This window comes from Lycium ferocissimum, chromosome 10 (genome assembly GCF_029784015.1).
Source record: "Lycium ferocissimum isolate CSIRO_LF1 chromosome 10, AGI_CSIRO_Lferr_CH_V1, whole genome shotgun sequence".
Lineage (NCBI taxonomy): Eukaryota > Viridiplantae > Streptophyta > Magnoliopsida > Solanales > Solanaceae > Lycium > Lycium ferocissimum.
Window position 1 is genome coordinate 34,301,202 of NC_081351.1, and position 72,089 is coordinate 34,373,290.

General features: G+C 34.4%; 1 protein-coding gene and 1 long non-coding RNA gene across 4 annotated transcripts; both read right to left on the bottom strand.

The window, feature by feature from the left end:
* Positions 1 to 33,353: 33,353 nt before the first annotated feature.
* LOC132033556 (uncharacterized) lies at positions 33,354 to 40,012 on the bottom strand. 3 transcript variants are annotated; one of them, XR_009408812.1, is made up of 6 exons: positions 39,891 to 40,012; positions 38,717 to 38,869; positions 35,893 to 36,002; positions 34,521 to 34,597; positions 34,326 to 34,441; positions 33,354 to 33,594 (listed from the first exon to the last, which is right to left on the bottom strand). It is a non-coding gene; the product is annotated as an uncharacterized LOC132033556 (long non-coding RNA). The 3 variants fall into 3 exon arrangements; XR_009408811.1 differs by having other exon boundaries at positions 38,717 to 39,324; XR_009408813.1 differs by lacking the exon at positions 39,891 to 40,012 and adding an exon at positions 39,220 to 39,606.
* Positions 40,013 to 52,357: 12,345 nt separating this feature from the next.
* Positions 52,358 to 53,355, bottom strand: LOC132033557 (3'-5' exonuclease-like). The gene has a single exon (XM_059423563.1). The coding sequence runs from the start codon at positions 53,304 to 53,306 to the stop codon at positions 52,674 to 52,676; it is 633 nt and encodes a 210-aa protein (XP_059279546.1). The 5' UTR covers positions 53,307 to 53,355; the 3' UTR covers positions 52,358 to 52,673.
* Between the last annotated feature and the right edge of the window lie 18,734 nt (positions 53,356 to 72,089).

Consider the following 72,089-nt stretch of genomic DNA (forward strand, 5'->3'; position numbering starts at 1 on the left):
TTTAATTTACCTGATTCGTATAGATTTTATAAGAAATCTATTGATATATTTTGTGAACTGAAAAATATCGCCATGTTCTGTAAATATACCCTTTTACTATGTACATATACGTTTTTTGCCCTTTTAGTTTCAACCTAGAAAAGCCTCTCTAGTACTGTATGGTTTTAAGTTCGTACAGGTTTTTTTTACCATATGAATGAAATTTAATGTGTAACAGTAGGTTACTTACCAATAGGTTATTAAATACTCCCTCTATCCCAATTTTTGTGGCACAATTAGAATTTTGAAAGTGAAATTTCTTAATTTTTATCGTAGATTCTGACATAAAATTTTTAATTTTTAAAAAATAAAGTCTACATATTTGAAAACTATGTAAGAAATACAATAAGTCACAATAATAAATGATTCAAAATGTTCAAAAGGCATATGAAAGGACAATGATCAAAGAAAAACTTGCTTGACTCTCGAAATACGGAAGGTTCCACAAAATTTGAAATGGAGGGAGTAATATTTATGAGATGAGTTTAAGTAATATACACCATCCCTGTAAACAATTTTTAGATCACCGGGTTACCTTTACTTGTTGCAGCAGGTAACATATGTTACTTTCACGTTTTCAATCTCACATCTTAAGGATGGTTACCTATAGATATCCTTTGAATGACCGGTGTAAAAATTTATCTATGCTCGATATATAAAACTTAAATTCTTATAAAATTTATATATAATTACCTAATAAATATATAAATATTTTTTACACCAAAGATACATAAAACTCAAATTCTTACTATTATATTGGCATTGATATTAGGAGAGGGAGAGAGAGAGAAAGGGAAAAGGAAAAGGTGTTGTCGGTTGTTTGAAGGAGGGATATTATACAACTAATTAAAGAGCTTTCTAATTGTTCCATACCATATAAAGGTCACACATTGACTACCTAAAATGGAAAAGTTTAAGCATATTTCCATACTATATATATTAGTACCACATTACATTACTTAAACATCAAAAAACTTCAACTCGACGCTAACAAAATATTAATATTTCCACACTTTCTTTTCTGACAGGAGTTTGGCACTTCTTTTTCTTTATCTATCTAATATAATATTTGCCTTTTTGTTTAATTTTGCATTAATTGAGGATGGAGGGTTTCTTCATTTTCTTATAGGTTGCTTTACAACGCATCCTTACTTCATCGCCTTTCATCTATGTTCTTCTCGCCTCTCTTTTTTTTTTTTTTCTAGTTTAATTTCGAGAACGTTAAGTAGGGTAAAGTAGAACATCACAACCAAAAATACTTTCCAGAATTGGAAGGATTGATCTCAATCCTTTTGACTTTTTTTGCCTAGCTAGCATTTCGAAACCATCGAATCTTTTACAAGCTTTCATAATTATTCTAAGCTTTCTGAAAAAGTATACCCTTAGTAAATACTAGTAATATTTTGAGTACTACTCCTAGTAAACAAGTAATTAACCATCTAGCTAGTTATTAATTAGAATCACAATTAATTAACCATCTAGCTAGTTATTAATTAGAGTCATGAGCCCAAATATGTGACAAGAAGAATGTGTCTAAGAGATTATATTGTTGTTGCATGAGGCACAACGCTGCTTATACAAAAAAATGGGTAATTTGCGGAGGTTGAAAGTTGTAATTCGCGGCGGGTTTTATCTTCCGCTAGCAAATAATGAAGGCTAAAACATCCGGCAATTGCAACTTTCAACCTCCGCAAATTACCCATTTTTTTGTATTGACAAAAATGAGTAATATTAGGAGATAAAGAGAGAATGTAGTACTATAGATCCAAACAAGTTATAAGGGGAGTGATAATATTGTGGCAGTAGAGTGGAGAAGTATCAGACGGGGGCCCTGTTTGTAACTGAAGAAACAAAATCCAGCTATTATTGCCTCTGTCTACTTCTCAGATGACAAAACTTTGTGCAGTGCCTCTGCATAGCAGTTTCCAGCCTCTTCTCCCCCACCATCTCAGTGTCCATTTCTTTCTTATTATGCACCACCACTAGCCAACACAATTCACTAGTTCCACCAAGAAACCACAATCAACAAAGGATTTTTATAGTAGAAGCTAAGCAGGCTAAATTACTACAAGATCAATGTTGTTTTAAATGTACATTTCTTTTACACAATCATATCATGGTCATGCACATGGGTGGATTTAGGGTAGGTTTTGTGGGTTCAACCGTACTCTATTATTGATTTAAGTGTCCGTTATTGTATCATGGTCATGCACACAGTGGCAGAGCCATAATTTTCAATAAGAAAAGTCTAAATATAAAAAAGTAGGCATAAAAGAAGTCCAAAGTGATGAAGTCCATCCCATTTGGTGGTAATTGGCTACAAATTGAACTTGGAGAGCAAGGAAAAATTTGTGGAAGACAAATTTTTCATTCTTTTCCTTTTTTCTATTTTTGTGCTTAGAGGCCAAGTATTTTTCTCCTATAAAAGGAGGAGCTCTCTCACTTCTTTGGACACACCAAACAAAGAGAGAAAGAAGAGTGAGGCAAAGAAGAGTGAGGCAAAGAAGAGCGAGGCATTCACAGATAGAAAAATAGTCTAAAAGGAAAAATAGAGAGTGTGAACGATATTGTAGTGAGGTGGAAAATCTTAAAAGAGGGTAATTTCTTTTGAGTGTGTAGTAGTCTTTGGAGTATTTTACTCAGACCTACAAAGTGTAAAATCCTTGCTATAGTGATATCGATTCTTTCACTCGCTTTCGTGATTTTTTCCCTTTTGGGTTTCCACGTAAAATTTTGGTGTCATTATCGCTCTTTTTTATTCTTGTTGATTAACCATATCACGGTGCTACATTATTATTCCGCTGTAAATACCGTGAATTTTATTTCTGTAGCGGGTTTATTCCCAACAATGGTATCGAACGGAGTTACGTTTGTTTATTTCACGAAATACTTTTTGCGGCGGGCCGTACTATACTCGGTGAAAAAAAATGTCTGGAGTAAAGTACGAGGTAGCAATTCAACGGTGATAGTGATTTCTCAACATGGCAGAGAAGGATGAGGATACTTAGCTCATCCAACAAGGATTACACAAGGCACTAATGAAAAAATCCAAAAAACAAATCCATGAAAGTTGAGGATTGGGAAGAAATGGATGAAAAGGCGCCTAGTACAATCGGGGGTGCACTTAACGAGATGATGTGGTCAATAACATCATCGATGAAGAAAACGCATGTAGTATTTGGACAAGGTTGGAAAACCTATACATGTCCAAGACGGCCGACAAACAAATTGTACCTAAAGAAACGTTATACGCCACTGCGTACGGGTGAAGGTACAAATTTTTTGTCACATTTAAATGTGCTTAATGGATTAATCACGCAGCTGGCCAACCTCGGAGTACAGATTGAGGAGGAAGATAAAGCCATCGTGCTCCTGAACTCGTTGCCATCATCTTATGATAATTTGGCAACAACCATCTTGCATGGTAAGGACTCAATCGAGCTGAAAGATGTCACATCAGCTCTTCTACTCAATGAGAAGATGAGAAAGAAGCCTGAAAATCATGGTCGTGCTCTCATCACGACGAGCAGAGGAGTTACCAAAGGGGTTCGAGCAACTATGGTAGATGCGGAGCTCGTGGGAAATCTAAGATTCGATCCAAGTCAAAAGCCAGAAATTGCTACAATTGCGATCAACCAGGTCACTACAAAAGAGATTGTCCAAATCTAAAAAAGGGCAAAGGTGAAAGCAATGGCCATAAGAATGACGACAACACAACTGCCACGGTGCAAAACAACGATAATGTCATTCTCTTCATAAACGAGGAAGAGGAATGTATGCATTTGGCAGGTTCAGAGTCGGAATGGGTGGTTGACACAGCAGCATCTTACCATGCCACACCGGTAAGAGATCTTTTTTACAGATATGTAGAAGGTGATTTCGGCAGTGTGAAAATGGGTAACAAAAGTTACTCAAAGATTGCGGGGATCGGAGACATTTGTATCAAGATAAATGTCGGATGCACATTGGTTCTAAAGGACGTGCGCCATGTATCTGATTTGCGGTTGAACTTGATCTCAGGAATTGCCTTAGACCGAGATGGATACGAGAACTATTTTGCAAATCAAAAATGGAGACTCACCAAAGGATCATTGGTGATTGCAAAAGGAGTTACTCGTGGCACGTTGTACAGGACAAATGCAGAAATATGCCGAGGTGAATTGAACGCAACTCAAGATGAGATTTCTGCGGATTTGTGGCATAGAAGAATGGGTCATATGAGCGAGAAAGGATTGCAAATTCTTGCCAAGAAATCACTCATTTCTTTTGCCAAAGGTACAACGATAAAACCTTGTGACTACTATTTATTTGGTAAGCAGCATTGAGTCTCATTTCAGACATCATCTGAAAGAAAATTGAATATACTTGATTTGGTATATTCCTATGTTTGTGGTCCAATTGAGATAGAATCGATGGGCGGTAACAAATACTTTGTTATTTTTATTGATGATGCTTCATGAAAATTGTGGGTTTATATCTTGAAAACCAAATATCAGGTGTTTCAAGTTTTCCAGAAGTTTCATGCTCTGGTGGAGAGACAGACTGGTCGAAAGCTAAAGCGTCTCCGTAGTGACAATGGAGGTGAGTACACTTTAAGGGAATTTGAAGGGTATTGTTCAAGCCATGGGATCAGACATGAAAAGGGGTTCACGGAACCCCATAACACATAACAGAATGTAGGCCGAGAGGATGAATCGCACCGTTATTGAGAAGGTGAGAAGCATGCTTAGAATGAGCTAAGCGCCTAAGTCATTTGGGGTGAAGTAGTTCGACGACTGTACGATCAATAGGAGTCCATCGGGGCCTCCATTGGAGTTTGACATACCGAAAGAGTTTGGACCAATAAAGAGGTGTCCTACTTGCATCTGAAGGTGTTCGGTTGCAGGGCTTTTGCACATGTACCGAAGGAGCAGAGAACAAAGCTGGATAACAAATCTGTTCCCTGCATATTCATCGGATATAGAGATGAAAAGTTCGGGTGCAGACTGTGGTATCTTGTAAAGAAAAAGGTCATCAGAAGCAGAGACGTAGTCTTCCGAGAAGGTGAAGTTGGAACTGCTGATGATCTGTCAAAGAAGACTAAGAATGGTATAGTCCCTAACCTTATTACCATTCCTTCTAACCATCCCAGATGTACAGAAAGTACGACCGACGAGGTTGCCGGGCAAGGAGCAACGTCGAAGATTGGCCGGCGGGGAGCTGATTATGTCGAGCAAGTAGGGTACCCTACTGTCACGACCCAACCCCGTAAGCCGCGACTAGTGCCCGAGCTGGGCACCCATACACCCTGTTAACCATAATCAGCGTACAAACAATTTTATACATATACAAAGGTCGGACGTCGATCATACCGGCATAACCGTATCTTATACATACGAGAAAGAGTGAAACTTCGCCCAAATCGTCACAAATATATAAATACATATCGGGCTCGTCACAACTTTCCGCGATGATATCGCACATAAGCGCAAGGCTATCGAATAGCGTGGACGTCCAAAACACAAATCACACAGACACAACTGAACCGTGATTACCTACAACCCACACATATGTCTACAAACCTCTAAGAGTAACAACAGAATCATATGACGGGACAGGGCCCCGCCGTACCCCTAAATAGACATATACATACACATATATATAACAAAGGTGTCTGTACCCAAAACATGTGCCTCCTAATAAGGGAGTGTCTTTTAATAGCCGAATGGAAATCCTAAGTCGGCGGATCACCAAAATAGAGTATGTCGTACCGCGGCATTTAAAACGGCAACCCCGAAGAAAGCGGGGTCGATTTAAATATGTACCGAGTATACAAAGCATGAAGTACAAGATATGAGATCATAATCGGAACAAAAGTACAGAAAATAAGTGCAAAATCCAGAATACCAAAATGCTTACTTTTAAAAACACAAATCATGCAAAGGGCTCAGGGAATATGGTCGCCCTCCCGTCATTGGCGCCATAACACAGCATAACGCCAGAAGATTTCATATCTCCGTAACCCGACATATCTCCATAACACATCATAACGCCATAACACATCATAACACCAAATATAAACGGAACCGGCCCTCTAGCGCGAGAGCTTCTGCGAACCATAACACATCATACTCCGAAATATAACATAAATGCGCACGATAACATAATCGGCCCGGGACTCGGCGAAGGAATGTAACAACCACATGCACGAGCAAAGTCGTGAGTAACCATATGCATAAAATCATCATTATAGACTCAAAAGATAAGTAAGTAATCGACGCTCGAAGGTTAAGACGATAGTCACATTAAGTCCTTTCAGAAAATCGTTAGAACCAAACATAGAAAAGTCTCTGGGCCCACGGACAAATATCAAACCAATCCGAGCCCGCCTAGGAATGTTTGGGGATATTATTCGTTACAAAATCTTCTACGAACGTTTCGAAGCGATCCGAGCTCGTCTATGAAAGTTACGGTTGTTCGTAGATATAGAATCCTTTAGGAACAAACTTTTTATGCAACATTTGAAATTCAATCATACAAAAGACATAAGGACCATAGTTCGACCATATTAAGAATGCCAACATAAGAGGTGAATAAGAATCGTAGACATGCTCGGATTTTAAGAATAGAATTACCCGAGGCTCGTATCATAGCTTACTTACAACTAAGACATGGCAAAAAAAAGAGATGTTAGGCTTTACATACCTCGTCCGCTTCCTAAGCTAATCCAAACTTAAGTCTCGGCTTCTCAAGATCTACAATAACGTCATTAGACATCAAACATTAGTCGTAAGCACTTAGGAATCCAATTCCAAGCTAGCACTTTATCTACGTAAATTGAAGCATTTCATTTCCAAATTCAACAACCCCGAGAATTCAACTCGGCCAAATCTTCAACAACAATACCAACAATCATATTAACAACATCAACAATCAATTCAAAACGCATTCTAACGTTAGTAACTCTTTTCTACATAATTCGACAACATTCCATTTACATTCAAATTACCACATACAATTAAGCCAACACCAATGCTCACACATTCAAATACTAATCCGAAACCCTTCAACAAGATTCAAGGACATTTCAAACAATCCGCACAACCTTCCAAACGGCCCAACCACTTACAACATTACCCGAAACCTTCCAATTTCCATAGGAACAACAACAACACATTTCTTCTTCAAATTCATGAACTATACCAATAATCCACATGTTAACAACATCATTCCCATAAATTCAAGAAACTATATTAAAATCACATTAGCTTCTAAAAACAACCCACACGATTATAACTCCAACTTGGATCATTAAACCTTCATTTTCATCATACAATCCACAACAATCAACAACCAAAACACTAAGTACAATTTATTCATCATGCTCTACAAAACAACCCACTACACGGCTCAACTTCAACATGCAAAGTTTCATGAATTTCATCCATTTCTACACTCTACAATACACATAAACCATCCATAACATATGAAAGAAGATTAAACCTTACCTTTTCCACTTTGTTCTTCAACTTGGCTAGGGTTGTGCTTGCAAGAATGAATGGTTGGCTTACTCCAACAACCACTCCATGTTAATAAGGACCTTCCAATGAATTGAAAAGCTAGAAGAAATTATTTTTTTGTGATCAATTTCCATGAGCTCATTCGGCCAGCCCTTGGCCGAATACTCCTCTATTTTTTTCTCCATATTTTCTCCAAGCTTCTAGAGTTATAAAATGAAGAATATGACTTGCTAGTCATCCAATATGATCATATATAATTCATCCATGTGTACCATGGCCCACACATGGCTTGGATGAATTAAAATTTGTGCCAAGTGGGGGAACCACCCATAACCACACACGGCCGTATATGGTTTGGTTTATGAAATGTCAACTTTTCATAATTCACTTTTAACCCCAAATTTTTCTTAATATTCCATACCAATAAAATCATAAGCAACTCATACCTTAAAACAAATCGGAGGTCAAAAGTCTCAACCTCGTATCCCGGAATAGTCTTGTCCCTAACTTTTCATGGTTAGCTCGGAACACCCCAACGTACAAAATACGGGATATAACATCCTCCCCCCCTTTAGAACATTCGTCCTCGAATGTTAAACTAGTCTTATAGGGTCTTATAGGCACTTCGGGGGAGTCTCTTTTATAGCTACCACCTACAGTTCATTCACCAATCAACACAACCAATGTAGGAATTTGGATTACCTGTAGACATAGGAAATAAGTAGGGATACGTATTCTTCATCTCTTCCTTGTTATTGTTCCGCCACATTACCTTAACGGAAGCTATGTCTTTAGTACGCAATCTTCTCACCTCGACGATCCAAGATGTGGCATAGTCGCTCCTCGTAACTCCTCTGTCACCTGGATGTCATCTATGGGAAATACCCTGGAAGGATCACCTACATATTTTGTGAAGCATTGACACGTGGGAGACCAAATGCACTGTTTCCAAATTCGACGGTAGATCTAATTCATAGGCAATCTTGCCTATCTTACGGACAATCCGATAAGGTCCAATATACCTCGGACTAAGCTTCCCTTTCTTGCCGAATCTCATAACACTCTTCATGGGTGACACTTTCGGAAATACTCAATCGCCAATTGGAACTCTAAGTGTCGACGTCGATTATCGGCATATGACTTCCGTCGACTTTGGCTGCTAAGAACCTTTCCTGAATAAGCTTCACTTTATCAATAGCTTGCCGAATTCTGCCTGAGCCAATTAACTTAGTTTCGCCAACATCAACCATCCAATCGGTGACCTACACTTTCTGCTATACAAAGCCTCATACGGCTATCTGGATGCTAGAATGGTGGCTATTATTATAGGCAAACTCCATAAGCGGCGATGATCATCATCCCGCCTCAAATCAATAACGTTGCCCGCAACATATTCCTTACCGTCCGAATAAGGCGCCGTCCGTCCGTCGGGCCTCCGAGGGTGACATACTGTATCGAGATTCACTTGTGACTTCATCCCTGCCGGAGTGATCTCCAGAAATTAGCTGTAAACTGGGCTCCTCTGTCTGAGATCATAGATGTGAGGGCTTGTGAAGTCTCTCTGTATAATTTCGCATAACCTTTAACTGGATAAACGGTCTTGAATATGCTCTTGTACCGACTCCTGCGTTCGAATGGTCGGCGTCATTAGTCCTTACATCCTTGTCACCATTTACCTTTACATTCCGAGTGCTCACCTAATACGACTTTGTCGATAACGGTTATGTCCCTTAGATTATTCCTCCTAGTTCCTTCCTAGGGACTACTTCACGATCCAAAGTATGTATATACGAAATTTTGTTTCGCTATCCTTCACAAGATGCCTACACCTATGGCAACTCATAATTCGAGTTGCCACAACTATTCCTTTAGCTTTCTGCCACAATTATTTCTTTAACTTTCATCCCTCAAATCTTACAATACAACTCAAAAGTATAGGGCTACGGGAATTCTCACTCCCTTACGATTCTCTCATAACACAAGTATACGTGTCTTCGATTTCCTTGTATTGGCGATCGTTTCGAACTCTGGCTCCAAGCTAATAAATTTCCCTTTCTGGAGCATGAGAACGCCATAACCCCTTTCAAGTCCAATATGTTCTTCTCCCCTTTATTAAGGAGGTCCTAATGCATCAATAGTTTTTAGATACCCATCGTCTTTGGCACTTATCTTTCGAGGGTTAGAAATCTCTTAGCATCGTTGCGCGGCCTAATTATTCTTTCCTTTACTTCTCATTCCTCGCCGTGGTCACTATCCTTTCGTCCCACTTGTCGAAGTCTGTTCTTCCACCCCACACATTCCTCTTTTTGTTTCATACTACCACACTCTATCCTTCTCGCACGCCTACCCTCAAATTTTTATCCAAATAGTGTCGTGCTTTGCTCGTCGTCTCTCTTGGAGGCTTTACTCCCTCATGTTTCTTACTCTTTCGCTTTTTCCCGACATTTTGGTCACTTTACCTACCATTTACTCACTTTCTTTCTTTTCCAAATATCATTGTATTAGAACTTTCCGAGCTTAACCTGTAGTGAAAACAACATTAGCTTGCCTTATAACATTTGTGCCATTTTTTTCACTTGAGCTTCATCACCCTGTCCGATTAATGCCTCCCAATATGCCGCAACGTCGATTGCTGGGATTCAATATAGCCATGTATGGGATATCATATACATATGTATAAATAATTGCCACCATCTTGTTTACAAAATATTTCCAAACACTATTCAACTTACCCTGCTTCTAAAGTTGTAATGCACCTTCTTTCTTTTTCACCGGTTTAGTCTGCCTCGTTCTACGTGACCTCTTAAGGTTCCTGCCCACTCTGTATACTCTAATTTCTCTTAGGCTACCCTAGCTTCTCATTTGCTTCCTACGTCTGAATTTATAAGACTTTCAGAACACTTCCCAGGGGGTCACCCATCCTAAAATTTCTCTCACCCTAAAGATGCTTAACCTCGGAACTCTGATAAAATACGATACTTTAATGCTAGTCCGATAAGCGTTCACCTCACCGCATGATCTTCGCACATAACTGAGTAGGTTGAAGTCTTAATGCATTTCAAAACGTTCTCATAACGCATCTCCCGCCGAATTAGAAGGGGTCTCTTACTCCAATCAATAATCATTTAATACTTGTAGGCATTCCAAATTCTCAGTTAGGTGGCACTTATATTCCAACGATAGGTGTCCAAATTTCTCTTGAAGTAGTATCTTTATCCTAACCTATATCATCTGTTTCTTTCGATGACATTTTATTGCACCCTCTGTTCCTTAAGACTACCGTCTTTGTCGCTTAAAGATTCCATTATTTTCGAGGTGAAGTCGTGTGCACGCAGTACCCCTTTAAGCTTTATGCCTTTTTACCCTTACTGTGTACCCAACACAGGCTTCTAACTTACTCAAAAACATACCAAGTTCGTCTCGGTAACGGTCTTATCTTATCACCCTGTCGTCGTACTACACCTTTAAATTCATAACTATGTATTCCCTTTTCATCCCATATTCGCACTCATTTAATTACGTCTATCCTGGGTGCTTCCTTTAGTATCCCCTTACCATATTTCTCCAGTCTAAGTCCATCCTTCTTTTCTGCGCACGAGGAATCTTATAATACCTTTATATCCTTCGGAGAATACTACACCTACGTAATCCCTTTCTCATTTTCAAATCATATTCTGTTCATCCTTATTTGTTCTTATCATACCAGTCATTTCCTAGCACTCATTCTACCTCGTTGCTCATCTTTCTATAGTTTGGTCTTTCTGGCCCGTCACCGATATTACTCGTGTTCTCGCTACCCATGTCATCATCTATTACTTTACTCCAAAAGAACACCGTTATCTCACCCGCTTTTCTTTTCATCTCCTTCTTCCAATTAACCCCTTCTTCTTTTGTGCTCGCTATCATTTCTGTTATCTCATAATCTCTATTCTGAACTTCCCCTATAGAAGAACTTCATAAATCCCTCTTTTTTTCCCAGCTCACCTTTATACTTTAGTCACATTGATCACGTCATATCCTTTAATCACTTCCTCGCTAGGCTTGCTCATTTTCATAACAATCCTTATCATATTCACATAATATCCTGTTCGTAATCAATCTTATAGTGTAACACTTCTCAACCTTAATATCTCACAAGCTGTCTCATCAATACATTCATATCCGTCGCAATTCTTTTTCCTCTGTATTCTTGTCTCAATCATACTATTATTTCTTCCAGCTATAAACTCGTCATAATTTATCCCTGCTTGTCAATTCAGTTGGTACCTTAATATAACACTCTATCAAGATTTGCCAACCTCTTCTAAATCATCTCTTAATATCACAAACCCTTTCCAAATTCTTTTTACCATATCGATATAGACCTCCTAATTACTATTACCATCAATTCAGCTATTAACTTATTTCTCAGGGTCAGCCGTACTTGCAACTTAGTCAAATCTTATCCTTACTATTGACACGACCTTTCAAGGCATATCACAAACCCATATCTCACTCTCCTTTTATTTCTTGAAAATTTTTGACAGAGTTTCCTCTATATTTCTTACTATCTCAAAACCTGCACGCAGGAAATACCAACAACGCCTCACAGGGCCAACATATATATATATATATATCATATCATATCACAGCCACACAGGGCTCCCAATATCAATAACAGTATGAAAATGATAGACTTACCTCGTATGTTCAATTCGAACTGTACCTGTTACCCTTTCCTGTCCACTTTTCCTTTCCAATTTTTTTTTTAACTTTACATTTCAATCGTACCTCAATACCTTACCCGACATATATCTTTCGTACCTTTTCTTACCTGCATGCTCTGTAACTTCGAATATCGTCAATCACTTTCTTCTGTCGATGTCGACCTTCAGCTGAAATCAAAAGTTAGTACAAGGAATTTCATTTCCTATGACTTGGCTTTATCGCACGATCTAAGATAGAAGAAGGGTCACTGATTCCTAAATGCCCCGCACCTCCCGTTTATAAGTGTGGCCGGCTTCACACATAAACAAGACTCGCCGGACACGGTCCTAGACACTCCGAGGACGAACTTGCCCGATACCACTTTTGTCACGACCCAACCCCGTAGGCCGCGACTAGTGCCCGAGCCGGGCACCCATACACACACTCGTTAACCATAATCGCCGTACAAACAAATTTATATACATATACAAAGGTCGGACGTCGATCATAGCCGGCATAACCGTATCTTATACATACAAAAAATGAAACGTCGCCCAAATCTTCTCAAATATATATATACATATCGTCGTCACATCTTTCAACATGATATCGCACGCGCAAGCCGCAAGGCTATCGAATACGTGACGTCCAAAACACAAATCACACAACACAACCGAACAAAGGATTACCCACAACCCACACATATGTCTACGTACTTAAAGAGTATATATATATGACGGGACAGGGCCCCGCCGTACCCCTAAATAGACATATACATACACATATATATAACAAAGGTGTCTGTACCCAAAACATAGGCTCCGGAATAAGGAAGAGCTCCAGAATAGCTGAATGGAAATCCTAAGCTGGCGAATCACCAAAATGAGTATCTGTACCGCGGCATTTAAATGCAAACCAAAGAAAGGGGGTCGGTCACGAAATATGTATTCAGTATGCAAAGCATGAAGTACGAAATGATCATAATCGGAACAAAAGTACGTAAAATAAGTGCAAAATCCGTATACCAAAATGCTTACTTTTAAAAACACAAATCATGCGAGGGCTCGAGGAATATGGTCGCCCTCCGTCATTGGCGCCATAACACAAGATAACGCCAAGATTTCATATCTCCGTAACCCGACATATCTCCATAACACATCATAACGCCATAACACATCATAACACCAAATATAAACGGAACCCGGCCCTCTAGCGAGGAGCTCGGCGAACCATAACACATCATACTCCGAAATATAACATAGTGCGCACGATAACATAATCGGCCCGGGACTCGGCGAAGGAATGTAACAACCACATGCACGAGCAAAGTCGTGAGTAACCATATGCATAAAATCATCATTATAGACTCAAAAGATAAGTAAGTAATCGACGCTCGAAGGTTAAGACGATAGTCACATTAAGTCCTTTCAGAAAATCGTTAGAACCAAACATAGAAAAGTCTCGGGGGCCCACGGACAAATATCAAACCAATCCGAGCCCGCCTAGGAATGTTTGGGGATATTATTCGTTACAAAATCTTCTACGAACGTTTCGAAGCGATCCGATCTCCTATGAAAGTTACTACGTTCGTAGATATAGAATCCTTTAGGAACAAACTTTTTATGCAACATTTGAAATTCAATCATACAAAAGACATAAGGACCATAGTTCGACCATATTAAGAATGCCAACATAAGAGGTGAATAAGAATCGTAGACATGCTCGGATTTTAAGAATAGAATTACCCCGAGGCTCGTATCATAGCTTACTTACAACTAAGACATGGCAAAAAAAAGAGAGGTTAGGCTTTACATACCTCGTCCGCTTCCTAAGCTAATCCAAACTTAAGTCTCGGCTTCTCAAGATCTACAATAACGTCATTAGACATCAAACATTAGTCGTAAGCACTTAGGAATCCAATTCCAAGCTAGCACTTTATCTACAGAAATTTGGGATTTTCCCCGTAAATTCAACAACCCCGATAATTCAACTCGCCAAATCTTCAACAACAATACCAACAATCATATTAACAACATCAACAATCAATTCAAAACGCATTCTAACGTTAGTAACCTTTTCTACATAATTCGACAACATTCCATTTACATTCAAATTACCACATACAATTAAGCCAACACCAATGCTCACACATTCAAATACTAATCTAAAACCCTTCAACAAGATTCAAGGACATTTCAAACAATCCGCACAACCTTCCAAACGGCCCAACCACTTACAACATTACCCGAAACCTTCCAATTTCCATAAGAACAACAACAACACATTTCTTTCTTCCAAATTCATAACTATACCAATAATCCACATGTTAACAACATCATTCCCATAAATTCAAGAAACTATATTAAAATCACATTAGCTTCTAAAAACAACCCACGATTACAACTCCAACTTGATCATTAAACCTTCATTTTCATCATACAATCAACAACCAAAACACTAAGTAAAATTTGTTCATCATGTTCTACAAAACAAAACTACACTGCTCTAACTTCAACATGCAAAGTTTCATGAATTTCATCCATTTCTACACTCTACAATACACATAAACCATCCATAACATATGAAAAGAAGATTAAACGTTACCTTTTCCACTTTGTTCTTCAACTTGGCTAGGGTTGTGCTTGCAAGAATGAATAGTTGGCTTACTCCAACAACCACTCCATGTTAATAAGGACCTTCCAATGAGTTGAAAAGCTAGAAGAAATTATTTTTTTGTGATCAATTTCCATGAGCTCATTCGGCCAGCCGTTGGCCGAATACTCCTCTCTTTTTTTCTCCATATTTTCTCCAAGCTTCTAGAGTTATAAAATGAAGAATATGACTTGCTAGTCATCCAATATGATCATATATAATTCATCCATGTACCATGGCTCACACATGGCTTGGATGAATTAAAATTAAATACCATAGGTGGAACCACCCATAACCACACGTATATGGTTTGGTTTACGTAAATGTCAACTTTTCATAATTCACTTTTAACCCCAAATTTTTCTTAATATTCCATACCAATAAAATCATAAGCAACTCATACCTTAAAACAAATCGGAGGTCAAAAGTCTCAACCTCGTATCCCGGAATAGTCTTGTCCCTAACTTTTCATGGTTAGCTCGGAACACCCCAACGTACAAAATACGGGATATAACACCTACTCAGGAAGAAGAAGAACAATCTCAACCTCTGAGGAGATCAGAAAGGCAAAGGGTAGAGTCATCCAAGTACCCGTCCTCAGAGTATGTCCTCATTAGTGATAAGGGGGAACCAGAAAGTCTGAAGGAGGTGTTGTCCCATCCAGAAAAGAGCCAATGGATGAAAGCCATGTAAGAAGAGATGGACTCTCTACAGAAAAATGGCACGTACAAGCTGGTTGAACTTCCAAAGGATAAAAGATCACGCAAATGCAAGTGGATCTTTAAACTCAAGAAAGATGAAAATGGCAAGCTGGTTAGATACAAAGCTCGATTGGTGGTAAAAGGCTTCGAACAGAAGAAAGGTATTGATTTTGACAAAATTTTCTCACCTGTTATCAAAATGAATTCTATTCGAACCATTTTGAGCATAGCAGCTAGCCTAGATCTTGAAGTGGAGCAATTGGACGTGAAAACCGCATTTCTTCACGGAGATTTGGAAGCAGAGATTTATATGGAGCAAATGTATGATTTGAAGTAAAGCAAGAAAGAAACAAATAGTGTGCAAATTGAATAAAAGTCTTTATGGGTTGGAAAACGGCACCAAGCGTTTGGTACAAGAAGTTTGACTCATTCATGAAAAGTCAAACTTACACAAAGACCTATTCTGATCCATGTGTATACTTCAAAAGATTTTCTGACAACAACTTTATTATTTTGTTGTTGTATGTGGATGACATGTTAATTGTAGGACAAGACAAAGTGCTGATTGCTAAGTTGAAAGGAGATTTGTCCAACTCATTTGACATGAAAGACTTGGGCCCAACACAACAAATTCTGGGAATGAAGATTGTTCGAGAGCGAACAAGCAAAAAGTTATGGCTATCTCAGCAGAAGTACATTGAACGTGTACTAGAACGCTTCAACATGAAGAGTGCTAAACCCGTTAGCACGCCTCTTCCTGGTCATCTGAAGTTGAGCAAGCAGATGTGTCCTACAACAAAGGAGGAGAAAGAGGGCATGGCCAAAGTTCCTTATTCATCAGCAGTCGGAAGCTTGATGTATGCAATGGTATGCACTAGACCTGATATTGCTCATGCAATTGGTGTTGTTAGCAGATTTCTTGAAAATCCTGGAAAAGAACAATCTGGAAGCAAGTGGATACTTAGGTACTTGAGAGGTACTACGGAGATCACAGGTTTCGGAGGATCGATCCGCCTTGAAGGGTTACACAGATGCTGATATGGCAGGTGATCTTGATAATCGTAAATCTACTACTGGATACTTGTTCACATTTTCAGGAGGAGCTATATCATGGCGCCGAAGTTTCGAAGCGTGTGTCGCACTCTACAATCCGAAGCAGACACGGGCGCTACGTAAGTCGGCAAGGAGACGATATGGGCGAAACGGTTCCTTCAAGAGCTTGGATTGCATCTGGAGGAGTATGTCGTCTATTGTGACAGTCAAAGTGCAATAGACTTGAGCAAGAACTCCATGTACCATGCAAGGACGAAGCACATCAACGTGAGATATCACTGGATTCGAGAAAAGATAGAGGATGGATCTATGCAGGTCAAAAAGATCCCTACAAGTGAGAATCCTTCGGATATGCTGACCAAGGTGGTACCAAAAGAAAAGTTCGAGCTATGCAAGGAACTTGTCGGCATGCACTCAAACTAGAAGCCCGGCGTTGCCTCCTTCAGGTGAATGGGACTGGAGGGGGAGATTGATGAAGTCCATCCCATTTGGTGGTAATTGGCATGTGCCAATTTAATTGGCTACAAATTGAACTTGGAGAGCAAGGAAAAATTTGTGGAAGACAAATTTTTCATTCTTTTCCTTTTTCTATTTTTGTGCTTGGAGGCCAAGTATTTTTCTCCTATAAAAGGAGGAGCTCTCTCACTTCTTTAGACACACCAAACAAAGAGAGAAAGAAGAGTGAGGCAAAGAAGAGTTAGGCAAAGAAGAGTGAGGCATTCACAGATAGAAAAATAGTCTAAAAGGAAAAATAGAGAGTGTGAGCGATATTGTAGTGAGGTGGAAAATCTTAAAAGAGGGTAATTTCTTTTGAGTGTGTAGTAGTCTTTGGAGTATTTTACTCGTACTACAAAGTGTAAAATCCTTGCTATAGTGATATCGCCTGCTCCTCCCGGCCTGTGATTTTTCCCTTTTGGGTTTCCACGTAAAAATCTTGGTGTCATTATCGCTCTTTTTTATTCTTGTTGATTAACCATACCACGGTGCTACATTATTATTCCGCTGTAAATTCCGTGAATATTATTTCTGTAGCGGGTTTATTCCCAACAAAAAGAAGTCAACATATAGTATATATATATATATATATACAAAAACAAAAATACATATCTATGCAGTGTAGTATTTCGACGAATGTGTCAATCGACAAACTCAGGACAAAAGTGGCTCTGCCACTGCATGTACACAGTGGCGGAGATTTTACTAAGAGGGTTCACCATTTGTTATGTATATATTAAAGAAAATATTGACCTTGTGACTTTCTGGCGAAGAGAATTTGGATGAGCCCCTTGCGCCTCTCTAGTTCCTTCGAGCATGCACATTAAGACTAAGTTAAAGAAGGTTCTGTTGGTTCAACCGAACCCATATATAGTTTCGGCAAAAGTATGTTATATATACAAACAGAGTTTAAGTTTTATATACTAATAATGTATGTAAAAAAAACGTTTATGTTATCGTGTTAAGTTGACCATGGAGAACATTAACCTCAAAAAATTGAATATTGTGATGTTCTAACATGAAAACAGGATAATGACATATATTACTCCGACTTGTGAGTTTCACTGCAAAAGTTGAGAGTACAAGAGGTGGCTTTTTGGCTTTTTACGCCTCGATCAATGTATATAACTTAAATTTAATATATTACTCCATTACTTCACATTTTTTTCAACAAAAAAGAAAGAAAGATAAAGCTCATAATATGGATATATGGTGGTATTTTTGAGGCATATAGCTATCATACGCCTATTCCTTATCCCATTTTATGTGGAAAATAATTATGAAAATATCAGAGTATTAGTCCCACAAATTCAAGTAGGTAGTGCGAAGATTTGCTGGCATTTGTGGTACAGCAAGGACTTTGCATCATATATCAGAGAGTCACGCCTAAATTAGGTCAATTTTCGATCGCAGTACCATTCTTGTCCTCTTTGCATCATCGGTTATCTCTTGTATCTAAAAATGCGTCACATTTCTTCTCTTCCTCCTTCTTATTCAAATCATTTCTATTTAGGGTGTGTTTGGTACCAAGAAAAATATTTTTCGTGGACAATATTTTTCTGAAAAATGTATAAATGACTTTCTTACCTTTTTTTATGTTTGATAAGTAAGTAGGAAAAATCTCAAATGTATTTATATATAATCTAGAAAAACACTAGTGGGGTGGTGGAGGGTGGGTGGAGAGTGGGGGTTAGGGGGAAGGAAGCAAGGGGCGTTTGGTGTGGGGGGGTATAAAAATTAGGAAAAGGAGACAATTATAAAATAATCCCAGTGTGGATAAATTAGCCGATTATAATCCCGGACTATTTCACCAGAATTTAGTTTTCCTACTTCCACTAGGTAATCTTTTATTTTTATTTTTAAGGAACTTCTTTCTCTAGAGAAAATATTTTTCAAACAATTTGGCCAATCCATATAAGAAAATTTAATAAAAAATCAAAAAGTACTATCCTCCATACAAAACACACCTTTAAAGAAAAATCTTAGCTCTATTTTATTCAGCAGTAAATCTTCAATTTAGGAATTACTTCATCATCAAGCTTTATTTTTAGGTTAGTCATCTAGGGATAAGTCCTAGTTTAATAAGGGTAGTCTTGTGCCTACTGCTTTCAAATCTAGCTTTGGTAGCACCAGTGGCGGAGTCAGAATTTCCGCCGAGGGGGTTCAAAATATAAAAAAGTAAACATACGAAGAAGCCAAGGGGTTCAACATCTACTATATATACATAAAAAATAATTTTAACCTTATAAAGTGTTTTTTTCCAAATGAGGGGTTAAACCCCTCGGCATAGTGTGGCTCCGCCACTGGGTAGCACTATCTTTTTTATTTCAATGCTACCAAAGTTTCTTTGTTAACTTTCAACATATTTTAACACCAAAAATGTCAAGGGATGAAAGATTCATTCTATTTCCTTTTCCCCTCTTCTTGGACTCCTCACCACTTCATTCTTGATTAAAATAAGTTTTTACTCTTTCACTTTGAAAATTTAAACATGTGAAGATATGCTGCTTTTTTTTTCAATAAGATTTCAATATTAATTTATAATTAAACAGTCACATATTTAAATTGAAGTACTCATTAAACTAAAAGTAATAAACAACTTGGTGTGCTTGGTAAAGGAATGTGACGTGCACTTTTTCTATTAAGATGATGGAATTACTTTTAGAGTTATTTCCAAAAAGTATAAATATTAAGTACCATTTCATGGAAACGATGAATGGTGGAAATGGAATGAAGATGGAAGTTTTAAAAAAACGATCAAATAAGATATTAGGATTAATTATTAAAAACCACAAACTCGATACATTCTGATTTTACGGTGATAGCTTGGAGCTTGAGAAACTATTCCCTCCGTTTCAATTTATGTAATACGTTTTCCTATTTAGTTTGTCTCGAAAATGTTGTTAGCTTTACAACAACAACAATGTATTCAGTATAATCCCAAAAAGTAGGATCTTTGGGGTGTGAGGGGGGGGGGGGGGTGTTGGTGGTTAAGATTTTAACTTTAAAATTTTCTTTTATCTTTAATGAAATAGTTTATAGCCACACAAATGTTTACAGTTTATAGATCATAAATGTTAAAAATATGTATTTCTTTTTTAAATTTTGTGTCTATTCAAACGGTGTTACATAAATTAGAGCGGAACGAACATAAATTGAAGGGAAAAAACCTTATAGATTTTTAAGTGAAGGATATACTCCCTCTGTTTCAATTTATGTGAACTCATTTGACTGGGCACGACATCTAAGAAAGAGGGAAGACTTTTGAAATTTGTGGTTCAAAATAAGTCTTGAATATTTGTATGGCTGTAAATCATTCATAAAGTGAATTTGTTTTCAAATTAGGAAAGAGATTATTCATTTTAATACGGACTAAAAAGAAAATAGATTTACATAAATTGAAACAGAGAGAGTATATTGTAGACTAGAAACAGTGATGTCAGATTGTGGGTAATTGGGGGAAGACCGTGCATGACAACTATATTGGAGTAAGAGTTTGAAAATGGAAATAGTGTAGCAGCCGTCCTTATTCTGCCCTTTGGTACCTACTTATACTTACGAAAAATAGAGATGTCCCTTTTGGATAACGCACATAATTATGCCCCCCTATTCCGCCTATTCTATTCTCTATTGACTAAATGACAAATTCCTTCCTTTTCTCATTTACTATGCTCCTGTACCATTCTTGTACTCTCTATGATTTTGAAAGCTTCCCCTTTCATAATTACACCTATTCTTCTGTTCCAAAAGAATTTTTCAAATTCAAGAACAAACAACAATAATGGAGTAATAAGCATAAAGATGGAGTGTTTATTATCATTACATGATTCTTTTTTCTGTACGATTAATTAAATTTATGCAGTTGGTGCTTGATATAGTCTGGCATCGACAAAAGAAAAGATTTGGACTCATCAAGACTGGGACATTAAAATAAGCTTGATGTAGCAATGAATTCATGAAAGATAGACGAAACTCTAGAAAAACATAACGAAATACCGGATAGTGTGTAGAGTATATATCTTGGGTGGATTTTACATTTTTAATATCCATATTTGACTTTTATTTCCTATCTACACAATTTATTTAAAGATTTTGTATCACTCGAACTTTTTAAAGTCACCAATATCTCAAAAGTATAATTCATATTATTTTAAATAACCTTTTTTTTATGAAATAAAAACAATCACTTGCAGAACATTTAACATATACAAATGTCCTTTTTATCAAGGTAGAGGGTTCACATCAGTCGTCTGTTTTTCCTCACCCAAAATTTCAACATTTGTTCACTTAGAAAAATCTCGTAATAAGGTTAGTCAAAGTTCAACTGTTGCTTCAGTCAATTGCTAGCTATACAGGTTGAACTACGTAGATGTGTCGATATTTTATAACAGAAAGGGATGGCTTATAAATGGTAGGCCTACTACATATGCCAATATATACATCTTTGTCATTATAATCTTAACTCATCACTCTATAGTCTATCTATCCCATGTTGTATCTCATTATTATCATTTGAGGAATCAAACAATTTTCTATTAACTTTATCCAGGTATTTTTAATACTTTTATTATTTATAGTTTCAATTAAAATGTGGAAAGTTCAGAAGAGTGTAAACTGTTCTTCAAGTTGGTCACTTTTGGTGGACCAACATAATGAATTGTATATCGACAGTAACCTCTTTCCAGAAGCAATGGGTGTCTAAGCAGTGGTGAATTTATGTATTAATTTTGGGTCACGTGAATATATGATCACTCAACTAAATTCAATATATTATGTGTATAATTCTGAAAATATATCTAATAGTACCCGAAGAAACAAATAGTCAACTAGGCCAAGTGGAGCACTGGTTAGAAGTTGTGTTTATTTCTTCAAGGTCTTGGGATCGAACTCGAGCTACTACACATTCTATGCTTTTATTAAACAGCCTTTAAACTTTCCTTTTTATATTATTCTAAATCCTTTTTGTTCTATAATTCTAATTATCCAAAAGTAAAAATCGTGTTTCTATTTATTAAAGCAGCCTTTTAACTTTCTTTTCTATATTATTCTAAAAAAAAATTCTTCTATAATTCTAATTACCCAAAAGTAAAATCGTGTTTCTATTTTATATTACCTCTAATAAAAAAAAATTCTTTATTTCTAATTACCCAAGTCCCAAAAGGCAAAAAAAATCAAATAACCACATAGGCGCTGAGCTGCAACGAGTCAAAGGCAAAAAAAATAAAAAAAAAAAAATCAAGTAGCAATGAACCCATCCTCAAATCCTTGGATTAATATGCACGCTGTGTCACAGGCATAAATTCATTTCTTTCTGCTCACAAAATAAATTGACGATTCTTGTTGATGGACTTATTGGAAATAAGAATTCACCCATAATTTTTTTTTTTTAAGTCTACTAAGATAAATTAAATAAAGTAATTACAATGATTACTGTTAAACTTAATATCTCTTATACAAGTACACATTTAATGTGTGATTAAGAAAATATGAGATTCCACGCTATCTTTCTACCGCATATCCAGATTAAGATTTAGGCTATGCTAAAAAAGGTTACTCTGACATAATATGGCAGGTCATCGATCAATATTTTAAGGCGGTGATTCCTTCCACTATTCTTCAGCAAACTTGTACAGTTGTACTAATTACTAATTAAATTTTCTGTTTATGAATTATCCGCCATCTATTTATTTAGTTTAGATATTAGATTGCATTTATTCCGTCAAGGCTGTTTATGATGAGGAAACGACTCGTGGTCATGCGGGAGGGTTCTAGAAGTTAAGAGGCGCAAATTATGCTCATCTCCAAGCCTCAATTTCCTAATACTATACACGATTTACAATTAGAGGAGGATTTAAGATGTAAATTTAATGAAGCTTTAAAAAAATTAACATTAAATGCACTGTAATGTAAAAATTATAGGCTCTGTGCTAATATTTACCTGTAATATTTTTATAGATTTATAGATAAGGCTAATTTTATATTGTCGTGAGACTTTGGTTAGGCCGACTACTATAGGCTAACTACTTCTACCTTCTATACCGGCCCTTCCACTTTAGTTAAAACTTCAAATAAACCCGTAGCCGAAACGCTATATCCACCCCGTTTACAACATCACTTTCTTTGAATTGTTCTTCACATCGAAATATCGAACCAAGTCTCACATGCTCATTTGTTTATAATATGTTAATAAAATTCTTAATTGCGTAAATTATATTTTTCAAATACTAAAATTAAGGAAATTAATATTTGAATTCACAATTAAATATTTTTTATTTATTTTTTTTGGTTTTCACATTTCAATTTCTTTTCCATTCCTTTTTTGGGATGACGAAGATTATACTTATTTCTGTGTATCAAATCCATGAGCTACGTATAAAGAAGGGAAAAGGGTCAAAAATATCCCTCTACTTTGGGAAAAAGGCTAAAAATATCCTCCGTAACGAATTTGGGTAAAAAATACCCCTCCATCCATTAAAGTTTCCAAATATACCCCTCTCTTAATGGAAATCCCCAAATCCTCCAAAATAGCCCGATTTCATTATTTAACCCGATCCTACTAAATAATAGCCCGATCTCGTTTCTTTGAGAGAATTGGAGGGGAATAAGGGGATAGTATGGGTTATTATTTAGTCGGTCGGGTTAAATAATGGAGCGGGTTTAAAAATGAAATGGGGTTATTATGGGGGATTTGGCAATTTCCGTTAAGAGAGAGGTATATTTGAAAACTTTAATGGCGGGAGTGGTATTTTTTGCCCAAGTTCGTAACGGAGGATATTTTTAACCCTTTTCTCAACGTAGAGGGGTATTTTTTACCCTTTGCCCTATAAAGAATGTGGCTTACAGAAAGGTGATTCTCCTTGTTATGGAATATATCTATCGAAAACCCTTTTTCCTTTATTTATTTTCCACCCGAGCAATGTCGGATCCAGAATTTTTACTAAAATGTTCGAAAAATAAAAATGTAGTGTCTAGGATTTGAACTTGAAACCTTAAGGTAAATTTTGAACTCCCTTAACCAGTGAGTTAACCTGTAGTCTTGTGTTTAGGGTGTTCAGTATTTGTATGTAGACATAAAAAATAAAAAAATTATCCTATATATATAGTATAATTTTTTGCCGAGGGGGGTTCGGATGAACACCCTCACCCCCTCCTATATCCGCCCCCACCCCCGAGGGTTGGTACCCGTTTTAGCATCTCAACTAACATGAATTCGTGCCGCATAATGGCAATTAAAGAAGAGATCGTTCCATATAAAAAAAAAATATCATTCACGAAACTCGAACACGAGAATTCTAATCAAGAGTGGTTGATCCTATCCATTCCACCACGATCCTCGGTGGTATCCATAAAACCCATCATCGTCTAGCACTTCATTCTAGTAATTTCTAACTCCCGAATATCGAATAATTTGGTGCGACGTGCTATTCCCAAGAATTTCGATTCTTCTTACTCCTCTCTAGTGCTTGTCACAACTGTTGGCAATGCGTCCCTCTTCTGCTAAAGACATTTTTATTTTTCTGAAAGGATCTTTTTATCAAAGTTAGTAAAGGCACCAATGGCAGCATCCTATGTGCCACATAACTGGAAAAAAAGCATTTATGGAAAATTAAGATTCAAGACTCAATTAATTAATTGCCTGGCAGCTAGCCACATTTGGTGGAAGGAAGTGGTAGGGTAATGCATCGATGAAATTTAACAAAAAGGTGGAAACACACACTGAAATTTTTGGAGATTCTTTCAAAAAAGATAGAATTATTTTTGAGATCCCCTCATAGGCATACCCTAAACTGCAATCAGCATTTGTGCTTATTTCCCCTGTTCAGTGCCTTTTATTTTTAAAATAAATTCCTATTATTGGTCCATCTCTATTACCATTCTGGTCTCTTCATTTTATTCTTCTAGAAGATATGAAAATCCTTATTTTCACAATATTTATCGTAGTTTGATGTTTGATTACTACTACTACCAAATTTTGTACGCTGCCCTTTTTGGGAAGTGGAAACAGGATAGGTTGATTTGATTAATGGGATTTTAAGTGAATGTCTTTTCAAATCAAATTAAAACCCCACTAGAAGAGATGAATAGCAAATGGTTTTATCCTTCTCCGACCAAACATAAGATAAGGACAAAAGTTTGAGCAATACTTCCAAGAGTCATTAAATAGCATAGCATGATTGTATATGCTTTACGACTACTCCGTTAACAAGTGTTGAAATTTTCACTGGAGGAAACTTGTCTACAAACTGTTTGATTCCACCATTGCCGAAAGGTATCCTCTCATTCGCACTAAAAAAGCCTATAAAATAACACATCAGAAAAGTTATTTACATATATTTATTTTAAAAAAGAAGTATAATTGACCCACATTGGTATATACTACCATGTGGCAAATTCCAAGAATACCTATTCCCATCCCAATAGTCTGTAATGTTCGAATGGAAGAATTATTGATCTAAAAGTACTACTATTGAATTGCACGGCTTAAATGCTTTTGCCGTATTCATCTTCAGAGCTAGCTGCTATGTTAAAAAATGGAGATTCATGAATCTTATTGTTAAATTATAGACCTATAGGCAAACATCAAATGCATAATTGACAAAGTAACTTTCCGTATTACAATCGACTTTTCAAACCCAAAAAATATAAAGTATGTTTTATTTTGTTTTTTGGCAGAGAGTACGATGGATGGGATGATGAATGGACGGCAGTAATTGAGATTTGGTCATGTCAAGCTACTATTTTGAGGCTAATAAGAGAGAATACTAACAAGAGATACGGCTTTTACCATACCACGAAAAGAAGACTGAGGCAAAAACATGCGTGCTGACCAAATAGAGTGTAAAAATGGCTATGACAAATTGACAAAGAAAGAAACAAGTAGGATTCTGATATTCAAATTTGGATCGATTGTTTTTTGGGGGGCATTCAAAGATGCCAATCGTGTGGCATTCAGCTTTTTGTGTGTGTGCCCAGTGAGGACTGCAGTGCCGTATACCTTTTCCAAAAGATAAGGTTTCAAGTGTTCTTTCTAGCATTTAACTCATATACACCGTTAATATAAAAGAATTTTACATAACCAATGTATTTTAATCTATTGTAGTATGTAACCAGTTTTATCTTTCAGATTACAAACTCCATTGTTGTTATCTTCCACTTATTATAGACGATTGTCTGGCTGTATCTTTTAAGTAATCGATCTGATAGATATTTTACATCTCGTAACTCTTCCGCAGTCAGATTAAGACAAAATAGTAGAACAAGTATTAGTAGCATGGCAAAAGAACGTTCCTCGTCTTTAGTATCTTTGTTTGTGGCAATTGTGACCCATGAATGCACTAAAAATGCAATGCTAATACATATATCTGACACTTCTTAATTGGGTAATTGTAAATGGCCCTGAGGCCATGAAAAAAAGGATTTTATAATATTCTTTTTTACCATGTCAATGTATAGAAATCAAACTCTTCTTCCTAGCTATTATCAATCCATCATGTGGTGCAATTGTGGGTAGTGGACCATTCTAAACTAGCACATGCACAAGTAGACGACGACGACAACCACGGCACCGTCTCTGACTTTTTTTCTTTTAAGTGTCACCTAGCTAGTGAGGACTTTTGGGGCACCACTAAAGAAGAAGGAGCATTTGTTGTTATTTGTAGGACACAACAATCGTTGATTTTAGGGCCCTTAGCAATAAAGTTTGACAAACTTAGGGTAATTCTTGTCTCCTTTAGAAACTCACACTCTGGATCAAGTAAAATCTGCCTCCAATTGGGAACCACTAAATTATTAAATCAAAGATAAAGAAGAGAAAAGACAGAAAAAGAAATCATAAACAAAATCTTAGAGTAGCTTGGTCCCACATTGTGTTTTCTCACTCACCCAACATGTAAGTAGGAAGATTTAGGTGGCAGGACCTCAAAGGTTTTTTTTTAAGTGGCAGGGCCTTCATTTTCTTTTTCATTTATTTTTGCTCCAGAAATTACTAATGATAGGATTAGCACAAACATGGGGGTTTCTTTGTATTTTTAAAAACTTCGGGGTTAAGTTTTAAACTTTTCAAAAAGCCCCTTTCTCTTTCTCTCATTTTTCTTTCATGTTCTTCTTAACCGAAAATTATATTTTTGATCCCAATTCTCTCATTCTTTCATCCTCTATGTGTGTTATTGTCGTTGAAAGCAAAACTTGAAGTATATATATATTTTGGTTGCTGAAAAACGTGAAGAAGAAGTTGGAAGCAATTGACGACCATTAACAAAGCTTCGAAGCTCTAAGTGAAAAATGTGGATTACTGCAAACGAGCTTCGTTTTGAGTGAGTGATACCTCAAAAAAATCGAAACATCGAGGAGAAATCATATCTAAAATTTGAAGCAAATTTGACTTGATTTTGGATCGATTTTATAGCAACCCTCAAGGTTGAAGAAGATGATTGCTCAAATATTGGATTACCGTAATCGAGCTCTATTTCACGTAAGTGATATCTCAAAAGAACCGGAAGTGGAGGGGATCTCATGTGAAATTTGAAGCAGTTTGGTTAAGACTTGACATGGTTTCGGATCAAATTACAGCAGTTGTTCGTCTAAAATGAAGAAGACGACACTGCCAGAAATGGTCTAGTAGAATCTTAGTCAGATCTATATCAGATTATTGAGCACCCTATACTTTCTACTAAACTTCTGAATTGGCTATATGTATTCTAATAGACTGTATTTGGATTCTATTACGCTATAAGGACCATTGCTATTCTAATACACTATCAGGATTATTCTAATTTTCCCCGAACAAGGCACCTTTTCGTGAAGCAGCACCTTATCAAGAGAGGTTTCATAAGTGTGTATTCTAATAGATTGTATTTGGATTCTACTACACTCTAAGGACCATTGCCATTCTAATACACTATTAGGACTATTCTAATTTCCCCCGAACAAGGCACCTTTTCGTGAAGCAGCACCTTATCAAGAGAGGTTTCATAAGTGTGTCTTCTAATAGAATGTATTTGGATTCTACTGCACTATAAGGACCATTTCTATTCGAATACACTGTAACGGTCCGCTTGGTCGTTATTGAAAACCTTCTGCGGACCATGTTCAAAAACCAAGTTTTATGTGGAATAAAGGCTAAATTCACTTAGAAATGTTGCGTAAAATTGAAATCATGATCAAACCCTGAGAAATCAAAATTCGTGGGCCTAGACAAAAACCTTCGTCGCAGCGGTACAGGGACCGCTGCAGCGAAGAGACCATCGCTACAAAAAAGGTGGCAAAAATTTAGAAAAATATATATAGCCCTATTCCAGGGTTTTGTCCCACTTTTCCTCAAAACCATATTCTAGGCTGCCTCCTGGAGATATTTGATAGAACATTCGGAGACTTCGTTAAGGTAAGACCTCAACCATCTTTAGTACAAAGAATTCATAAAGAAAATCCCGCCCGTAGTAAGTTGCCCCTCAGGATTAATAAAAGGAGAATTGTCCGTAAACGACATACAAACATTAATCACCTCGGAATCTAGATTAATTATGTATGCTTGATTTGACTCTTGTTCTCGGGTTCATGGAATTCTTAGAATTCGCTGTCGAGGCTTCGGTTCGGAATCTACGATAAGAGGAGACTTCACGTCGCCCATGATAGCTGCTCGGTGTCGAGGTAGGTTATGGTTTACTTAAGTTAGACTTTGATTAGTGAAACGTATATATGATGTAGAATTGACGGGAGAAAGCATGATTAGGTCTTCAAACAAGAAGTTCGGTTGGACATACGATAGGTTGACATTGTTAGCATTAAAAAGGGCTTGTAGTAGTGAGAAACTTAGTTAATTGTTCTAAGAGGGATATTAGTGTTGCATGTGTAATCATGGAAGGCCTAAAAGGGTTGGGCTTGATGCAGTTGTAAATTAGTCTTAGTATAGGTTGGATTACGATATGTTAGGTGGCGCGTACTTTACTATAGCAATTTCCGTTATGGGTATGCATGATTAATATCGAGTTCTAGTATGACTTGTGGTAATTCGATTGGTACATCACTGATTCTGGCATTACTTCGTGTTTATGATTTGATTATGTTCGACTAAGACATTATGGATATAGCTGGTAATGGAAATTATTGATAATATATTGTGATGGATAATACTGATAATAATTGAAGATGGAACATATACATCTACGTAAGGCACATTTGATAGGGGGTGACGATGTGGCCTTGTTGTGAACTAGTGGTCCGAGGTTCGTTCCGGAACGAGTGAAACATGGACACCATGGGTTCCCTGCAGGTCATTGCTATTTGGGAAAAACATTACTATTTAGCATGTGTGTACATGGTTGGTGAGACATTGCATTTATTTAGTTGTACTTCCATAATTATTTCCTTATGTGTGTGTGTGTGTCAATATATATATATATATATATATATATACACTCTGTTGATGGTGTTCACGAGTCTCATGGCATTATATTAAGGTATGACTCACTTTCAAGAATTCAGAGTTGAATCCCTTCGTAGCAAAGTAGTTGTGGTTTTTCGTGCATTTAGTGTCTACGCCAGGAAAGGCTAAGAATGATTGTCATGGGTTGTTGATTTTTGTTATAAGGAATAATTTATAAGTAGATAGCAGCTGAGGGTTGTCTAGAATCGTTATATCATTGTGTCTGCCCGTTAATTAGTAAGTTCGCTATATTGTGAGAAATAAAGGGGAATGTTAATCAGTTCCGATAGGACTAAGCGGTATGAAGAGTTGTCCCGATTTCTTATTTTCGAGATATGGATGTTAGAGAGTCTGCGAAATAGAAGAGGATGTTGGATTACGTTAGTCCTTTATATGTGATTATGTAAGTGATAGGGATTGAGAGGTTCCGAGTAATTTTATGATAAACTGTTACTTAGTGGAAATAGTTAATAAGTGTAATCGTTATTGAACAGATATGTTTATTCTGATTAATTTTATGCTATATTACGTGAACTAATCTTAGTCGGCCTATGATGCTTGTCAGTACGTGTGGTGTACTGATACTACTCTTGCTACATTCCTTTTGGGGTGTAGACATGTTTTCAGGTTATTGCTTGGAGGTTTCAGTGTGTTGCAGCGGTAGATATCCTCCGACAGCTTTTGTGTATCTTCTCCCAGACAGAAGTTGTGTCATTATTTTATTTTTACTTGACCATCCTTGTATGTCATAGAAGCTCTTGTACATGTCTAGATTAGGTCCCAGGAATGTGTATTGTTAAAATTGTAAGCTGTGAATTTTACTAGAAAGGCATTTTATTTACTTATTTTATTCAATATTGTTGGTACTAAATGATAAAATGATTTTATGCAGGGAGTATTGGGGTAAGGGTTCGCCTGCCAGGTGGGATAAGGTAGGTGCCCGGATGACCCGTAATTTGGGGCCGTGACATACACTATCAGGACTATTCTAATTTTTCCTAAACAAGACACCTTTTTGTGAAGCAGCACCTTATTAGGAGAGGTTTCACAAGTGTGTCTTCTAATAGGTTGTATTTTGATTCTATTACACTATAAGGGTGTGTTATATGGAATGTAGCAGCTACAAATATGTCTTCTAACAGTGTATTTGAGTAAAGATTATGCTAGAAGCAACTACAGTTATTAGAAGCGACTATGATTTTTGTAAGTAACCTACGATTTAGATGAAAATATCTTGAAAATTGATGAATTAATTCTTGAAACTTATCATTGTTGGCATTTAAATGAATAATTTAACAAAATGATAACGTCATTATTGATATAAATACTAATATCATTGAAATAATACAAGTCGTTCGCTACTAATCTAAACATTACAAGTTGGTCGCATAATTATTTCACCTATTGCACTAAAGACAAGAACATTTCACATTGATCGCATATAATTATGTTATCAATTTCAATATATAGTAACCATTTGCAACATGGCTAAAAAAATGTGATGTTCACATATAATTATGTCACCAATTCCAAATTGTTACATATAGCTATGATCATCATAACTTTTTCTTCAACACATTACTAACATTACTCATTAATTATCATTATTTTGGATTATTATAGTGTTGTTTCACTAATTTCATGGTGATAACATATTGTTTAGTAACACATATAAGTTTTATAATCTAAAATTAGTTCATTTTATATTTTTTAAAAAATCCTTTTTTGGTTACAAAAGATGAAATTATACAAGTCGTTCACTATTAATCTAAACATTACTAGTTGGTCGCATAATTATTTCACTTATTGCAATAAAGACAAGAACATTTCACATTAATCACAGGTAATTATGTCATCAATTTCAACATGGATCATATTTAATATATTAACCATTTGCAACATGGCTAAAAAAACATGTGATGTTCACATATAGCTATGTCACCAATTCCAAGTTGTTACACATAGCTATGATCATCATAACTTTTTCCTCAACACATTATTAACATTACTCATTAATTGTCATAATTTTAGATTATTATAGTGTTGTTTCACAAATTTCATGGTGATAACATATTGTTTAGTTACAAATATAAGTTTTATAATCTAAAATTATTTCACTTCTTGTTAAAAAAAAAAAAATCTTTTTTGGTTACAAAAGCAAGTGTTAGGCTGTAAATTTTAATAACATGTAACTGGCGTATTAGAAGACTATGCAAGTTTGATAACATAGCTCTTTTGAATACCCCATGCTCCTATCCCAAAGTACCTCATTAACTAATTTCAATTGCTGCCAATCTCTAATTCATGAGAAGACCAAAATGTATTGCTAGGATTTGATTGGTAATGGACTCCTTGTGGTAAAGACATGAGGCAGACTAAACAGTATAAGACATTCATGAAGGCATAGTCAGCAATAAATGTATTCTTTATTGGTCTATTGCATAAATGTTGTCTCGTCTATTAGAATAGTTATAAATCTGAAATGTTCATCTTCAACCTCAAGCTCAAATGTGAAATGTTTATCTTTTACCTAAATTGTACGCAAAACCACCTTAAATCTTCTCAAAACTCCCTTAAATTTGAGATTTAGACTCCTCAAAATATCCCCAACAAAATCCAATAACACCAACTTGAAATAAATCACTCCTTCATAAAGCCCATTTTTCAAGTTTGAAGCTCAAGCTTCAACAATGGCTATCTTCAAGCTCAAATCTGAAATTTAATCCAAAACCACCTTAAATCTTCTCTAAACTCTCTAAAATTTGAGAATTAAATTCATCAAAAGATCCCCAACAAAATTCAATAACACCTGCTTGAAACGAATCACTCTTTCGAAAACTCATTTTTTTTCAAGCTTGAAGTTCAAGCTCCAACAATGGTTGTCAATGGAGTATATTTTAGATGCTAGAGGAAAAAACGTGAAAATGAATTGAGATAGCGGAATATAATTTTATATTTCTTTTTTTTATAAGATATAAATTATATTTTTAGATTTTTATTTTGGTTTATTTTATTATTTCTTACTTAGGATCAAAAGGATATTTTTTAAAATTTGGGGCCTGGTTTGAAAGCTTGGAATAATTCTTATTTTATTATTTTTATTTTTTAAATCCTTAGACGAAAATGTATTTTTTTTTAAACTTGGGGAGTTATTTTGACACCCCAATAACTTGTCTCCACTTAATTAGCCTTAATTCTAAATGGGATCCTATTATCTAATAATTAAAACTTGGGGTCTAGAGTCCAAATAAAAACTTGCTTGGGACCTGTCACCACACTGCCCACCTGAGTGAAAGCTGAGAAAAAAAGGAAGAAAAGATGATGAGATAGCAACTGCTAAATACTTTTCTAATTGTACAACACGTGGAGTTTAAGCTTTAGAAGACGTTGTTAAACTCACCATTTTATAACTAGTAGTACTTTGATTGCACGTAGCTTTGCTTGAAAAAGGAAAAGAAGCAATTGGAAAGATACCACCACACCCTCCTTAATCTTAGTGGGTTTGACATTTCTATGTTGTTGAAAGCTAGTGTTTGACCAATTTCCTCTTTAATTTTGTTTTTTGGTTTGACTAAAAAGGATCGGTCGGTTTTCAGCTGGGGCTTCATGATCATGTCTTATATTAAATTGGAAAATTAACTAATCAGAGGTCGAGAGAGACAAAGCAGAAAGTGGCAAAAAAGGAGTCCAACAAGCAATGAGTACAAGGTAAAAAGAGCAAAAATACTAAACATGTATTGAACCACGTTGCCTTTATTAAATTAGTGCGGTTCCCAGAGGTCAATGTCCAGAATTGCAATTCCAAACTGGACAGGAAAAAATGATGTTGAATTGATAACTAAGGCAGAAACATAAGTCAAAATATTTGTTAGCTGTTCATGAGTTATTACATCTGAAAAGTTCGCATTGATGTATCTCATCACCAAGCATAATAGTCGGTCTTACCATTTAAAATATCTCCGTCTAGCTCAAAACACGTACCATAATTGGCTCAACAGCTTAGGATAAAGGAAGATAAGCATGTCTGCCTAACGTGCAGTACCTGCAACTAAGTTGGAGAATTGTTGACTGTGAGATCCATCATCCATGACATAATAAATTTTTAAGTTATAAGCAGTAAATGTAGCAGTCAGGAGACGTGCCATTACTTAGAAGTGTTGGGCACAACCTGCTATTATGGAGCATTCGACAAGGTAAAAACTCTATATAGAAAGTAAGTTTGCTCAGAGATTTTTTTTTTTATTTTTTTTTGTGACATGGGAACCCGCAGCTGCCATCTTTCGGGTGTGCACAGAGTAAACCCAGCTCCTGCGCAGTAGCTCGTAAACCACATATGAGAGATAACCCGCACTGGGCAAACCTCGTGCGACGAGCTCAACCCAAAAGGCAAATCCCCTGCAGTCATAGGCAGAGATTTCATACCTCTACCACGTGTGATTCATCCTACCAACTATCGATTAGGTTAAAAAAGGGCCCCTACACACCAAATTGAAATTATTATTGAATTGAAGCTAAATACATGCCAAACTATTCAGTCACTTCGGTATTGAATAGACTTTTGTCCTGACTCACTTGATAAAACTTTTGTCCTGAATCCAAGACTTCTCACCTTCCACATCCCTAGCTATAATATCACAAATGAAGCTAAATATGCTGAAAGAACCTCTAGAGCCCAACGCAATATTAATGTAGAAGTAATATGTTGATTATGCCAACCAAATTATTATTTCAAACACAAATGTAGAAGTAAAAAAATGTTGATTATAATAATATGCTTACGGGGAATAATATATACTTCTCTGGAATCCATTGGGTAAGCCAGCAGTAGAGTCTAAGTTAAACAGATGAATTGAACTTGGTCCCTCTGGAGGCAACCATCAATCCATGTGAATCCCCTGCAACAAAAACAGGTGGTTGGTTACTTATGATTTCTTAGGAATGTGTTACTTACTCAGCAAATAAATTGGATAGAACCTTTGTGTTTGGCCATAAAAGAAACCAGTCATGAGTACCATGAAGGGTGTCAGGGAAATGTGCAAAGAAGTCCTATCCTGAAACAAGTGCAGAGAAAAATCAACTTTTCTTCACCTAAATGAATTATTGATGAGCTTATCTGCCCGGAAAAGGGGCCTCTCAATGTTAATCAATAGCTGATTCCACTACCCTCGAATACAAGCACAACATGTCAGGCCACTTTGAAATACAGAACACAATCTAGGCAAACTATAACAGGAAAAATGCAGTTCAACAGCAACTTTTGAGAGAAATTGCTGCATCCCATGAAAAGTATGTAAATACAAAAGCTACTATAAACAATTGATTGCTTTGTGCATTAAATTTTGTAAAGGGTAAAAGTTCTAGGTGAGGTTTTACTGGCTCATACAAAAGGTCATCAAAATTAAATAACTGCAGATTCCAACAACATTTATTCACCATTTACTCTAGGCTCAAGCTTAGGGAGTTGAAATCAAACAGAGAGCAGGTAAGTTAATCAAGCCTCGTGATATTTAGTTCAAAGGAAGGGTAGAGCAGATGGATAAAATTTCCTACTTTGCAAGACTTGTGTCCTTTCCTTCTGATATAAAAGGATATCAAAGACAAGGAGTCAATCTTTGGACAGAAAGAAATTGAATGAAGCAACTTGTCGCTTATTTTATGGCTAAATCAGAAATTAAGCAACTTCCCATGTTACTTTTGCTTTCTTTCACCTAATATTCTCAGCGTTTGAACAGTAGATGTACATCTTTGATAGTGATGATTGTCCACAGCCCAAATGCAAGTAAATGATCCAATCAAGTGTTACAGGCCCAAATGCATTAAATTGGACATGGCAACCTGCCATGCTAAATTAATGAGATATTATTCAACCTCCTACGGTATTACCTCAAGATGCCCTCTCCAAACTTGCATGTTTCTTTACTTCTTGCATTACTTTTATGCCTGAGAATAAAGAAACATTATCCTTGCATTTCAGTCATTTCATTTGCTGCCTAATTTCCTGTAATCACTTTCAGTTGACAATGATGCCAGCCTTGGTGCAAACAACTATCCTCTAAATTTCACCTCTGTACGCCCTTTGCAAACTTAAACCCTCCATACTCAATAAGTCTAAAAGGTTTTAAAAAATTTAATCAGATTCCAGATGTCAAAATGGTCAAGAATCATGGAAAGGAGACAGATTTAAATGACAATATTCTCATACGAAGCAAAGCCATCCTATAAACACTGCCTTCTTCATTCAACCTCAATAACAGAACATCTTTAGCATTGACTTCTGTATGAATCTTAGTTTGATACACTTTAACTAATGATGAATGTTTGAGAAAGAAATAGCACAAAGCATTACCAAAAGATGAGATTTATATTAACCCTTCTAAGTTTCTGCAGATCAACCTCTTTGAGTTCCTTCATATCATCTGCATCTTCTATGGGAATATCTTCACTTCAATAAGGAGCCTGCAAATGCATCATATCAGTAAAGGTCAACCATCCAAGAGATTTAACTGTATTCAGTGTTTCTTTGCCAAAATACAAGAATAGACATCAAAGGAGAATTAAAAAATTAGGACAAATTGTGACCGTTGTATGAAAACAAACCATCTGTCTACACAGGAAAACGGGTCAATCAGTTAATTAAACAGCTGAGACTATAATAACATAGAAGACACATTGACAAAGTTAGTTCAGATGAAAATATTACGGTATTATTACACAACACATATGAAAACAGTCTTCCATAACTGTAGACAAAGCAAATTTTGGAGGGGTTATACAAAAAATTATCAACCAAGAAAAGTTATCCATTAGGGGTCATTAAACCGTGATCAACACAGAATATACCTTAAAGTTTTTCCTTCTTTTTTTAAAGTTAAAAACAATAGGAAGAAACAAAGAAAAAAGTGAGCTTGCACAGGTATAGATTTCATTGCTTATTTGCTGAATAGATCAAATAGAACTCATACCTTACCAAGTAAGCAGCTTAATGTACTCTTACCAACATCATCTTTTCTTTTTTTTTTTTTTTTTCTTTTTTTTTTTTTTTTTTTGGGATCGAACTCTTACCAACATCTTATCACACGCACGCATGCAAACACACACAAGCATAGAGTCAATGCCCTGCTGCAAAAATCTCGCCACAGGCGACACCATTTGCAATATGCTGAGAACGATTGCGACATGGCGCAGTTTGAACATATTCGAAGGGCTTGTCCCCTCTCAATAGCAGCTTATGAGTCGTACAGTTTAACCAAGGAAAAAGGGAATAATATTAAGGACATCACAATGGTGAAGGTATAACAGATGATATATTTTTTCTAGGAATACTGATGAAAAGTTTAGAGGAAGAGCAAAGTAATTACTCATTACGTTATTAATTAACCTAAAGAAAACATAAGATAGAGTGCCACGAAAGCCCTTTGGCTGATGAAGAAAGACATACTTATCAGATATATAAATGTCCTAAAGAATATGTTTGAAGGAATGGTCACAAGTAGCAGGAGGAGATACAAGGAAGTTTCCAAATAACTGTGCTTATATTAGTGATCTGTTTTGATGCTGTACTTATCTACCTTTATTATAGATGAGCTAACCCATAGTATACAAATCAGATTCCATGGTGCGTGCTATTCTAGAGGAGATTGTGTTAATTGATGAAACTAGTGAGTGACCCAAGCAAAAGTTGCAACAACGGAGAAGCATTACAAAGAACATAGGTTTTAGGATAAGTTTTTGTAAGAAACGATAGATGAAGATGTAACACGTAGAATTTAAATAGGACCTCTAAAATGGAGGAGCCCTATGGGAATGCTACGCGATAGAAAGATAGTAACAGCGTGAAATGCTAGTTCTAAAGAATTGTTGTAAGAACAACAACATTATATGGGAATGAATGTTGGGTATATTGGAATGAATGTTGGGTCTCTAAAAATAACATATCCACAATATCAAAAATCATATCAATGTGAATAAGATGGATATGCATTCATATCGCAAGATTATAAATTATCACATCCCAGAAAAGTTGCAACTAGCACGCAGAGTTAAAATGAGAGGAGGTCATACGAGATGGTGCGGTCATGTCTAAAGCAGAATTTTATACGTTCATGAGGTGTAACAATATGATGGTTGAAGGTGGTAAAAATGGAAAAGTTAGACCCAAAATCATATGAAAGGAGTTATCTCAAAAAGTATGTCTTTGAAAATCAATACCTACTTAACCAAGAATAGAGTATAATGGATGCGAAGTATCCGTACATGCTACACCAACTAGTTGGATTAAGGCTTTGTTGTTGCTTTTCTCATTTACAATAAATACAATATTTCATGGAGTCTTTTTATTCTAGTTAAAGACTTGTAGAGAACATCTCGTTGTAGAGAACCCATTATCTATCTTAAAGCCAAGTATTCGGTATTACAAATGGACCTGAGTGGATCAACATACAACAACAACAACATGCCCAGTGGATCAACATGAAAGCAAGAAATTCATATACTGAAATCAACTAATTTAGAATTGAGGAATAGTTGATTGATTGATTGACAAAATGTCCTAATTCGGAAATGACTTGATTTGAAAAGATAGCCTTCCATCATAGATTAGTAAAAAAATTGTCCTTTACATTGCCATATGTTAACATTTGAAACAACTCAGAGAGTAAAGATTAAAAAAGCTAAATGAATTCATTCAAACAAGCTGTAATGCACACAAATGCACCAGCACCTCTACAAAAGGACCCATCAACTCATCCATGATCTTTGCAACATGTTTTTCCCACATTTTTATCTTGCTTACCTTTGTCAACACTCGTTATTCGACAAATAGTCAAGAAATGCCAAGTAAAACAACTCTAGCGTCTGTTTAAGTAACTGCTAAATATAGAAAGGGACTGACGGATAACTTAAACAAGTTCAACTGCAGCAGATTTTCTTAACAATTCAAATTTAACCAGCCAATCGTGTTTTAAGAATAAAACAGCTTTAAGGAAGACTGTTTATCATGACACCTCAGACCCCAGCCAAAGAAAATCAGAAGTTGAGTCGACCAACAACAAATATTTTGTAGCTCTAGGTCAACGAACTGACAGAGTAAGAGAAATAGAATGCAAAATCAACAAAAGTTAGCTATCCTATGCAACACTGAGAACAGCATTAGTACATAAAAACCAACTTACAGCTCTCAAAGGTAATTGGATGTAGATGTATCATGGTTTCCTCCATTGAACATAGTTGGAAAGGTCCCATTCCTCTCCTGAGTAACACTACTGGAAAGAGTTCATGCTCCGGTTTTAGGTGACACATTTAAACTTTCCAGATCCTTCTCATTCCTAACAGCCAGTTTGCACAATGAAAACACCTCAAATGATATTAATCCAGCAGAAGAATTAGAAGTTTAGATGTATAATTGTTATTATCGATGCGACCAAGAATTGCCAAAGTTTTGTTTCAAAACCAATTAACCAATTAAATATGACTATAATTGAGCAAATACTACACCAACAACAACAACATATCCAGTGTAATCCCACAAGTGGGGTCTAGAGAGGGTAGAGTGTACACATACCTTACCCCTACCTCATGGAGGTGAAGAGGCTGTTTTTGAAAGACCCACGGCTCAAATGCAGCAAATCAAATTAGTTATGAAAAAGGAAATATGGCAGTGAAGAAAACATGGCACCTAAACTATAACTGAGTAAATATGTGACCAAAAAATGAGCCAAACCACAAATTTTCCTGCTAAACTCATTGAGAATTATCAATTAGGGTGAATCAAATGTTGTACCTACAATGTGAAAAGTTAACAAGAAAATAGAATCACTCTTTCCTCAAAAAAAAAATAAAAAAAAAATGCAGCATATAAGCAGATCATTCTTTATATTCTCAACTTTTGTAAATGCAGTAGTGTAGCATAGACATCATCCAATTCTCCAAACACACACCCTTCTATCATTTAACACTACTGATCAAATAAAAATCTATATCCAAAATATTCTGAAGAAGAAACAAAAGGTGTTGATTTCCCTGAGGTAATTTAGTCAAATTAACTCTTTTTGTGTAGGAGTTAAAATTTTGTGGGGGTTTGTAAATTGTTAAGTGGTGGACACTCTTTTTTTATCCGGAGGGAGTATATTTTACCAGCTCAATTTTCAGAAAAATATCCAATCAATGTTGTATCATCACAGGTATAGATAAACCAGAAGTTGGAAGAACCTAAGTTTCATTCTAAGAAGAGCTTATATTATAAGACGCATTCGAGTAGCGAAAATAGGAAAAGAAAAGGACATTATCGATAAAATTATGTATTTACACAACATAGAGAATTTTGATGAGAGAAAAATTGTTACTTACGACGGTGCTAGTCGATTTCTCACTTCAATTTGTAGTTCGGCTTTGTCACTGGGCAGGGAATTGCTACATTTGGACCTGAGACTTCTCACATCGCGGGATTTGGATTTTCAGATTTTTGTTTAAATTAATTTTAGGGCAATTTTCACAAATGACTATAATTTGGGTTTATTTTTTAGGCATAGTTATACTTTTTGATAATTAGATTTCATAGCTACAGTAACTTGTATTCAATTCGGTTGTATACGCTATATTCAATTCGAACGTATTCATTCGTAGCTACTTTTAATTTGTGTTCAACTTATTATATTTAAATTCGGTTGTATTTAAACAACATAAATGAAATAAAATACGCTTAGATCTGAGAAAAAATCGGTCGATTGTTCATGGATTCCAACCATAGAAGACGACGCCGGTGGAGGAGAAATGGGGGCTAGAGAAGACGATGGTAGTGGCGAAGAGAAGCCAACGATGGATCCAGCCAAATCTGATTCTATTTCGAAGGAGAAACTAATGATGGAACTCTGTTTTAATGGTGGAACTCTCCTTTAATGGTGGTTATGAGAAATACACTCAAAATCGCTTCAAAATTCAGCCAACGACAATGATGGAGCTCTGTTTTAATGGCGAAATAGGGGTGGTCCGATGGGTGCTTCCTGGTGGTATTGACGCGGAGATAAAGAGAGGACCGTGAGGAAGACAGAGAAGAAATTGATGAATCCATTGTTGAAACGAGAGAACTTTGATACAGTGTCGTATGTTACGACTTAGGTGTAGAAGTTACGGTAGGTAATTCAAATACCTAATATAGCTAAGTTGTGTAATTAAATTGATTTATAATTAATGTAGGTAAATACCTCTTATATGTTAACTACATCGAGTAAAATTCCCTTAATTTTAAACTTCTGGTAATTGAAGGAGGACCACCTGGTCAATAATAGTAATGGGTTAGTTTTATAGTTGGGCATAATTGGAATTAATTGATCAGTAAAAGTTGAATATGAATGGTTATATCCAAATTAATGGGGTCAATAAGTTTTGAATACCCGATAGTGAGCCCGGAACTTTTTTAACCCAAAAAAAAAAAAAAAAAAAATTGGAACCAAACTAACCCTTAAAAAAAAAAAAAAAAAAAAAAAAACTAAAAAACGCAAATGTAAACATGTACACTTTGGCCCTTTCACACGCAGATTCTGTGTGTGAAATTCTCTTTCCCCTTTATTCTTTGGAAATCAAACTCAAAATTAAGCTTTTTTCCGTACTTTGACCGAAGATTACACTTTGGGCCAAAGCTTTTTTCACCCTTTCAACACACTTTCGCACTCCCAAAAACATGTCTCAAAGTTTTGAAACTTCAAAGTTTGCTATACAACCCGATAATTGTGAATGCGGTTATTACTGTAAACTAAAAACATCAAAGACGCAAGATAATCCGGGTCGCCGTTTTTGGCGTTGTAAAGTGCCCGAAGTAATTGTTTTTACATTTTTTAGTTTTTTTTTTCACATTATCCACATATTTTACTTTAAAAAAATGATTTTCTTGTAATGTTTATAGGATATGGGCGGTTAGCAAACATAAAACGGTGGCGGGAAGTTTAAAAATTCACTTTTTGATAGAGGAATACCGAAGTTGGACTCGCATTCACGTTTTGGATCTTGCTCACCGGTTCCGAAAAAAATGAATGTTGCTCAAGGCTAAACTTAGAGACGCTCAACACGAGAAAATAGCTTTGAAAGAAAAACTTAAATTGTGGAAGATTATTTGTACTATCTTGTTGTTGTTTATTATTTATATGTATTTTGTTTATTAAGTTTAATATTTCTATGGATTATGTTTTTACTAGTTGTACCTTTTCCCTTATAATGTAATCCGCACCCTTTATGTACTAATTTATTTGTGTTTCTTTGTTAAATTATCAATTAATAATAGACTTTAACAATAAAAGCAAATTAAAAACATGAAACTAATTCAAGGTCTTGACTTCATCATAAAAATAAAATACAAATTAACGCTCAAGTCCAAACTTAAAGACCTCAATCTAAGATAAATACACGTAAATGAAAGAATAAACTTATTTTTTGACCGATTTATTTGTTTAATATCTTGTTGTCAATAAGTATAACATTATTTAAAATATGTATTTTGTTTATTAAGTTTAATATTTCTATGGATTATGTTTTTTACTAGTTGTATCTTTTCCCCTATAATGTAATCCATAAAGGACCCTTTTGATGTACAATTTATATGTGTTTCTTTGTTAAATATGTCAATTAATAATATTTGAAAATTTACTTTAACAATAAAAGCAAATTAAACACATCATGCATGCCAATTTCAATTCAAATTGATGACTTCATCATAAAATAAAAATACAAATTAACATCCTTGTGACACATAAATGACCGATTTGACAATATAATGCTGCATTTTTTGACCGTTTTATTTGAATTTAATTCATATTACGCAACATTTCAATGAGCAATATAACATGATTTGAAAATTACAGCTTTTTTATCACACAAAGGACCGATTTGACAACACATCTTGCATGCCAATTTCAGCTTTTTTATGACACTCATGCTTGATTTGACAATACATCATGCATGCCAATTTCAGCTTTTTTATGACACATAAAGGACCGATTTGACAATACAATGTTGTATTTTTTGACCGTTTTATTTGAATTTAATTCATATTACGCAACATTTCAATGCGCAATATAACATGATTTGAAAATTACAGCTTTTTTATCACACATAAAGGACCGATTTGACAACACATCATGCATGCCAATTTCAACTTTTTTATGACACTCATGCTTGATTTGACAATACATCATGCATGTCAATTTCAGCTTTTTTATGACACATAAAGGATCGATTTGACAATACAATGCTGTATTTTTGACCGTTTTATTTGAATTTAATTCATATTACACAACATTTCAATGCGCAATATAACATGATTTGAAAATTACATGGATGACTTTTTTATCACCGTAAAGGACCGATTTGACAACACATCATGCATGCCAATTTCAACTTTTTTATGACACTCATGCTTGATTTGACAATACATCATGCATGCCAATTTCAGCTTTTTTATGACACATAGAGGACCGATTTGACAATATAATGCATGAAATGACGAAAATAGTGACTATTGCGCAACATTTCAATGCACAATAGGGGTCAATATGAATCTATTTAAGAAGAATGTTGGACGAGGTAAAAACTCATCTATTTCATAAGTTTAAGTCTCTTAAGTCATTCAAAAAAACCTCTCTTAAGTCATTCAAAAAAAAAAAAAAAACTTCATACAAAAAATGGCTCAAGATATTCCACCAGTTAAGGTTTCACTACATTGGGATGGTATTATCCTTGACGACAATAGTACGCTTCATTACCATAAAAGACCAAACGTTCATGTTAAATGTCCACTTGAAATGTCTTATGAATAACTAGTCATTTACATACATGAAAAAATGAACTTAGTCCAGATGAGTATGAAATCTCTATAACGGGCAGATACCCCCAATCAGTTTCCCATGATATAGTGCTTTATGGTAGGCATTATATCAATGATGATGATTCTTTGAGGGATTATTTGAATGCACCAGAAGAATATAAACATTTAGTCGCCATTAATGTTCTTGAGATGTATGTTGAAAAGATACCCCGAGAGGTCCCGCAAGAACAGCCCAGTCAAGTTAACATTTATGGAGATATTAGTTCTTACGGGGACATTTTGAGTGGCCAGGTGCCGTTGAAAAATCTTACCCAACAATTTAATCAAAGTTGGTAAGCATGCATTCTTATATTAATATTTTGTGTAGTAGCACGTGTTTATTGTATTTATTGATAAATAACCATTTTTAAATCTTTGTAGGGGTTATAGACCTGATACGAGTAATATTGCGCAATCATCTCAATTTAGTGGAGCGACTCATTATTATCAAAACTCTCGATTCGATGGAGCTGATTATTATAATAATTCTCGGTTCGGTGCGGTGATTATTATCAAAACTCGCTAGGTGGTACCAGCGCGTGGATGTTGGGAGGAGTCTCGGTTTCGTGGAGTTGATCATTCTCCACACCATGCTCATGCTCATTATCAATATGTGTAGGTTCATCACCTTGATGTTAAATAATTAATATATATATATATATATATTTGAATTTGAAATTTAACATATGCTTTTTATCGTGTAGGAGGAGGCCTTTCTTAGATGGTGCTGATTGTCCAAGTTATGTGGATACATCGGAGAGTGATGGCGATGAATCAGCTAATAATACAGAGGTAACCGTTGATGAAGATAGTGAAGGGGATGAAGAGATATGCATTTTAGTCCCCAAAACCAACTCACCACCACGTACCACCTTCGATGGCGAAAAACCCAATTCACGACGGCCAAATTTCAATGGCATTCGACTATATTCCATAGCTGACAGCCTACAAGGTCGTGAGGATGCATTTGTCTTCACAAGAGATGATGATAAAAGTCGCCAAAAAACGTGGATTGAACAAAAAAATCTCATGACTGATGAATGCGCCTTTGCAAAGGGAATGATGTTCGCATCAAAAAAGGCGTTACAACGGGCTGTCAAAATGTATTGTATAAAGGATATGAGGGAGTTTAAGGTTGATGACTCAAACAAATCGGTATGGAGGCCGCTTTGTAAGCGAAAGACTCAAGGTAAATCGGTGGTTGCTTCGGGGAATTGTTAAGCTTTGATGGTCAGCCCAGGAAATCACAAAATTCCATCCAAAGCACACTTGTGATATGGGACAAAATCGAAGCGGATCATTTTAATTTAGATATAAACACGATTGCTCGTAGTTACTTAAAGACATTGAGGAAACTCCAAGGTAACTTATCTGACCTAGTACATTATATATCTTATAGCAATTAAAATATCATTGCTAAATGTTGTTTGTTTAAACTTATGCAGGATGCCCATCAAAACTTGTATTAGCATAGTCCACTCCAAATATGGTAAAATCATAAGCAAGAGAAAGGGATTTCTCGGGCGTAGACGTGCTTTTGAGATGATCTTTGGAACTTGGGAATCCTCTTTTTGGGCGTTGCCGGGGTATATGGCGGCTTTCTGAACATGCTAATCCATTAATCGCGTTGTACGGTGGCGGCTTTTAGAGGGAAATTTTCGACTTTGTCTTTTGGGCATTCAAACCAAGTATTGATGGTTTTGCTGCATTGTCGAATGTGATATCGATAGATGGGACGCATGTATATGGCCGATATGACATTAAGCTCCTAATTGCAGTAGGTATGGATGCCAATGGGTCAATATTCCCTCTTGCTTTCGCAATTACCGCCAACGAGAGCAACGAGACATGGGGGATGTTCTTGACTCATCGAAAACTCATGTTATTAAGGGTCGTCGGGCATATGTGTCCTATCGGATCATCATAAAGGCATATTGCACAATATGCGTACTTTCGGAAGAATTAGCGACCTCCACGTGCTTACCATCGATATTGTTTAAGGCACTTAAAGGCTAATTTGCAAACAAAGTTTGAAATGGCATTGTAAACAAATTGATGTGGGGAAATGAACGACGGTATCAACAAAGAAAAATGGGCCGCAAAAATGGAGCTGCTAAGGGAAGTGAGTGAAGAGGCATATGTTTGGTTGATGAAATTAGAAGTTAAAAAATGGACGCTTTATGCTGACGGAGGAAGGAGATGGGGCATGCTCACAACGAACAGCTCGGAGTCTTTCAATGGACTCCTCAAATCTACTTGAGGACTACTTGTCACCGCAATGGTAAGACTAACTTTCAAGCAGGTCGTGGATCGATTTGCGGATAGGACAAGGCAGGCCAGAGCCATATTAGCCGAGCACGGAACATGGATGCCAAAGCCCTACAAAAAGATGGAGCACCATAGAAGAAAGGCAGAGGTCACCAAATGACCGAGTATGACGTCGTTCAACGAGTGTATGAAGTTAGAACGGGTTATTACGACGGTAAAGGAGGAAACAAACATATCGTTACTGAGCGTACAAAATCATGCACTTGTGGTAAGTGGCAAATGTACCACATGCCATGTTCTCATGCAGTCAAGTGCTTTGAGAGAATGGCCGTAAATGTAACCGATGTGGCGGGGGAATATAAGGTCGTAAATTACCTTAAAGCATATTCGGCCACTTCCATACCCTGGTAATCAAGCTTATTGGCCAGCCGCGCCGTTTTCTATGGTTGCGAACAAGAAGCATATCCGTAAATTGGGAAAAAACAAGCTAACCCGTTATCACAATCAAATGGATGTTAGCGAAAAGACTTACTCTCGCAAGTGCTCGACATGTAAGCGTTTTGGCATGATAAGTGTTCATGTGGGCAAAACTCCCGTGGTGGCAGCACATCTGGAAGTAGAAGAATGTCTAGAACTTGATTTTTTTTTTTTTTAAGTCTATTGTAATTTAATGATGTATTTTCTTGCTAATGGAATGAAATATTTTTCAATTATTATGAACCTCTCATATTGGATGAATTATTTTTAAATATTATATTTATTTTTGCACATTCAAAAGGTGCGGATTACACAATACAATAACAAAATAAAAAAGACATAAAAAGAAAAAAAACAACCTAATACAAAGCAGAGTAATTTTTTCTTTTCTATCTTTCTTGAACCAAAAAAATACTTTTATAGTTTTGGGAGTAAAACAAAAGAGATTAATCAAAACCCTACAAAATATGACACTTAAACCTAAATATAATAAGTTTTCAAACTTACTTCGGAGCACTTTACAACCCCTAAAACGACGATCCAAATGTATATGTATACTTGATGTACTGAGCTATATTATTGTATGCTAAAAAAAATATTAAGTTATATATAAAATATTTATATTCCGGTGTTTTGAAACGTAACTAATCTTCGGTCTAAGTACGGAAAAAAGCTTAATTTTGAGTTTGATTTCCAAAGAATAAAGGGGAAAGAGAATTTCACGCACAGATTGTCTAGTTTGGTTCTTTTTTTCTTTTTTTTTTAAGGGTTAGTTTGATTCCAAAATTTATTTTTTGAGTTAAAAAAGTTTTGGGTCCCCCATAGTTGAAAACAAAAGAAAAGGAGTTAAGTATAATCATAAATTGTCACCTGATACGTACATACACTGCAGTTTGTTTACTGCAAAAATAAAGAATACTTATATGCAGCTACTTATATTTAAGAAAAAATATTTATATATAAATACACATTATGTATTTATTGATTTGATATAACTGTGCAACCAAACTTTTACTGGTTCACTCATGTAAGAAGACATAACATAAAATAGTGTACATAGGAGTTTGGACAACTTGCAAAAGTAGCAACTAGACGATCCAAACACTTTGGTGTCATACAAATCAGCTAAGAGAATCTACCTAATAACTTACCACATGATACCAGTTTTTTTGGTAAATGTCACTTGCTTTCGTTCTAATTGTGTAAAATGTCAGACAAAAACGATGTATATAAAGCATCACACATACACAGACCATTGTATTTTGTGCCAAATGTCAATATGATGAGAGTATATTTTGGTAAAATTTAAAGTCGTATAGGAAAAAAAGGCTAAAAGGGTTCTTTAGAAATCAAGATGCAGTAACTGCAAATACTCTAGCTTCAAATTGGCCTGACGAAATTCGTTATTGTTTTGACATTTGGCACTTTTAACCAAAATGATGCAATCCTTTTGATTAATATGTACATTTTTATCGATTAATTTTACTAATGATTTTTCAACGCTTACGCCTTTGTTTGAAGACGAAGAAACTTCTTTCGTTGCATGCAATTAGATGCTTGAGATGTATGACTCTCAAAATTGCAAAACAACAATCTATATATCTATGGTGCAGGACATAGGCTGATGATGACGCCTTTCTCGGCGCTAAATTTTTAATTTATATTTATCTTTTTTCTCAATTTTTTGGCCATTTTCCCTATTTATGTGATTTTTAAATTTAAAAAAAAACGCTTCTTTTCGAAAAAAACCAAAAGTCATTTCTTCCGAAAGTTCTAAAAGTCACGTCTTTTCCTAATCTGACATAACTACCTCATTTATTTACTTAATACATCATTTTACCAATTATTAATTACCTTCGTAAAATCCCTCTCTCTTCCTTCTTAATTTTCTAATATTCTCATCTTATACATTGGTGTGCATGATGGAAACCTAAAATATTTGTCACTATCAAAGTTTATGAGTGATGCTAAAAATAATGGGAATGGTGACGACGCATAATATTTTTATCTTGCACAGAAGTTGCTGGTTTGCAGACCCGGCGTTTGTTTGCGGAGCCAGAGCACTACAATAATTGCCGCTTGGTATTTTGGTAAGAGTTCCAACATCTTAAGCAGTGGAAAGAAGTGAAGAATTTTTCTTCAACTAGAAAAAAAAAAAAAAACACTTCTTTTGCAATGGAGGACTGGGGTTAGTATGAGTCTTTCTATTTCTTTCATTTTCATCTATGACTTCCATTTTTTGACAGAAAAAACAAATGTGGTAATTATTCAAATTTTCCATGTTTTTGTTGTGTCTGTTTACAGCAATTGTACTGAAGCCTGGTGAAACCTACACTATAATAGAGGTGGAACACTTCACATCGAAATGAATGCTCATTTTTCACATATGTTGCCATTTCTTTTCTTATATGATATTCATGTGATTTACTTGTATTTTATTTTAAAAATACTGTAGGTAATGACAATGCCTGCTGAAACAATAAAAGACAAAGAAATCTGTCAAATGGATGGATTAGTTTGTAGGTACTAATGTTTAGGCAACATAGATGCTTTCTTAAAAGAATTAGTAGATAAATCGTTTAGGTTTACATGCATTTAATTTAGCTGAGTTACAGTTTTGTTTACAAAGCATAATCCTCTTCCAAATTGTACTTTTAACATATTTCCTAACACAGAATTGTGACAAATTAAAGAGTTCATTAAATTGCACCTGTGCAGATATTACAGAGCAGATTCTGATGAGGCATGTTCATAAGGGATAGCTAATCACTGATGTTACCACTCTCTCTCAACCCAATCACTCAACAAAAAGGACAAAAAGAGAAACGAAATTAAAGAAACCATTTTTCTAAGAGATTGTAGTTCTGTATGTCAAAGTGATATTAGAGTCCAATAGAAATGTCATGATGTTGTCAAACACTATTCCAAGTGTAAGCTCTATTTTGTCTTTCACCTCCGAAATATATTAAACATTTTTCCTTGAATTATATTAGATTGTGTGTCTCCTTAATTATTCTCATAATTTGATTTACATATTTTTTTCATCTTCTTTCCTACGTTCTTCATTGTAGATGAATTTTGAGCTTTGATATGTGGCTTGAGTCCTTTTCAATTGAAAACGATGATGAAAGCTGTATATTGTTATTGTTCATTTCATTATTTTTAGTTTTTCTATTTTTGTTGATCTTAGTTGGGAATATTGTACTTTTAAACAATGTTTTTAGCCTATTTTCGCTTTAATTGCACATATTGAAATATAATTTGTGCTTATTAGCGCGTTAGTTTTTGATGTTTTCTTTCTCTTGCTTTTTGGTTTCTTTGATTTTGATTTTATATTTTTTGCGGGTTGACTGACTTGTGTTGTTGCAATGTTTGCATTAGTTTAGTAATCATTGATGCGTCATTATCTCTTGGATGAAGTTTTGGTTGGTCAAAATACAGTCAGATTATCTCTCTTTCAACCAAAAAAAAAAAAAAAAAAAACTGCTCGATAGAAAAGAATATAAGCGACATCCAGTGTAGTATTTGGCCAAATTATTATTGGTATGATACCAATACACATAATTTTATAGATGAGAATGCAATTTAATTTGAATCAGATTCTTGACCTTAGGTGAAGACACGCGGCAAAGTTCCGGTGAAGTTGATGAATCCCAGGCGTCGAAAACTTTCCTATCTGCGTTTGATGTTGTTTCAATTCTAGATCTGTCGGATTTCTCTTTTTTTTTTTTTTTGTTTGGTTTTTGTTTTCCCGACTTTATTATTTATTAATAAAATTTACCCCATTAAATATTACTTAGTGTTTCTCAGAAAAAATTTTGAAATAACCGCGCTAAGCGTGATAAAATTTATTAGGATAATATTACACTAACAAGTTGATGACGTATATACCTCAACTCCTAATTTAAACAAGTTTACGGTTGCATAATAAAAACTACTCCATAGTTGCAAATATACCTCTCAACTTTGCAATTTAGAGCATATACATCACCCCTTAAAAAGTGATGAATATATACCGTTTTCATTACAAAATGATGCAAATTTAACCCTGCCCTTACACAAATAGTGCAAATATACCCTTTTCGCTAACGATTTTTTTTAAAAAAATCATTTGATTTATTTTTTAAATTAAAAATATATCATGTGACTTTTAAAAAAAAAGTCTTCGCATTTTTTTCAGTATACATATTTTTCTAACACCACATGATAAATTTTTTTCTGGTGGGTCGGGTCTGGTTCGTTTTAAAAAATATCTTCGTGGCTTTAAAAAAAAATAAGTGTATCTATTTTTTTAAACGAACCAGACCTGACCCACTAGAAAAAAAATTATCATATGAGTTTAGAAAAATATGTCTACTAAAAAAAATGGATAGATAGTTTTTAAAGCCACGTAACTTTTTTAATTAAAAAATAAACTAAATGATTTTTTAAAAAAAAATATCAGTAATAGGGATATATTTGCGTCATTTTATAACTGGAAGAGTATATTTATATCATTTTTATAACGAAAATATATCTGCTTTAAATTATAAAATTAAAGGTATATTTACACCTTTTCCCTTTAAAATATTAAGCACAATGTGGCTATCTGATTTACAATAATTAAAGGATACTGGCTGATAAGTGATGTATACATTTAAAGTTAAATTGTACTGGTTCAATTGATTGACACTTCAACTTTTGTGGAGTCCTTATCCAGTTTGGTAACAGTTTGCAACCTGGATATCTGCGCTCGACAGTAAAAATAACACCCTCGCGTGGCTTGTTAAAGGTACGTGTGCTAGACAATGTATATATTACTTTCATACGTCACATTACTATTACTTTACTCTATCTAATAAGGGGCAGTCAAAAGTTTTTATCGTCTTCAACTAAGGCTTAGCAACCAAAAGGCATTCTCTTTCAAATTTGCCCTTGGTTTTGTTCTTTATTACTTCATCTATTATAGAGTGTTAGTACAAAAATCAAGGCACTCTCAAGTCCTTTATGGTAATACCTGGCCACTTAGTCCAATTTTTGCGGGTGACGTGATATATGTAATATAGTAACTTCGTCATATGGTGATGTGCTACACACGTGGCTACTGCTAATTAATTGTGCACTCCTGAGTCCATTTCTCCGTGACATCTGTAATTAGTTATTATTAGTACCTATTTATGAATCTTTTTTGCACTTTACTTCCTCCGCTTCATATTATATGATGATTTTAATTTTTATATTTGGTTCGAAAAATATTTTTTATGTAATCAAGAAGCTATTAATAATTTTATTCAAATGTACTCTTATTTGGAAACGTGAATAAAAACATAACCAAGAATCTATATTTAATTTCAATTAAGGATATTTAGTGAAAACGCCCTCTTCCTTTTCAAGGATATAAGTGATTTTTTAAGGGTGTGTCCAAGCTAAAACACCATATTATATGGACCAAAGAAGATATTAGATTACCTTTTATGTTATTTGTCATTATACGCTTTGGAAAAATTTAGGCAACTTTAGAGACACATTTACATTTCCAATTGGAGCATTTATTAGATCTTACTAATTATTCTCCGTCGTTTCAATTTATGTGGTGCTCTTCGTTTCACAATAGTCAATGTGACTAAATTTTGAAGCTAAATTGAATTAGATCAATTTAATATTTTAAAATTGATATTTTGATAATTAAAAACTAACAAAATGTAATATAAATTGAAATTTAGCTGAGAATTAATATTTTTAAGCGTAAACTATATATGAAGGCTAAATTGATTCTTGAGATTGATTTAATGTTAGTTTCTTTCTTAATTTCGTCTAAATTACTAAGCTTAAATCACTACATTTAACTGGCATAAACTCTTACCACATGAAATATCACGAGTGAAATTAAAGCATAAATGCAAGAAAAAAAGAATTTATTTCCATAAATAAAGAGATCACATGCTCACACATTCAGAAAAATATCAATATTTTCAATTTATAATTTTCACCGAGTTGTAATTATTTTACATAATTTAAATCACATTACGTTAAAATATGTCGAGTTACTTATTTTCCTTTCGGATTTGCTAATTCTCCTATAATCTTTTGGTTAAAATTTATTTAATTAGTTGACTAAGAAACCTTGATAAGAGTTTGAGTCCGGACTTAGCACAGGCCTCACGTAGATAGTTTAGTACTATAATACAGTAAATAGAAGATCTGATAATCGGAATATGCATAAACGACACCAAAGGCACAATCACAACACCTTCTATTATACAAGCAAACCTTGCTTTCTTGTTAAATCCGAAAAGAGTACTATACGTTATAGTAGCATCTAATTCAAAACATTACAACATTAAGTGCCATCTCCAGCACTTGCGCCACAACCCACCAAAGCATGCCTATTTATATATTTCCCGATAATATACAGCTCCCATTTGTCTGCTTCTAAATAGAGCAAAACAAACGAAGGAGAACTGTCAAAATTAGAAAATAAGTACTTTATATAATATTATGCCTCATCTATACACACACACATAGTTCCATGGTGGGCAAAAGACAAGTTAATTTTACTCAAGTAACAGCTTGTGCCCAATCTTATAGGAAGCATAAGCATCTATGCAAGCATACTCAACCTGATCATTATTCAGCTCCCTTGCCTCCCAATTACTCATACAGACATGCTTAGGCTTTTTCATGTTCAAACTTGCCACTTCCCAAGCAAGATCTTTCAACCCTGGTCTACGAAACCTCCCTGGCCAACGCTGTTTGGCCAACGCACGAATATCAGCACACTTACCACACTCCAACCCATACTCATCCTTGAGCTTTTTTACATCATCAGCGACCTCAATTCCCACAAATATAAACTTAGTATTCTTGAGAAAATCTTTGAGGGATTCAGGAAGTTGGTCAACATAAAAGAGTTGAAGAATAAGGCATTTTTGATCGATGCATAATTGCAACGTGGCCGATTTGTTGCTCATCCAGCTTATTTCGTGGGGTCTCCACTCAATGTCTAGGCCAACAACAACCATGGGACTGTTACCATGCAAAGAAAGAATTTCACGTACCCATTCATCAGTCACAGTGGCTTTGTCAGTGAGCGTAGTTTCTATAGTTTTTCCTGCGAAGGTGACTGAGTATTTGGAAGTAGTAGGATTGTAGGTTATGCCACTAGGATTACTGCTGTAAGTGTACATCTTTTCTTCGGTTTTTTTTTTTTTTTTTTTGAAGGCAAAGTTATGACTTTCCCTTGTGAGAGTTGTTGGTATTTATAGGCAAAAATTTAGTCTGTGAGAGGCACACCTGATAAGTGGAAGACAAAAACTTGTGTGAGACTTCACTCATACTTTGCCAAGTGGGTTAACGGGTCCTACTCTAAGAAAAATGGAGCAAGGTCTCATCTCTCACTCCTTTTCCATCTATCTCTCTCTTCTTTTCCAAAGCTTTGCTTTTAAGGATAATAAAAGCAATTATTTGATGGATTTGAATGCTTTAAAAAATTATGGAATTGCTAAGAGAAGAATAGGAGAACGGATTAATTTTATAGTGTTAATATTATAAATAGGACGAGTTGGGCGAGAAATATTGAATTCCACATTTCCGGTGAATAAAAATACTATTAAGATAAGGAACTAGAAAATTTTGAAAAAGCAATTGCACAAACAGAAAACAAAAAAAGGAAAAGCAAGTTGAGCTTTGTCAGATTGTTATCGTTAAAAACAAGCTTTGGAAGAGGAGAGAGTGAGAGTCGGGACTTTGCTTCATTTTCCTGAGAGTGGGACCCGTTAATTCACTCAGAATATGAGTGGAGTCTCACCCAAGTTTTGTCTTCCACGTGTTTGGTGTGCCTCTCACGGAATAAAATTTTTCCTAGTATTTATAGGGACTAGGGAGTATGTTTAACTAGCTATATATGAGTACGCTTTGGATTCTCCGATTTTAGTCACAGTTGTATTTCTTGGAAGTTTAACCAGCTAGCGCTTTGCACTGTTCATTTTGTACTTCTGCTTTTGTTACGCCCAAGATGTAATTAATTAGCTTGAGAGAATATGCTCAAGATGACGGCCACGGGATTCACGATTTCAAATTTATAAATTTTTATAAAGACTTTAAATTAATATATATATATATATATATATATATATATATATTATGTTTAAAATACGATTAATATAACATTATAGTTTGTCTTATATGAATCCGTATCTAAAACTTTATTATATTCGTATTTGCTTATTAGCTACAAAGTCGGCAAAAATTTATTAATACGTTTTAAAAGAGAAGATTTGTTTGCAAAAAACTAATTTCCTCTCTTATTAGATAAAACAATAGAATATTTAAGTCGGATTTTATACATTAATTTTAATTCGATTAATTTAAAGTGTCTAAAATACTTATTATTTTTTATCAAATTTTGATTTGGATAATTCTAATTCAAATTATTAAATTAATTTTACATGTTTAAAACGAAACAAAGTAGAAATTGATTTTCTATTTAAATGAAGATTTGATATTAATCTCTTTTCACATTTATTAGAGTAAGAATAAAAATGAAAAAATAATTAAATTCTATCTTATTTTAAAATATAGATATTTTAAGTATATTTATTTTAGTAAACATAACAAATAAATGACATGGCGGAATAGCGAATACAACACTTAAATATTTAGATTAGATGCTATTTATTATATAAGAAAAAGAAAATAAATTGTACGTATTTTCTTTAACCTTTTGAAGAAAAACAATAATATGGGGTCCATGTTTTTTTTGTAATAATTTTTTTGTTCCAAAATTAACTTGATACGCGTATGTAATGAATCCACTACTTTGATATATTTTCTGACTTGATGGAATTTTTTGAGAATTACATGAATATTGTTTGATTTTTTAATATATGGGGTGCACGTTTTTTTTTTTGACATTCTTGTTTTTTTTAATATGGGGTATCATACTTTTTTTTTTTTGGAGAGGGTGATCCCTACTTTTTTTTTTCGAGTTTGGAGAGGGTGGGGTCCACTTTTTTTTTTCATGAGTTTGGAGAGGGTGGGAACCACTTTTTATCCTTTTTTTGTAATATTGATTGGCGTTTTTTGTGTGGGGTCCACCTTTTTTTTTTTTTTTTTTTAATTTAAAGATTGACCGACGAAGGAAGCGAGGTAATCCATGATGTTTATATAGTAGAAAATAGAAATATAATTAAATATTTTTATCTACTTTTTAGAAGAATTGGTAATATAAATATAAAATGTCATTTTTACTTTATACCTTAAATAAAAAAGTGGGTGGGACCACAAAGGATTTTTTTGCCCTTAAATAAAAAAAAGTGGGACCAAAGGACGGAGGACAATCTGCTTATTAATGACGAAGCATGGGAAGCGACGTCTTTGTATATAGTTTAAAAATAGAAACATAATACTGGTGTTTCTATCTACTTTTAGAAGAGTTGGTAATATAAAGTATAAAATGTCATCTTTTTGCCCTTAAATAAAAAAGTGGGTGGGACCATAAAGGATTTTTTTTGCACGTAAAACAATATTTAAGCATCAGTTGAGGTGTAAAATATTCTATTGTTAATGTATGTAGATTGGGCGTAAACAATACCTATTATTTTTTATCAAATTTTGATTTGGATAATTCTAATTCAAATTATTATATTAATTTTACATGTTTAAAATGAAACAAAGTAGAAATTTAATTTTCTATTTAAATGAAGAACTACTATTTTTTAATTTTTAGTAAATATTTTTGATTTAATTCATTTTACTTGTCATGTTGTTTTTTGCATGGTTTTTTTAAGGAAACGTCAATTAGAATTATAATTTCACTAATATTATTTTTTCTTTTATTAGTAATCTATTTTCACATTTATTAGAGTAAGGAAAAAAATGAAGAAATAATTAAATTCTATCTTATTTTAAAATATAAGTATTTTAAGTATATTGATTTTAGTAAACATAACAAATAAATAACATGGCGGAATAGCAAATATAACAGTTCAATATTTAGATTACATCTCAGGCTAATATAAAAAATAAAAAAAAATTGTATGGTTTGACTACTTAAACTTTTGAAGAAAAATAATAATATGGGGTCCATATTTTTTACTGCACAATAATTTCATTTGCTTCCACTATTGGGTTGATACGCATGTGGCAAGGAATCCATCATTATTAATTTTTTTAACGATATAGAGAAATTCATGAATATTGTTTGATTTTTTAATATGAGATGCACTTTTTTTGACATTGTTTGTTTTTTTAATATGGGATTCACTTTTTTTTTATATATATTATTTGATTTTGTTAATATGGGATCTACTTTTTTTTTTTCCGTGAGTTTGGAGATGGTGGGTTTCACTTTTTTTTTCTTCTTTATTTTTTTTATATTGGTTGGTGTTTACTATGGGGCCCACACTTTTTTTTTTTTTATAATATGGGTTGGTGTTTACTATGAGGCCCACACTTTTTTTTTTTTTAATGGACACGACGAAAAAGTGAGCCAAACTTTTTCTTCTATATATAGTAATTTTTTATTGCTTGGTTGTGTTTAGTATTGGGCCCACCCCTTTTTTTTTATATATATATTGCTTGATTTGTTAATATGTGGTTCACTTTTTTTTTTTTTTTTATTGCTTGGTGTTGTCTAATATGGGGCCCACCCCCTTTTTTTTTTTTAAGGGGCTACGGACGACGAAGCATGGGTGCAAATCCATGCTTCTATATAGTTTAAAATAGTAATAATAATTAACTTTATAATTAAAAATTATATATATATATATATAATAATTTTTTAATATTATACAAAATTTCAACAAAACTTATTGAATTCCGGTGACCCAAGCCATTTGGTAGCTGATTAGAGTAATGCATGTATTAAAAATATATGAATTAGTTATGAGGGAATTCATGTATTATTTTATATAGGTATTAGTTATGCAGGATTTAGTTATTCATATATGAGTTATTCATTTATTAGCTATTTTCATCTTTTTCCCTGCATAAAATAATGCATAACCTCTCATAACTTATACATGTATTAGTTATGCGGGTTTCTAAATTGCAAACCAAACACCGTACTAAATTTATACATGAACAACTCACCTCATTACTAGCTACCAAACACAGTATTATTTATGCAGGATTTTAATACATGAATAACTTATTCCTACGTGATTACCTAACGATATCACGAATGAAGTGAGAAAAATTGTGTGAGCAGCAGAGTTTGTGGCTCTTTCTAATAGTTTTCATGGCATTACTACTTCCTCCGATTTATTTTATATGTCGTGATTATTAAATATAATTGATTAAATTTTTTGTGATTTTAGAAAATCAAGTTAGAATTAATTATTGGGCAAATCTGTAACGACCCATTTGGTCGTTTAGTACTTTTAGGCCTAATATTCCTAAAACACCCTTTTCGTGGTCTAATCTTGCTGTCTATAGTCTGCGGTAACGGGTGATTCGGTTATTTAATTGACAAGAATGTTAGACCCCGTATTTTATACGTTGAGTTATTCGCGAAAAAAATCGATGTGAGATAGAAACCTCGGATTTTTAATTTCTAAACTAGAACTAATCGGTTATAAATTTTACTTAGTATAAAAATGTTATTGGAGATTAGGAATTACTTAATTGTGGTGTTAAGTAAAAAAAAAAAAAAAAATTGTGACAAAAATGAGCCAACAAGAGCATCAACATCCAAGGTAAAAAGGATGACTCAAAGGCATCTAAAATAAGGTTAATGGAAGACATACAAATGGGCATTAAATGTTAAATTCATCCACTACACTTACATTATATTGTGGACAACCAAATTGAAAGAAATGAGTGTGGGATTCAACCATAGTGCAACCGAAAGTTGTAGGGGAAAAAGTGTGAAACATGCATTATTTTATGAAGGCATGCATTATTTTATGAAGGTATACAAGTTGGATGAGTCATTGCACATTTAAATATTTATCACTCATCCTTGTATGATTGCAATGGACAAAGGTTAGTGGATGATTTATTCACTACACATGCAATTGTCTGGTAAACAATTAAATGGAAAGGAGGAAAGAAAGTGAGGGTCGGCCAACTAGCCGAAAATAGAAGGGAAAAGAATTGAAATTTTAGTTCAAATTAATTAAGTGCTCAATGTCATGAGTGGAGCATGGGTCCAACTTGTAGGCATCATAGTTTAACCAAATGATGACTAAGGAATCAGCCATTACATTCATTTCAACTTCACAACAAAGAAAGAAAACCTAGAGAGGGAAGAGGAAGCATTCGGCCAAGGGGCTGATTTTTGAGCCCTTTGAGTCTTGATCCAAAAATTATTTTCCAAGGTGTTTCAACCCTTTAGAAGGTCCCTAAAACGTGAAGATAGTCTTTGGAGCAACAAGAACCATTTTCCATCTCAAGTCACCAACTCTAGCCAAGTAGAGAAGTCAAGTTGTCAAGGTAAGATCTAACTTTCTTTTCATGTATTAAGGGTGATGTAGATGTGTGAATATAAGTTGTATGCATGAAATAAGGTGTGTTGATGTTGGAACATGATAGTAGTTATGGGGTTATATGTGTTGATGTTGGAGTATGGTTGTAACTTGACGAACATGAATCGCATGCATAAAATCATGAAAGTTGGTGTTGGAATGTTAGTTGGCCGTAGGGACTGTTTTGGTGGAATTAATGGACTGATTTTCTTTAATAAATATGGTTGTTACTATCATAGATCTCAAGGTAAAAAGAATGAAAAGAATTGGGAGGTTAAAGGTGAAGTTGTGTTAGTATGAAAATAAAGTGAATCTATGATTTTATGTGAGTGATGTTGAAGCATGTTGAAACCATGTGTGGACTGTTTTGTGAGGAAGTTAGTGAACTATTTTTACTTGATATTTTGATTGTTATTATCATGAAATTTATGATGGAAATGAAGGTGTTTAATGGTTGGAGTTGAAACTAAAGTCATTTGTGAGTTGTTATAAGGATTATAGAAATGACGATATAGCGTAGTTGCGTATGAATTGATGTTGTACTTGTCGTGTGGATAGCTGGTCATAACTTACTGAAATTATATGAAAAGAAGACATGAAATGATGTAAAAAAAAAAATCGCATGTGGTTGGCTTAGTATGTTCGTAAACGTTTGCAAGAATTCGAACATTGTTATGTTGTCGGTTAGGGACTCGTTTTGGATGTGTTGTTGGTTAGTGGACTGTTTTGGACTTGTGTTTTCATTAAGTTGGAAAGAATAATTATAAGTTAAGAGTATACATCATATTGTATGTTGGATGGGCTGTTATAAGTTGTTACATGAAAACGTTAAGGCTACAAACTAATAAAAGTAACTTGAGAATGTCGAAATTGCCGTATGTGAATCGTTATTGCATGTTATGAATGTGGGCTACATTTAGAATATTGTGTGGGCTGTCCTTAGATTGGTATTGAACGCATAATTATTGATGTTGTATTGGTAGTATGTGGTTGGTTTAGATACAAGAGAAAACATCGCCTAAACATCTAGAAAGGAGTTACTAACGTTAGAATACGTTTGAATCTCCCCGTAGCTTAACCATAGTTGTTGGCGTCTTAATATAGGTTGAAGTATTATTGGGTAGCGTACACATATTGTGTGACGAATAAGCACTAAAGACCTTGTCCGATCGGAAGCACTTCGAAGGAAAAAGCTTTGGCGTGAAAGTTCGTGACACACTGTTCAGCATTGAGGTAGGTTACGGTTTACTTTATGTCTAGACTCCGGTTAGCGAAACGTATGTAAATAGTAGTGATTGACGGGGAAAGCATGATAGGCCTTCGGGCATGGTGTGGAGGTAAATTCCATCTAGGTTGGTATTGCCAGCTGTTATTATGTGGGCTTGTCGCCATTATTGTGATCTTTGTTATGTGGGCTCGTCGCCATTATTACGATATTGTTATGTGAGCGTCATTGTATTGTGATTTCATGTATTTGATATAATTCTCTCTCTCTTGTTATCCCACCGGTCATATGGAAGATAAGGTTATTACCGAGAATTGAATATTGAATTGTAATTCCTAGTATGAATCTATGGAACCTATGATTGCGGTGATTATTGAGGTTGATTCCATGCGAGGCATGCATCCCATATTACTATGTGCTATGTGATGTAATTATCACCTAGTTGTATCTTTATCACATACTAGCTCCCTTCTAAACCTTATGAAAGGAAGGGTAATATTGATGATTGAGCCGTGGGCAATAATATGACTTGTACTTGTTTATTGCATATTGGTGATATAGTTGAGTATATCATGCAGACATGCTTTCATATTACTCTTATGTTGTTATAATGGTGGAGGAGAGTGATTGAGAGACTCCGAGGTTTTGCATTAGATTGAGAGTGACTTAGAGAGACTCCGAGGTTTTTAAGACTTGGGAGATTGAGAGTGATTGATAGGCTCCGAGGTTTATGCCGGGAGAGCACGAGTGGTACATGGACTTCGCGGGTCCCCCATGGGTCATGACTACGAGGCATTGCCATAGCATGTGTGTACGGGAGTGGAGTGTGAGAGGTGACTACCGCGATTGCATAACATTTACATAGCACGACATTGCATTGCATAGCACTCCATTTGAATGGTCATTCGTATCATTGCATAGCACATTCTCGATTGATTCTTGATTTGTGAATTACTGAGTTGTTGTTTGTGAGTATTTATTTTAAAGGCTGGATGGAATCGAGGTTTATAGAATTCTCCCTAGGCTTATAATCGAGATATTGAGATCCTCAGGACTATCGTTAATGCAAGACTTTCTCGTAATGCTAGATGTGTATCGTGTTTGATTACTTATGCTCGCTTACTTGTTAGTTGCTTCTTGTTTATATGCGTGAACTAACCATTGTCGGCCTATGATACCTACGAGCCTTGTGTTGTGCTCATACTACTCTTGCTACACTCCTTTTGGAGTGTAGAGTTATTTTCAGGTGATGTTCGGAGTCTCACGACCGTTTCGAGGCATTCGTCAAAGACGTTTGGGTGAGCTATTGCAACCCGAGTCTCTCCTTAGATTTCCAGTTGTTATCGATCAATCCAAACGAAGTCGTATCCGGTTTGAGTCCGTTATCTATTCAAATTGTAAACTTCTTAGAAGCTCTTGTATGAGTCTAGACGCCATGAGATTTTGGAAATTTCTTATAATAAAAGTATTTATTCCGCATGTTGTATCAAATTAAGGTAGTTATACGAAGGGTTCGCCCACCAGGAGGGTTAGTGTGGATGCCCGCATGATCCATGATTTGGGTCGTGACAAAATCACAGAAATTGCCTCTTGAAATTAAAATAATTATCCGTATGTGCCCCCATACCAAGTAATTGTTGAAGTTACCCATGAGGCACAAACATATTATCTAAGTGCCTCCACCCTCTTTTTGACTGAAGCAAACAATTTGTTTGACGTCACTGTCTACTTTTCCTTTTTAGCCTTGTTTTCTTTTCCTTTTTTGTCTTTTTTAATTTTGTCTTCTTTTCTTATTTTTTCTTTTTCTAGTTTTGTTTTTTAATTTGTTTGTTTTTGTTTTCTTTTAATATAAAAATTTAGAAAAAACAATAAAATAAAAAATTATTTAATTAGACCACAACAAGAAGTAATTCAAATAAATGCTAAAGTTACTAATTATTTTTTAAAATTTAAATTAATAGAAAATATATTCTTATGAATTTTTTTCTTTTGAAAATAAAATAAAACTTGTATTTATTTTTGACTTTATTTTTTGTAAAATTTTTTAAAAAAATTAACTTGATAAAATTGATATAAAAATTCAGCTTAAACACGATTTGTTATATATATTTTCTCACTTGATGGAACGAATTTTTCCTTTATGATACTCTGTCAGTATATAATATATATCATGTGAGTATAAAGGATTAGTGGTTTTCTTTTTTAAGGATTGAAGCAATTCGGTATGAAAAATCATCAGTATATGATATATACCATGTGGGTATCATAAAGCACTGATGAGTTTTTTTTTTTAAGGACCTATGATACCCTATCGGTCTAATATATACTTGTGAGGGTATCATGGGTTGAGAAATATTTTTAAATTTTTAAGAAAATGAACTAGTAATGAACTAGTTATCTACGATACTATGTCAGTATATGAGATATAACATGCGGTATCATAGATGACCAAGCTCTTTTTTTAAGAAATAAATTAGTCCTCTATGATATCTTCTGAAAATATGATATATCATGTGGGACACTCATCCATGATATCCTGTCAGTATATGATACATACCATGTATGCATCGTAGAGGTTAGAATTGTATTTTCCTTGGAAGAATGAATCATTCCTCTAGATATCCTGTCAATACATAGTATAAAATATATATCATTCAGTATATTTTTATACCATGATAAGTATCATGAAGGGCTGTGTTGAAGAGTGTTTGAAGGATCGATTATCGGCACCCCGCATGATACCATCTCACTATATTTTTATACCATGATGGTATCATGGAGGACTGTTGAATAGTGTTTCATTGAGGGACTACAACAGTCTGCATGATACCATCTCAGGATATTTTAATACCACGACGGTATCATGAAGGACTGGGGACTGTTTCATTTAAGGACTTCAGCAGTCCTTCATGATACCATCACAGTATATATCATGCGTGTCATTTATTCATGATACCCTGTTAATATGTGATATATACCATGTGGATATCATAGATGATTAAATTATGTTTTTATTGAAGAAATGAACCAATCCCCTATGATACCCTCTCAGTATATGATATACCATACGGGCATCATAAAGGACTAATTAATATTTTTTTGAAGGAATGAATCAATCCCCTATGATGCTGTCACGACCCAACCCCGTAGGCCGTGACTAGTGCCCGATCTGGGCACCCAAACACATCTATCAAACGCTATCTCAAATCATAACGAATGGTTCAAATACATGAAGAGAGCGAAAACAAGGCTATGTTTCAAATTTAGATAATTTCCGAAAAAAGGAACTTGAGCGAGTTTCTTTGTTTTAAGGACTATCCAAAATAACCCCGCGCATAGAAAATACCAACAAGGCCACACGGGGCCAACAAAATATCATATACGTATGCGGACCCGTCCATTGCGCGCGTGGGATCGCCAAACACAACGTATACACACGCGGCCGAATGGATGGAGTTGCTTAAAGACTATGACCCACAAAACATGTCCACGTTGACCGAAAGGCAGTGAGAATCATATGACGGGACGGAAGAGCCCTGCCGTACCCATGAACAATATATATAAATGCACACATGAACGAATATATATACCAAAAGTATAAGCTTGTGTGAGAGGAGCATCTCAAAGTATGTTGAAGGGGTGTTCTAATTGTGGATCACCAAACGTCTGTCCGTACCTTGCGGGCATGAAACGCAAGCCCTCGGAGAAGGGGTATTTTGACGAAATATGTACCGAGTATGCAAGCGAAGGTACGATAAATCGAACAATAATCGAATCGAAGTATGGAAAATAATACATATCCAAAAATATCAAAATGTTTATTTCCAAAGTATAAATTATGCATAAGGGCACGTGAATATATAGTCGCCCGCCCGTCGATGGCGCCATAACACAAGATAACACAGGAAAGTTTCAAATCTCCGAATCCCCGTCACACATCACAACACACGACAACGCCAATCACGGCATAACGCCAAACATAAGTGGAACCGGCCTCGGCGAGGAGCACGGTGAACCATAAACACAAGATAACACCGGAATGTATCACAAAAAGCGCACGACAACCAGATTTTACCGGCTCCCGGAACCGCGAACGATATCATCGTAGGCACGAGCGGAGTAGTGAGGAATCATATGCATGTGTCATTATTATAAACCCGAAGGATAAGTAAAACAGTCATATTCGAAATCGGAATAATAATTATCACTTTTTGTTTCAAAGTTGTCGAGTTTACATAAAAGGACGTCGCGGGACCCACGGACGAGTATAGACCCGAACTGAGCCCGCCTATGAAAAACATACCCATTAAACATCAAGCAAACTTCTATAAAAAATTATTGGAGCGATCCGAGCCTCTATGAGAAAGATATGGCATTCAGAGATTACGAAATTCCTTAAAGTGAACCTTTTCTATGCAAGGTTCGGAAAGCGATTACTTCAAATACATAATGGTTCATATTTCATCAAAACATACCTAAGAGTGCCAAAGAATATATATAAGGATCATAACATGCTCGGATTTCGAATTTGGAATTCCGTTAAGGCTCTAATCTCCGGTATTCCATGTGAAACAAGGCATGCCAAAAGAAGGAAGGTTGCTTTACATACCTCAAACGCTCTCAAAATGATCCAAACTCAAGCTAATCCAAACTATGATTCGGGCTGCCCGCGATCTAAAAATAAGCCATAAAATGCCAAACATTAGCTAAGGGCACTTAAGCAATTCATTCCAACCGACTCTAATTTCTACGTAAAAATTCGGCCAAGTTGGGAGACCGAGGCAATAGGCTACCCCGAGAATTCAACTCGCCATATCAATCAACAACAACAACAACAACAACCAACCTAACAACACCAACAACCAATCCGAAAGACGAAATAACAATAATAGCTTTCTTTTCCATTTTTATGCCTTATCTAAATTCGATTCGTGACTAATTACATTCAAGTCACAATCGATTCGCTTATACATTCACATACTAACCCAAACCCCTACCAACGATATTTAAGGACATTCTAAGCAATTCGAAACATTTCCAACAACCCAAATTTTTCGCCATCTTGGCGAAACAATTTCCATGGTGACAAACTTCCCTTTAAATTTTTTTTTTCTTCATTTCCAAATCATGGTTGGTATCCTGCTTCACTTACATTCTAACAATGCTATCTAAATTACATACCAATTACATTAAATATACAAAAGCCCCCAAATCAGTCCGCAACATCTACAACCTCAATTTGAACCAATGAACATTCATTTCCAACATAAAATTCAAAGCGACAACGATTAAAACATTAAGCGATATTCATTGAAAGTTCATTGTTTTAAGAGTCATATAATGTGACCCATTTCAATCAACATACACATACACATATATGGATGATTCCAATTGTTCTTCACCTTGCAATGATCATAATCAACTAACTAAACATTAGTTCATAATTTCAATCACAACACACACAACACCCATCACACGCCCAACCCTCATACATATGGAATCCACTTCACCAATTCTTTATTTCATGATTTTCAACCATAATAAGATACTACAACATGAATATAACAGGCATCATAACACAAAAACAAGATCAAATCTTACCTTTTCACTCTCTTCAACTTCCACAAGCACAAAGTTTCCAAAAGATGAGAAATAGAGGATTGATCGCCCCAACGATGGTTCCACGCTACTAAGAGACATCCAAGATAGTGGGTTTTAATCATCAAAATAATTTTGGAGGACAAGAAATGAGGGATGATTTTCATCTGTGGCCAACTGAGCTTCCTTAATGGAGGGAGTCTTCACTTCTTTTATTTTCAAGTGGATGAAGTGAAAAGAATGAAGTGGTGTCTTTATTTGGAACATGAGCAAGACTTGGTCAAGTTCCCTATGCCCACATTAAATGAGTTGGACCACTTAAAAGGTGGCACAAAATTGTGTGGGCCAATGGAAAATTGTGGATGATTTTCCACTTCCAATTTTTATCACTTTTAATAAATTTTCCTAATTGTTACTATCAATAAATCTCATGGTACAACTTATATCTCAAAATAAAATCGAAGGTTAAATCCCGAAGTTAGTATCCCGAAATAATTTTGTCCTTAACTTATCGTAATTAATCCATATTATTCCACTGTACAAAAAATACGGGAACTGATTTTATGTTGATATTCTATACTGATGTGTCATTATGATTGAGTTCCTTATTTTATTTTTTTATATTGGTTGGTTGTTTACTATCATTTGTGAGCCACACTTTTTTTTTTTTTTTTTTTTGAATATAGGGTTGGTGTTTATTGATGTTATACTTACACTTTTTTTTTTTAATGGACACAATGAAAAAGTGAGCCAAACCGGCTTTTCTATATAGTGTAATTTTTTTTTGCTTTGGTTGTGTTTAGTATGGGTCCCACCCCCTTTTTTTTTATTTTTTATATTGCTTGATTTTGTTAATATGGGGTTCACTTTTTTTTTTTTTAATTGCTTGGTGTTGTTTAGTATGGGGCCCACCCTTTTTTTTTTTAGAAGTTTGAGAATGTCGTACGGACGTGAAGCATGATTGTGCAAACCCATGCTTCTATATAGTTTAAAATAGTAATAATAATTAAATTTATAATTAAAAATTATATATGTATATATAATAATTTTTTAATATTATACAAAATTTCAGCAAAACTTATTGAATTCCTGTGACTCAAGTCGTTTGGTAGCTGATTAGAGTAATGCATGTATTAATAATATATGAATTAGTTATGAGGGATGGTTCTACGTATTATTTATATAGGTATTAGTTATGCGAGATTTAGTTATTCATATATTAGTTATTCATTTATTAGCTATATTTTATCTTTTTCCCCGACATAAATAATCATGCATAGCCATAATAACTTATACGTATTATTATTGTTATGCGGGTTTCTAAATTGCAAACCAAACACCGTACTAAATTTATACATGAACAACTCACCTCATTACTAGCTACCAAACACAGTATTATTTATGCAGGATTTTAATACATGAATAACTTATTCCTAACCAGCTACCTAACGACTCCCAGTTGAAGCTGAGAAAAATTGTGTGAGCAGCAGAGTTTGTGTCTCTTTCTAATAGTTTTCATGGCATTACTACTTCCTCCGATTTATTTTATTTGTCGTGATTATTAAATATAATTGATTAAATTTTTTGTGATTTTAGAAAATCAAGTTAGAATTAATTATTGGGCAAATCACAGGAATTGCCTCTTGAAATTAAAATAATTATCCGTATGTGCCCCATATCAAGTAATTGTTGAAGTTACCCATGAGGCACAAACATATTATCTGAGTGCCTCCACCCTCTTTTTGACTGAAGTAAACAATTTGTTTGACGTCACTGTCTACTTTTCCTTTTTAGCCTTGTTTTCTTTTCCTTTTTTGTCTTTTTTAATTTTGTCTTCTTTTCTTATTTTTTCTTTTTCTAGTTTTGTTTTTTAATTTTTTTGTTTTTGTTTTCTTTTAATATAAAAATTTAGAAAAAACAATAAAATAAAAAATTATTTAATTAGACCACAACAAGAAGTAATTCAGATAAATGCTAAAGTTACTAATTATTTATTAAAATTTAAATTAATAGAAAATATATTCTTATGAATTTTTTTCTTTTTAAAATAAAATAAAACTTGTATTTAATTTTGACTTTATTTTTTGTAATTTTTTTTAAAAAAATTAACTTGATAAAATTGATATAAAAATTCAGCTTAAACACGATTTGTTATGAAAAAAAATTCACTTGAAGGAACGAATTTGTCCTTTATGATCTACTTCTAGTCAAGATATAATATATATCATGTGAGTATAAAGGATTAGTGTTTTCTTTTTTTAAGGATTAAGCTTCGATGAAACATTATCGGTGATATGATATATATCATGTCGGTATCATAAAGCACTGATGAGTTTTTTTTTTTAAGGACCTATGATACCCTATCAGTACATAATATATACCATGAGGGTATCATAGAGGATTGAGAAATATTTTTAAATTTTTAAGAAATGAACTAGTAATGAACTAGTCTCTATGATACTATGTCAGTATATGATATATAACATGCGGTATCATAGATGACCGAGCTCTTTTTTTAAGAAATAAATTAGTCCTCTATGATATCTTCTGAAAATATGATATATCATGTGGGACACTCATCCATGATATCCTGTCAGTATATGATACATACCATGTATGCATCGTAGAGGTTAGAATTGTATTTTCCTTGGAAGAATGAATCATTCCTCTAGATATCCTGTCAATACATAGTATATAATATATAATATATATCATCTTAGTATACTTTTATACCATGATAGTATCATGAAGGACTGTTGAAGAGTGTTTGAAGGATTGTAGCAGTCCTGCATGATACCATCTCACTATATTTTTATACCATGCATGGTATCAATGTTTTTGAATAATGACATTCAAAATTGAGGACTACGAAAACGAGCTCCACATGATACCATCTCGAGATATTTTAATACCACGACGGTATCATGAAGAATAAGGGGAATTTTCACGTTTAAGGACTTAGTAATTAAATCCTTTCCAAAACCACCCGTATATATATGGTGCGTTTCATTTATTCACGATACCACTTTAATATGTGATATATACCATGTGGATATCATAGATGATTGAATTGTGTTTTTATTGAAGGAATGAACCAATCCCCTATGATACTCTCTTAGTATATGATATACCATACGGGCATCATAAAGGACCGATTAATACTTTTTTGAAGGAATGAATCAATCCCCTATGATGCCATGTCAGTATATGATCTATACCATGTGGGTATCATAGATGATTGAGTTGTGTGTTTATTGAAGGGATGAATCAATCCTCTATGATACTTTGTCCGTATATGATATATATCTGGTTGGTATCATAGAAAAGGAGGATGCTTTTCTTGAAGGAATGAACCACAAATCATGTATGATACCCTATGCGATATATATCGATATATATGTGAGTATCATAATATCTCGTAACGTTGATACTTTAACGTTTTTATTTGATATACTATATGGTAGAATAATTTTTTTTTTTGAGATATAAAAAAATTAAAAAAATAGAAAAGATAATATATCAGTTATCATTTTAATTGAAAAAATATAAAGGAGCCAAAAGGTTTGTAGAATTAAATTATGAAAATAATAATAATAATAATAATAATAATATAATAATAATAATAATAATAATTTAATAAAAAATGAAATTAGAAAAGGAGAAAAAAATAAATGAAAATCACCTTAAATAAAAAAAACAAATAAAAATAGCATAAAGGTAAATGAAACTAGATTATGGAGATAAAAAAGAAAAAAAGAAGAAATAAATGAAATAAAAAAAAGGAACAAGAAATAAAGAAATAAAAAAAAATGAAAAGAAAGAAGTTAGAATAAATATGGAATTAGATTATGGTGAAAAAGAAAAGAAAATATAATATGAAAAAACTAAATGAACAAAAAAGAAAAAAATAAAAGAATAAAATAAAGAAAAAGAAGATAAGAAGTAGAGAAATAAAAAAAAAGAAAAAAAAGAAAAAAAGAGACAATTACGCACAAAAGTTATAATGTGTATTAAGGGTAAATAGTGTTGGAGGTATGAAAAGGTAATTATTTTGTGTTTAATGAGCATGAGCGTTCTTTCCCCATAATTATTTTTCACCTTTACTCTTACTTCAATAAATGTGAAGAGATATTAATGGGGTGAAAGGAAGATAACTTGACTGCTTGATAGTACAATCTATATCTACATGTAGTATAAAGTTAGGGATAGATAAGGTGACGTGACATCTCTCTATGGCCTCCATTTCTATTCATCTTTTTTGACCTTTTTTTGACAAGTTTTCCTACTTCTCTAATTTTTATTGTACAAGAATAAATTTGTCAATTATTACTTCTCCATTAATTCATATTCTTAATGTAAAAACTTAATGACCTTTATTTCTATTATTCCCGCAACTTTTTATTGCCATAACCCCGAATTAATAGACCATGTTCATGGCATCATTTGCTATTCCATATATTGTAGTCTTACAAATAGAGGCATTGTATTTGGATTTAGAAGTGAGCGGTGGTTCAAACTCTTTTCTTTTTGACAGTGGTTGGGGATGCATATTGTGAGGATAGAGGGTGAGGATAGAGGGTGTGTGTTTTTCTCTATTGTCTTGGTCATCAAGGGATCAAGGAAAAAAGTACGGTAATTCTTCACAATTGTGAATTTTATTTTATGAGATCTTATTCATGTATAAAATGAAAAAAGGATTCAAATAGACGAGAAATACCATCTACTCTCAAGCCAATACACGACACTTCTAAGCTTTGGGTATATTTAATTTATCGATTTTTCTCGGGTGGGCTTGATTGTATAGTAGTTGTTTGATAGTATCAAGTATGTAAAAATGTTACTGTAGCTCTTTTACTATTGATGGTGACAAGCTTTTTCCATGGTGTTGTTTCAATTTGTGGTAAATATATGGTAGTTTTGATTCTACATTAACATCAGTTTTGTATTGTTAATGAAGAAATAATTTTTCCTCTTCTATTACAAATATTTTGTGATTTGTCCTCCTCTTTAATTATGCAATGTTCATTTCCACTTCACTTTTGCATCCTTTCTTTCTCTTATCCCGGTTCAATATCTTTTGTTAAATCTCTCAGATTTAGAGAAAGAAATAGTAGAAATTAAAATAGAAATTAAAAACTGGCATGGATTTCATTCTTTGAGACTATGAAGGCGATCATTTGAGAAATGATTTACCAGAGAAATTTCAAGTTTACGTGATTTACTTTAAAATCGATATAAGACTCATGAATGAATTGCATGTTATTTCTAATTTTTTTACCTTGATAACTGAGTTTGATATTTGTAAATATACTCTACCGAAAGTCATACTAAATTAAGTGAGTAAAATATGACAGAGTTGGGATATTCAATGATAAATTAATGAAGATAGTAAGTTTTACTAAAAGCACAACACTGTAAAATGGAGTATAACAATAGGTGAAATTGGATTATTCTTTACCTAAAATAATTTAGCAATGTCACACTAAATAGATAACTTTCTTTTGTCACAAGTCATGATTGTAAATAAGCTTTCACCTTCTACCACCTTGGAAATACTGCATGTCTGCAACGATTTTATCAATGACATTGAAAATTGAGATTATGAAAACTCATACTCCATTCATTCCAAAATATATGAATTTTTGAGATTTTTTCTTTCGTCCAAAATAAGTGAATAAGTGAATTTTCAACGTCTAAAAAGTTAGTAATTAAATTTTTCCAAAACTACCCTTCTTTTTAATAGTTTTTTCAAATCCTAAATACTAACTATTTCAACCTTTAATAAAAGTTTAGGCAAAGACATAGGATAATTTGGTCAAATGATACTTTCATTAATGTCATTAATTAGATTTCTTAATGAATGTGCCAGACCCCAAATTCAATTATTTCGGAATGGAGGGGATAATAATTTTTACTATGAAAGCAAATACAACCAGTAACTTATGAGTAAGTACAAAATAAAAGGAGCAAGGTACTGTATATTGAGTTGTTATAATATAATTAATATAGGTGCATTAGTTGTCGTAATAGTATTTTTAAAATTGGGATAACTGAATTTTTTAATGGATAAATTTAAGAAAAATAAGAGAAAGTTTAAAAAAAGCAAAAGAAAAGAAAAGGAGGATTAAGAGGAAAAACAAAATATCACCATACCCTATGCTATGTTACGTTGGCGATACGTTTCAATGAGAAGTAAGGTAATTTTTTTGAGTTTCTTGACTTGAACTTTTGGGATTTTTAAAGTAAAATTTGATAAGACTTTAATGATTCCATAGTTGTCGGTGCGATAAATAACGTGAGGGAGTGAAAGAATTTTATCCTCTTTATGCAAATAAAGTGCGATAAATATGTACCAACAATGGATAACAAAACCTTACCGTGTAACAAAATAATGGACAATAAATAACCAAAATATTTAATGTTGTTGGACATTTTAACTTCATAAATGACATTTCTTTTTTAGGTTGATTATTTAATTAGTCAAGCGTGATTCTTATTATAAAACATGATATTTTTTAATTAATCATCCCTTTTTTTTCCTTCATAAGCGCGGCAAAATTAACTTAAAACACATCATGGCTGCATTAGATGGAACTTTGAAGAAGGTTTCACGCTAAGAAACAAAATACAAAAAAAGGCCTTAGATAAGAAGAGAGAAAACGATGGACGTTTGTTTACAT

Bases quoted from the DNA above. Each gene is read 5' to 3' on its own strand.
- LOC132033557 (XM_059423563.1), bottom strand. From the start codon at position 53,306: ATGTACACTTACAGCAGTAATCCTAGTGGCATAACCTACAATCCTACT.